A 67671-nucleotide genomic window follows, 5' to 3' on the forward strand; every position below is an offset into this window, starting at 1 on the left:
TTTTTTATACTTTCCAAGGTGATAGCTCCATTATCTGATCCAAGGCGCTGTACTGACGTGATCAGGTGGAGGTTCATGTCATGTTCCTGGGCGCGCGCGCGCGCGCGCACACACACACACACACACACACACACACACACACACACACACACACACGGCCGTACCGAGGGTTAAACGGATGAGAGTCATCCCTGGAATTCTAGGCCCAGGTAGGCCAATAAGTAGCAATAAGATGGTCACTTAACCTTCTTATTTTTCTTTTTTCTTTTTATAACGTTTTAATTTATGTAACCTCCACACCGAACATGGGGCTCGAACTCACGACCCCGAGATCAAGAGTCACATGCTCCACAGACTGAGCTGGCCAGGCGCCCCTCTTCCTTTTTGTTTCTTAATAGCACTTCCCTAGTTCTGATTTTTAAAACTGCTAACACACCGCACATCTCACAAAGCCGCAGTTAAGGTGGCATCTGCTCGACTGTGGGATAGCACCTCAAAAAGTTATAGGTGTTGGAGGAAAAAGTCTCGAGTGGCAGGAGGGAGAGGCAACCACGCTCTAATCCCTCCCTTTTCGCCAGAAGCCCCGCCTTCTGCCACCAGAAACTCTGGGATTGGTCCAACGTTCACCACTTCCAGTTCCCTCAGCCAATGAGAATAGAAAGTTTCCCGAAGTTGCTAACGCTTTAGGTCTGAGCCATGCAGAAGGAAGAAATCACCGCTCATTGGTCCAGTCGAAAACCATGTGGTTCCAAAATCACGCTCAGACTGCTTCTGTCCCGACTCCCCTGGGAGGTTAGGGGGCGGTGGTGGTAAGAGGTTGGGAGATGACTAATCTTCTGGCTGCCCCTCCCAGCAAGAGAGAACGAGAGGCTTTTAGCATCCTTAAGTGCTTTGAGGATGCGGGGGTGGGGTGGGGGTGGGGGGCTCACCTTGTGCCACTGGGGTTTAAATCCGCCAAGGTTAAGACCCTTGGGCATGGAAGAGTGATCTGCTTGCTGGTGAGAGTCCTGGCTTCACTGGTCTGGGTTCCAGGGCCAGCCGGTACCCCCTCCTGGTGGTGAGCCACAGAACCACCCAGAATGTTTGCACAGCACTTCGGTTTAATTCTCACAACACTGTAGGATGGGTGAGGCTTGTTTAGTCACTTTACAGATGAAGAAAGTGGATTCTGAGAAGTCCCACGATGTGGGCTAGATCCCATAGCTGGCAAGGGACACTGTGAGGGCCTCTGGCTGCAAACGCAGACCCCCCCCCCCCCGCCCACTCACCACTCAGAGGTCAGATGTACTTTGTGAAAATGTTTTGCAAGCAGCAAAGCACGAAGCGAATGCCAAATGCCGTTGCTGTTAATGCTGGAGATTTCCCTTAGTTGCTCTGAATTTTGTAAACACTGTCTCTGACCTTGGGATCCATACTGGCTTTGACCCTCGTCCGGGCTTGTTTATTTGGGCCTTTTATTTGGAAGAGCCTATCCTGTGTCTTCTCTCTGGATGTGTGTGCCTTGCTGTCAGCAAGGTAACATTGTTGCTCCCTGTCCTTTCATTTGGGCCCATCCTCTGCTTCAGGGCCTTCCCTGTCCCCATCATCCTCTCTCACCCCTCCCCTTCAACAGAGCACCTTGGGTCTCCTTCCCTGACCTCTGAATGCCTCCGCATCCTGGGATTCTAATGGCCAGGACTCCCTCCTCCAGATTTTTGGGTTTTGGGTGTTCTCCTCTCTGACCCCTCTTCTCCCTCTGACTCTCCAGCTGTTGAGATCAAGGCTGAGACCCCTGCCCTCTCCCTGATCCAGTGACCCCTCTATCTGGGCAGTTCCCCAATCTGTGAGTCAAGGCTATCCGTGGGGCATCTGCACTTAGCTGATAGCGAGAAATAAAAGATGCTTGACAGATACTGAGGCGGGGCACCTCCCATGGTTTTTGTTGCATAGGCAAAGGACCAGCTGATTTACAGATAAGGAAGGAGACCAAAGATCGAAGGGTTAAGTAATTGGCCCAAAATCACAGAGCCAGTGAATGAATGAACGTCTTACTAAGAATTATGGCACTGGAAGGAATCTTCCAGATCGCCTCAGAAGGCAAGGTATCACAGATGCCACATACTCACTGGCGACTCATGGTTTCCTCATCTGTGAAGAGGGCATAGCACCCAACTTCCAGTAAGGACTGAATAAAGATAACCTAAGAAAAGTGCCTGGCATTGCATAGAGATTCGATTAAAGGCAGGTATTACGATCTAGCCAATTGGAACAGCAGTTCTCCCATGTGGTGCATTGCGGCTTGTACACTGAAATGCAGACACAACCAGAAGCCTGTCTTAATCATTCTTCCTTCGGGACTGTCAGGCTCTAGGAACTTCATGAATCAGGGGATAGAAAGCTGGGAAGCCATTGAGCTTGACTGTGAACTCTTTTAGAACGGGGTTGATGCTACAGCTATCTTTTTTTTTTTCTAAGATTTTATTTATTTATTTATTAGAGAAAGACAGGGAGGGAGAGAGACACTGAGCAGCAGAGGCAGAAGGAAAAGCAGACTCCCCGTCGAGTGGGGAACCTGACATGGGGCTCAAAGACCAGGATCCTGAGATCATGACCTGAGCCGAAGGCAGACGCTTAACCAACATAGTTTTAAGATGTTAAAACTATCTTAATGCCACTGGTATGTCGTTCAGGTCTTGGCACATAGTAAGTGCTTAATAAGCATATTGTGAAAGAAGGAATGACTTCAACCTAGTTCTAGAGTGGGGGAAGGTGAGATCACCCTCGATCATTTTTATCAAAGGTCATCCAGTGGATGGAGGTAAAACCAGACTCCTGGCATCCTAATGCCAAGCCAATGCACAACCCAGTCTCACACTGCATTTCTAAAGGCTCAGTATGACGGTTTGTGCCTAGAAGTCCCTGAAATTCCACATCTTCTCTCCCCACCCATCACCAGGTTCCTCTCTCCCACCCACATGAACCGACATTGGCTGTAATGTCTGTCATTTGCAAACATTAACCATGTCATCTTCGATGGGTCTGGTTGACTCCATTTCTGCTCTCAGAGAGCTCAATTGAGCTCTCCATCAAAAAACACCCACCACTTTTATTCTGGAGACTATCTAACATACACAAAAAATAGAACAGTATAATGAATCCTCACTAGCCTAGCAACAGCTTCGACAATTATCAGCTCATAGCTGATATCGGACACTACAAGCACCCCGATATTTTGAAACAAGTTTCGGAGATCATATCATTTCTGGTATTTCAGTAAGTCTTTATCACAGTGATAGGGATGGAATTGTGTCTTCCCCCCAATTCATATGTAGAAGCCCTAACACCCAATGTGATTGTATTTGGAGACAGGGCTTGACACAGGTAATTAAGGCTAAATGAAATCATAAGGTCCAAAGAGGAAGAGACACCAGAAACCCCTCTCTAACCCTCCCCTTTGCAGAAAAAAGGCCTTGTGAGGCGGCAGAAAGAAGGCGACTATCAACAGGCCAGGAAGGGAGCTCTTACCAGAAACTGAATCCTCCCGCACCTTGATCATGGACTTGTAGCCTCCACACCCATGAGAAATAAACGTCAGGGGTGCGTGGCTGCCTCGGTCCCTAGAGCACGAGACTCTTGATCTCAGGATTGTGATTTCGAGCCCCACGTGGAGTGTAGAGATTACTTTAAAATAAAACCTAAAAAATAAATAAATAAATAAAAAATCCCCTCCAGAGCATAAAGAAGGGCAAGGTCCCGCCAGCAGGAGGGGACAGGCTTAGCAGAGGCCAGAGCAACAGCCAAGCGGTTCTGGGTTGTCCCCATCTTGTAGGCAGGGGGTGGCCAGCGAGGGAGGGTTTTAAGCAGGCGAGACACATTTGCCTTGTGAGTAGAGACGGCCCTCTGGTGGCCACATGGAGGATGACAGGGAAGGAAAACGCCCCAGGAGGCATCAAGCTGAACTCGGAAGGCTTCCTCAGTTCATATATTTATAAGTTAGACTCTTCCAGCTCAGGAGGAGAAATCACAGTGTTGGGGCTTATCATTCAGCTACACGGGAGGTGGAATGGCACGGGGAAGCTCATTAACAGTTTTGGACTGTGCGCCCCAAGCCTCCTGAAAATACAACAGACCCTTCCGGATGGTCTAGTGATCCTTGTTCTATCTATGCACCTGCCACGCATATTTCCCCAAGAAAAGATCCTGTGGCAAATGCTTGCCACCACCCAACATAATTTGCACAAAAGACCATCTCTGGGTGGCTGCAGTCCCCTGGCATAAGCAGAGAAGCCTTTTGTGTGAATTTTGAAAAGGCACCTGTTGAGGGCTGAATTGTGCCCCCCCTCCCCGCCCCACCTAAGGAAGATATATTGAAGTCCTAACCCTTAGCATCCACGAAAGAGACCTTATTTGAAGATGGGTTCTTTGCAGACATAATCAAATTAAGAGGAGGCCATACTGAATAAGTGTGGGCCCTAATTGAATCTAAAACTGGCATTCTATAGGGAGAGGGAGATTTGGACCCCACACAGAGGGAGAAGGCCATGGAGAGCAGAGGCAGAGACTGACATAGGTCCGGGCAGAGAATTAATGGTACCACCCGGGGCTGGAAGAGGGGAGGGAGGGTTTCTCCTCCCCAGGTTTCAGAGGGAGAAGACCCTGCGACACCTTGATTTTGGTCTCCAGAATTGGGAGACAATCAACTTTTGTTGTTTAAAATCACCAAGTGTGGGGCGCCTGGGTGGCTCAGTCGGTTAAGCGTCTGCCTTTAGTTCAGGGTCCTGGGATCACTCACATATGGATATGGGCACCAAGTCTCTCTCCCAGAGACAGAAGCCTGATCTCGAACTTCCTGCACCTTCCTGGTTTGCGTGGCGGCCTCTCCTCCCACGCAGATGTCTCCACATGAAGTATAACTCTCCCTCTCAATTCTCCCTCTCTCCACCAGGATTAGACATGACCACTTTCCTGAGAGACTTGCCCGATTGGTTTCTCAAGTACTGGGAGCTCTTTACTCCTTTTGACCACATCTCTGCCTCTAGGGACAACCCAGTCCAAACTGCGCTTCTTGGCTTCTCCTGTTTCTCTCCAGCCTCAGGCCAATCCCTTCCACCCCCTGACTTTATCGGTCTTGGATTTCAGACAGGAACAGTGAACAATGGGGAGTGAAGTCCCCTCCTCCCTCTCTTCCAGTCCTCGAAGGTCCCATTCCTCACCTACCACCCAGGCCAACCTCCCCTCCCCAGAGGGGCGTCTACCACTCACAGGGGTGAAGGGCAGGGGCTTCTTGGAGGAAGGCCCACAGCGATCTAATCCTTACCCCCAGCTGTTGGTGGCTAGTTCTCACTAGATGTTGGTGCCGTTGTCCCTCAGGGGAAGAATCCAGAGAAAAACATGTGATGCTATCCTTAAAGTTTAGGCTGAGGCATGAAGTTCCAACAAGCAGGCACTGCATTCCAGAAGGGGCTGGACCAGACCACGTGCAGCAAGCAAGACCACATTTTCCAAGCAAATGTTTGAGAAGTAACTCTTGATCCCTGACCCATGACAAGGATTGGAATTTGGACACAAAGGAGAGCGGTGTGGGGGAAGGACTTCAGAGCTCTGCAAGCCCGACCCCCAGGGGGCAAGGCTTACCTCCACAAGGGTGGTCACGAAGGTTGCAAGACTCAAAGAGTTTGGCGTGCCCCAGCATTTGGGGAATGTGTCCGCCAGAGAAGTCTAATGGCCGGACAGTAGCTGATTGGATGTTCCCATCCACGAAAGAAGGAAGGATGAGTGGCTGCATTGAGCCCAGCCTGTATTCTAGTGGTATCCAGGCTAAGCGTGTTCCAACCTGGAATTGGTGGGTTTTTGTTTTTTGTTTTTTGTTTTCATCCCTCTCTCTACCTCCCATCCTAGAAAAGCAATGGGATTCCTAAGGAGAAATCCTATGTCGAGTGCTTGGGCAGAAAACCAGGGACAGATGATAAGGCAGAGGAATCTAGAAGGGAACACTCCAGAGAATCCAGGAGAGTCCCCATGAGGAAAAGGAATCAGCTTGGAAGGTCTGGAGGCCCAGAGAACACGAAGCTGTCTCAGGACAGTGTCGTCAAGAATGTCTGGGATCTTCTTTCCCCTCCTCGGCCCCACACTCCAGTCCCAAGGGGTTCAGTAAGAGCGGCTAGCAAGGTAAGGGGAGGAAAGACGTCAACCCCACCCCCTTTCTATTCCACCTTCCCCAGCTGCCCCTTCTGGTCAAGCAGGCAGCCCACTTGCTGCCTTTGCTGCAGACGGAAGATTCCTACCCTTGGAGGAAGACCCAAGTGCGGATTACGACTCAAGGTACATGTCTGTGCCAACTTAAGGTGAATGAAGGACTCACCACCTGAGAATGACCCAGATAAGTCACAGGACTGCTCAGACTTTCCTCCAGGAACAAGAAAAAAAATTCTTCCACTGAATATATTTTATAGGACAGCGGGAGACTAGTGTATTTGCGTTTCCATTACATTTCAGCAAGTTCTTTGGAAGTCCTGGATACAGGCGCAAAGCCAGTCAGCAAACGGGACCGACGTGGTCAGGGAACGCTCCGACCGCATGAGGACCCTTAGACCGCCCGGTCTCACCCTCTCCTGGGACTGACGCCGTGTCTGTGACGAGGATAAGGCTACTTTGCTGATCTCCGTTCTCAGCCCTTACATCTTCATTCTTTATCATCACAAGAGCCCTGTGCTTACTGGGCAAATGGGTTAGTGTGGACCTAATGCTGGGCTGCCAGTAGGGCTTCATGCTGGTCAGATAGGTCCCAGCTTCATTCATCTCCCAGGCACGGGGAAACATGAAGGATAGAGAAGGTGCAGCAGTGAGCTACGGGCTAACGCTCTCTTTTCTACCATCGGAGGTCATTCCATTCCCCATACGGCCAGGGACCCTTGACCAAGCTCACCTCTTGTTCAGGCTGGTTATTCCACCATCCTTCCTACCTTCTCCAGCTCACCCTGCAAAGCCTACCCCTCCCAAGAGCCACCCTCCCCAACTCCATCCCGAGGCCCTGCAGCAATCAGGGAAACAGATGCCTTCATTCCGAGAGGGAGAAAGGGTTCAGCAGAGGAAAGAGATGTAGGCAAGGTGAGGCGGCAGAATCAAGGCTTGCTGGGAGGAGAATTCAGGGTTCCGATCCCCAATCCAAAGCGGCAGCTTTGCAGTAAAGGAGAAAGAGGGTGGAACGCGAGGTCTGCGGGCATCCGATTCTACAAGGTAATGGAGGGAGAGAAGGAGCTTTTATTGGCGCCGTACACAGAGGCAGGAGGTGGAGGTCTCAGTGCCCCGGGCCGAGGGGCTCAGGGCTGGGGGGACAGCAAGGGCTAGATAAAGGTGAGGCGAGTAGAAGCTGGGACACCGCAGCTTTCCTTGTGGTCCTCAAAGAGTTGCTCCAGAGCCTCCATGTAGAGCGTGTGATAGTGGTCAACTTCCTCCTTGGTGGGGTCCAGGCGCTGGGGCACCGGGATGGGGTGCCCCACTGCAGGGAGAGGGGAGACAGAGGTGAAGGGGGGGCTCTGCTGCCCGCACAGCTGACTGCAGCTTTCTTCCCAGGAGATGGACACTCACCCACGGTGGTGATGGGCCTGGCGAGGGGCAGCAGGCCCCAGGAGTTGGCCGAGAAGAGTCCGCGGCCCCAGAAGATGCAAGGAGAAAAGCCCATGATCTTCTTGAAGGTGAGCTGACAGAGATGCTGCCAGGAGTTTGTGTCAAAAAACTTAAAATGGAAGATATCGTTCTCCCCAAAGGAGTACATAGGTACCAGGGAGGCCCTGGGAAGGGACAAGGAGAGAGAAGAAGGGTGGTCAGGCCAGAGGCTTTCGGAGCACCCCAAGATGGGACTGCAAATCCCTCCCCACACCTCCGGATTCCACTGCCCAAGGCCTTTTCAAGCAAATGACAAAGAAAGATGTGGACGAAGGTACTCACAATTCTTGAGAAATGATTGTGTACTGGGCCTTCCTATGTTGACCCTCTGACCCCCACCCCCAAAATCCTCATATAACTTAACACTCCCCCAAAACTTAACTACTAACGGCATGGCCAATAACATAAATAGTCAATTAAGAAATATTTTGTATATGTACTATATACTGTATTCTTGTAATAAAGGAAGCTAGGGGCATCTGGGTGGCTCAGTCGTTAAGCGTCTGCCTGTGGCTCAGGTCATGATCCCAGGGTCCTGCTCAGAGGAGAGCCTGCCTGTCCCTCTCCCTCTGTTGCTCCCCCTGCTTGTGCTTTCTCTCTCTCTGTGCCAAATAAATACATAATTTTTTTTTTAAAGTAAGCTAGAGAGAAGAAAGCGTTATTAAGAAAATCATCATCGGGGATGGAGGGCACCTGGGTGGCTCAGTGGGTTAAGCATCTGACTTCAGCTCAGGTCATGATCTTGGGGTCCTGGGATCAAGCCCCATGTTGGGCTCTGCACTCAGCAGGGAGTCGGCTTGAGATTCTTTCTGCCTCTGCCCCTCCCCCAGCTCATGCTCTTTTTCCCTCTCCCTCTCTCTCTTTTAAATAAATAAATAAAATAAATTAAAAAAAGGAAATCATCAGGGGGTGCCAGCTGGCTCCGTTGACTGAGCAGCTAACTCTTGATTTTGGCTCAGGTCATGATCTCAGGGTGCAGAGTCCAACTCGAGGTTCTCTGCCTCTCTTTCTGCTCCCCCCTCCAACGCATGTGCTCTCTCTCTCTCAAATAACTAAATGAATCAAATCTTTAAAAATAGAAAACCATCAGGAAGCAAAAATACATTTACAGTACTCTATTGTAAAAAAAACAAACAAGAAAACCCCTTGTATAAGGGACCCATGCAGGTCAAATCGTGTTGTTCAAGGGTCAACTGTAGACATTTTCTCATCTAGCCTTTGCAACTACAGCTTCGTAGCCAAGTATTAGTCCTATTTCACAGGTAAAGAAACATATCCAAGGTCTTGCTTTTGAGGCAGTGCCAGAAAGGGATTTGAACCCAGGGCTTCTGAGCACAAGGTCCTGCTACTTGCACTATGATCCTGCCTCTTATTGGAGAGGGAAGAAGCCTGGCAAAAGTGGGCACAGTGCTTGGCACAGAGAAAGCGCTCAAGTGTTGACATGTGCCAGAGGGACTTGTCCCAGCCGGGACACAGAGGCCCGGGTACAGAGACCCAGATGGGTAGGGACAAAAGGGCATAAACCCCCAGACGCAACGTGAAGTTCTGACCATCCACAGCAGCCCCGGGCTGGGCACCTGCACCCGACTCACCCATGCCTCAGTGCCAGGCGCACGAAGCCTTTGCGATTCCGGAGAACGAGGCAGTGCCTCCCTGGGATGGCATACAGGGACTCGTGGGCACCCCCAACAATGATGACTACAGCCTGCCCACGCTGGGCCTTTGACAGACAATAGTCCAGGCTCCACCGGCTCACAGAGCACAGTCCTGCCCGCGAGAGGAGGAGGGGAGCAGTCACCACCCCTTCCTGGGCTCCCTAGCCCCTCAATCGCCCTTTAGCGAGCCCCACACCCCATTCCCTCCAAACCTGCCATGCTCCCCACCCATATCAGTGTGACCTATAGTGCCTCTCCCAGCAAAGATGCAGGACACTCACTCCAAAGCTGTTCGAAGCCCACCGTGAGGCAGGCCAGTGTTCAGGCCAGGTCCCTGTGTTGGGACAGTCAGGTGGGGGGAGGGGACAGGTGCCTCCTCCCACTCAGTTCGAGGCTCACCGTTGGCCATGAAGTAGTCACGAGAGACTGGGAGGTAGAAGAGGATGGCCTGCCCTGCCAGTGAGGCGCGAATCCCGGGGAACTTCTTGAAGAAGCCATCCACGTTGGCGCAGAAATTGATGAAGGTTCCAAAGGCCATGATCCCATGTGGGTGGGCACCCACCACATAGTTCCGGTCAGGGGGCAGCTCTGCTGTTTTCACCATCTTTGGGGGTGTTGGGCAGGATGAGAGGAAAGAGGCATGGAAGGCAGGACACCAGCTGAAAAGGGTTGCCCTGCACCCTAACTGACTTCAGAGTTCAAGGTCCTCAAATGGGGTGGGTAGCACAGAGAATACCACTCTGTACTCCCCTCCCCCTCCCGCCGCCCCACTGTCTGAGTTTAGGGAGCCCAGGGTGCATAGGAAGGGGTGAGTAGGGGTAAGGGGTTGGGGAGAGGGAGAAGGTGGAGAGTCTCTGTGGAGGGTGACCTGTCACCTTGATAGGAAAATAGTCCCTGGCGTATTTCCACATGAAAAATTTCTTGATCCACTCAAACTGCCTTCCACCTTGGAGCAGAGAGATGGATGCAAGAATGTCTGGAGGCCCCCGGCCCCCATCTCTGCTCCCTGGGTGCATGGCCAGCAGCGCTCACCTTGGTTGGGCGTGTCCCAGTCCAGGAAGAACCATACGAAGTAGAGAACAGGGACCGACCAGAATGAGGTGAAGAGGAGGAATAGGAGAAGCAGGGAGAAGAAAGGGCCTAGGGGAAAGATGAGAAAGAATAGCTTTTGAGGCCAGGTCATTGCATCCTGTGGCTCCTCTCCTCCCCCCTCCCAGATGGCTGGTGAGCACCCAGCCATCTCTCAGCCTGACCTCTGGCTCTCTCCTGCTCCCTTTGCCCTCAGGCACACGGGCAGGTGGGGCCCCAGCCTTTCTCCCAAAGTCTCTGCTCCCCTTGGGGACCCCCGGGCACCAGGCCTCTCACCCATGAAGAGGAAAGTGAGCACGTATTGGTAGGCGCCCAGTGTCTCTAGCCACAGTTTCCCCATGACTTTCATGGTGGCGTCGCGGCGGGACCGTGGAGACTCCTATCCCAGTCGCTCCCCTCTGCCAGCGGGGCTCCAGGGCCCGGAGCACAAACGAGGAAAGTTTGGGCGCCGATGGAAGGCTTTCCTGCCGGAGGGGCCAAACCCCCGGGACTGCGGGTGTGCGGCGTGTGCGTGAACAGGGAGATCCTTGGATCCCGAGCCCCAGAGGTTTCCAGAAAGATCTTTGAACTGCCAGCGTTAGTCGGTTTGCGCTGGTCGCTGGGCGGAGCTGGGAGGCTGCGCGGAATGTGTGAGGGATAGAGGGCAGCGGCAGTCCAGGAACTGATGTGGACAGGAGGCTCAGAAGAAGCTGGGGAGCCCGCCCACCGGGTCCCAGCCGCCGGCCGGGGTCAGAAGCCCAGCTGAGACCGTGGGATCTCCGGGGCGGCCGGGCAGGCCCCCACTGCGCGCCCCGGATCTCGGTGCCGGTCTCCGGGAGTGTCAAGACCACCGGAGGCACGGCCGCTCACAAACACTCACACACTGCAGCTCTGATCCCAAGTTTAATTTCCCTCCCCGCCCACAGTCGCCGCGGGCACCGGAAGGGTCCGGGCGGCGGGCCTAGGTGAGGAGCAGGTGCCGGTGGGCCGGGGTGCCGCAAGCGCCTCGTGCTCCTCAAGCAGCTGCGTGAGCCGCTCCACGTAGAGCGCGTGCAGCGCGTCCACCTACGCCTGGCTTCGCTGCACGGGGATCGGGGCCCCCGCTGCGGGCAGAACGGGACGCCAGAGGGGCGGTGGTTGGGACCCGCAGCCCGTGCCCTTCCCCCCCAGCCGCGCGACCGCCCTGGACAGAGTTCAGGGCCTGGGCGGTTGCCAAAAGGGGTGAGGCCGGCGCGGCCAAAAAGTGGTCTGCAGCCAGGGACCTTCACCGCCCCGCGCGGGGAGGGCGCGGGACCGGAGCTCCTGCGGAGCCGGTACGCCGGCGGGGAGCGGAGGGGCGGGGGCCGGGGCTCCCCGAGTGTGTGGATGGGCGTGCGGAAGGGCAGGAGGAGGCCCAAGGGGCCGTGAAACCGCGGCAGGGCCGCGCTCCGCAGCCCCGAGCCCGGAGGGTTCGGGAACTGCTGGAAGAGCTCGTTCTCCCCTAAAGAGAAGACAGGCACCATGGAGGCCTTGGGGAGAGCATGTGCGCGCGTGAGCCCGGGTTCCCCGGGCGCGCCGCGCTCCTCCCGGACGGGGTAGCCCGCGACCTTCCCGCCCGGCCACTGAGGCTCCCTCACCTGTGTTCCAGTCCCAACTTGACAAAGCCCTTCTGATTCCGGATCCGCAAAGGCAGCTCGCCGGGTTTTGCCTCCAGCACTTCCAGGGGCCCTCCCACGGCCAGGACGGCCACCCGGCCGCCCCCAGGCCGGGACAACTCAAAGGCAGCGCTTGCCTTGCCAGAGGACACCAAACCTGGGGGGAGGGCAGAGGGGGCCCGGATGCCTGGGTCTCTGAGAAAAGGGGGAGAGGGCGCCAAGAAGGTAGAGCCGGGACCAGGAGCTCCCACCCCTCACCCCAGGGATGTAGGGGGTGACAACAGCAGGGACCGGGGGCCCTGAATCAGTTCTCACTTCTCACCCCTACACTGATGTAGTCCCGGAAGAGGGGAGGCGGAACCAACAAGGCAGTATGAGGAGGTAGGGCCGGAGGCCAGGGAAGAGGCTGGAGAAGCCCATGGCCTCTGAGCAGAAGTTGCAAAGCCCCGGCGACCAGGGCCCCTTGAGGGTGGAAGCCAAGGAGGTAGTGTCGGGAGGGATCCAGTTCTGCGGTTTTAACCAGCTGGGGGCAAAGGCAACATACCCACTCTGGCCGTAAGATTAGACTTCTGGTGGGTAACCGGAGAAGAGTCTATTCCAAAGCCTTGCCCCCACCCAGGACACCATTCCTAGATGGCCTCACCGACACAGGAAAGTAATCTCGGAAATGTCTCCAGATGGCCCAGCTGCAAACACAGGCAGAGCGGCGGCCTCCTGCCCGCAGCGTGTCCCTGTCTCTATAGAACCAGACTAGGTGGAGGATGGCTAGGACCCGGGCTCGGCTTAGAAGAGCGAGGAACAACAGGGCCAGGCACACCTGGGCCGGAGGATAGAGTGGGGGATACTCAGGACCCAGACATTTAAGTTCCCAGTTACACCCCACACCCCCCCCCCCCCCCGTTCCATGGCTTCGGGCCCTCCTGCCCCAGGAAATTCCTTCTCATTCCTTCAGCAGCCCCCAGAGATCCCTGTCCTGCCTCCCTCCTGGTAACCAGAAAGCAGAGTGCCAGGTGCTGAGCCTCACCGAGCCCCAAGAAGGAGAAGACCCACTGCAGGACAGCAACCCCTTGAAGACCCCAGTGGACGTGGCTGGAGGAGGCTGGTATACTGTAGAGGGACATCCTATAGGGGGCCACTGTGGGCTCTTAAGTCCAGTCTCTGTAGTCCAACTCACTGGCCCTGACCCTTGGCCCTGGTTCAGCCCGTGTCCACCCCCTTTGCTGACCTGAACCCTGTACCCTTGTGAGGTTCAGCAAGAAAGTGTGGACCACTACCCGAGCTCACAGCGTTGTGACCAATAGGACCACACAGAAATCCCCAGGGGGTGTGGCCAGGAACCCGGGAGTGAGGGTGTGTGGACAATGCGGAGGTCAGGGCCTTGGGCCTCCGAGGCGCCTCTGAGGAGCCAGCTGGCAGAGGTCTGGGGAAGTGGGGTGTTGCCAGAGTGGTGTGTCCCATGAATGGCAGGGCTCCCCACAGTAGTGAGAGCAGCTAGAAACCCCTTTAGTTGCCCTAGTCTGGCTCCTAGGGTGTAACTTAGGCCTCTGTGGGGAGACATTCTAGAAGAAAGGGCTTTTGGGGAAAGGCCAGCGATTGGCCAGCTCAAAAGGGCACACCCTCCAAGTAGGCGGGGACCAGTCCTCACATGGCCAGGGCCCTCCCCAACACTGGCCAGAGCCCTGGAGCGGCGGACACCTTCTCCGGGTCAGGGAATGTCACTTCTTTGGGCAAGTCTGACACACACCCCATTACGTGCCTCCGTCCCATGCTTTCCTGGCATCAAATATTTTCCCATTTTCCCTCCTTCGTGGTGATTTTCTGGCTAAGGTCTCCCCCAGCCGTGAGCCACAAGAAGACAGCTGTTGTTCTCATCAACGCTAACCCCGTGACAGGTGCCCAGCAGGTGAGGGATACTCACGAAATGAATGGTGGGTCATACGAGACAGGATGAGCCAGCGTCCAATGCCACTCAAGCTGGCACACCCTTTCTGTCCTGTCCCCTAGCTTCACTCTCATGCGGGTTGCCCACCCCCCACTCCGGGAGGTATTTTCTCCTGTCCCTGCTCCACCCACTTCCATCCACAGGGAGACCAGGTGAGACGCCCTGAGAAGTCTGGCCAGAGAGATGCTCAGTCCACACGGAAGGGGGAAGGCTTCACAGAGGAGGTTTTCCTGGGAGTCTGGGCGATAGGGAGGAAGGGGTGGATGGCAGGTGAGGTGTTGCAGACAAGGAATGCCCAAGGGCCGGCAAATGGGCCCGTTTGGTTTTCAAAAGGCTTCTGCAGTTGGGAGAGACATTCAGAAGGTAGGCTAGTGCTAGGACCTGCGAAGGACCAAGCTAAAGGAACATGGCCTGAGGTCCTCAGGGCGCCTCCAGGGGTCGCAGCCCAGCAAGGGCCTGATGGTCCCCCCAGAGGCTGGAAGACATTGGCTCTCAGGAGGTCTCCCCTCTTTTTCAAGGCTACTTCCCGTCCCCCTCTTCCAGGAAGCTTTCTTGGGATGAGCCTCCAAGGCTTCCCTTTTCCTGATCTCCAGGCTTAGGTCCCAGAAGCCTCCCGTGTCTTCCCTTGGAACACCTCATTCCAGGCGGCCTCCCTGCCCCTAGCACTGTCCCCAGAGGCCAGCTCACGGCTCTGCCACCCCCACGCTTCACACAAGGAAGAAGAGACCTTCAAATGACGACAGCGGCAGGGAGAAGAGGCCGGGGCTGGCCCGTGGAGGGGGCGTTGCGGGAGGGGCTTTCATCTGAATCTCAGTGAAGTCCTCGGGCCTGGCCCTTCTCAGGCCCCCCCCCCAACCCCCAGGCAGTACAGGGGAGTGAGAAATGGGATCCAGGGAAGCTTCTCGGTTCCCATACTGTTTCCCTCTACCATCTGCTTCTGCCTTCTCCTCTCTTTTTCTTTGGAGTAACTCCAGGTCTCCCCTCTTCTGGGGGCAAGAGGGGTACAGGGTCAGCGGGGAGGGGAAAGACGGACACGGACTCCAGAGTTACAAATCCTCCTTTATTGGGAGGGAGGCTGAGAAACAATAATTTATTGTATGGGGAGCCCCCAGAAGCCTTTTCCCCATGAACCTTTGAGGTCTGTGGGGAGGGGCAAGGGGGTTCCAGGAGCTTCCTGAGAGGGCCGTGTGTTGGGGGGGAGGCGACACATTCAGTCCCAGGCACGCCGAACATCCACTCAGGAAGGGAGGCGCCAGACAGACCCCCCTCCAAGAAGGGGGGCGCAGGAAGGCACAACGGCAGGGAAGGTTTGGCAGAGTGGTTGAGTGTCAGGGGTCGACAAAGGACACCATGATGTAGCGAGTGCCCCGGGTAGTGGGCAGCCCCTCGTGGTAGTGGGTGAGGCGGCCGGGGTGCAGGAGCCCCCAGCCCTTCCGCGGAGACGAGACTATGCAGTCATAGCGCAAGAAGCGACAGCCACCTCCCTGGAAAAGGACAGGGGACAGAAGTGGACAGTGAGCGGACAGGGGGCTGGGGGCGGGCTGCCACAGGAGGGTGAGAGGCAGGCACGGGGGGTTGGGGTGTCGGCACACAAGGGAGGCATGGCAGGGCGAGGCACACAGCCCGGAAGAAGTCCAGGAGATGGCGCCCGAGAAGTAACTGGAAACTTGAAGATGGCGGGCCATGGGCAGGGCGGGGGACTGAAGGTGTGTAGGGTCGTCAGGGGGCAAGACATCAAGGTCCCCGGGGCTCAAGTGCATGCATGTGTGGAGGGGCCCTGCTGGTGCCCAGAGGGCTCACCTCATAATCCAGGCCCTTGTGGTTGAGGGCCACGTTGAGAGTAAAGGTGGACGAGTCGTGATGGGGCCGCAGAGAGGGCTGCTCGTCTGGCCGGTAGCGGACCACGAAGTTCATCACTGCCCGGGTCTGTGGGGGCATGAGAGAAGACTCTGGAGGGATGGACTGGAGGTCCCAGGGGCCTTCTGAGGAGCGTGGTAGGGGGAGGGCCGCGGGGGTCTCAGTGCTAAGTCCCCGCGGCTGCCCTCCTGGGGTATCCCTTTCCACGGGGCCCTGGATGCTACGGGGGCTGAAGGGGCTGAAGGGGCGCCGTGTGGAGACTTCCAGCCAGGACTGGGGTGCGGGAAGGTGGAGGCAGGGGTGGCAGGGGCGGTGGCCCACCTTGGTGTGGTAGCCTGGGAACAGGCTCTCTGTCATGGGGCCCACGTACGTCCTCAGCAGCTGCAGCCACTGGTCCTCGTAGCCCACCTGCTTCATGTGGATGTCCACGGTGGGCACGTTCTCGTAGCCTCCGGCCAGCCTCGAGTCCTGGAGTGGTGGGCACTGAGCCACAACAGGGCCGCGCCAGCCTCCCCCCTCCTCTCGCTCTCAGGCCTGAAAGCCTGTGTGACCTGGGTCTGGGAGCCTCGACCACTTAGCCTGACTCACTCCTCCCGGCCCTGAAGATGTCACCTCTTCTGTGAAGCCCCTTGGTCTCCCCACGTCTGGGCCAAGGGCCCCCTGTGTGACTCCCACAGCATCTGGGCTGCCCATCACAGCCTTCAGGAGCTGGGCTACTGCCACTGACTCAAGCAGGTGAGGTGCAGGACGGCAGGGCGCGGCCAGCACTGCTCCATGTGCCACACCGCGGAGGTCAGTGGCCAGCGTCTGGGACCCGCGTGCCCAGGAAGGAATTCCTGAATGAACGCATGCACACATGCGCCCAGTTGTGCCCCCTGTGGGTCCTCCCCGCTGGGGTCCCCTTCTCTGCTCCGTCTGTCTTGACTCCATTTTCCTCCATCATAGCCACACCTGCTTCACCCGGGGCCCCCCCTCCCCGCCCCAGCCCCTCTCACCTCGTGCCGGCCTCCCGACCACTGGCCGTAGAGCTCCATTTCCTCCACCAGCTCGTCACACATCTGGTCGGACAGCAGTGGGAACCAGTACACGTCTGGGCACGGCTGAGGATGGGGAAGAACGGGGCCGGGGGATGCTTGCAGACCTCTCAGGGAGAGGACAGGCAGCCAACCCAGGGGAGCGAAAGCAGGGAGCAGAAAGGAAAGCCGGGAGATGGGAGAAGGTAGAAGCTGGGGCAACAGGGAACTGAGCATGGGGATGGGCTATGGCCAGCGCTGGGCCAGGAAAGGCGGGGCCAGAAAAGGTGGGAGCGGCGTGCAGGGAACGGGGCACAAACAGCAGGAGGGTGCCAGAGCCCCAGGTTTGGGGCTTCTTTACAAACTGTCATTTCACCCATAACACCAATAGGCCCGATAGACAATAGAGGATCTCTCCGACTAGCGGCAGGGCGGGGAGCCGAAGGCCTATTGGACTGCCTGCGGGAAGTCAGTTTGGGAACCACTAATCCAAGCAGTGGACTCAGGGAGTGGGGGCCTCCAGGGCAGTCAGGGGACCTGCGCGGGGCTCACCTGCTCCACAAGTCCCTCCCCTTCTAGGGCCCGGCTGTAGTTCTCATGAATGTACTGCTCCTTCCAGTCCTGGGGGAGGAGGGGGAGGGGTGTGCAGCTTGCTGTGTGCCCTCTTCACTCCCTCCGGTCCCACCCAGGAAGCCCCAGTGCCAGCACCTGTGTGTATGTGTGTGTGTGTGTGCTCTCGCGTATGCCTGTGTGTGCACGCATGTCTGTGTATGTGCACGTGCGTGCGTATGTCTGTGTGTGTGTATCTGTGTGTGGGTGTGCGTGCGCGTGTCAGTCTGTGGGAGTATGTCTGTGTGTGCGTATGCGTGTGCGTGTGTCTGTGTGGGTGCGTGTGTCTGTGCGCGTGTATGTCACTGTGTGTGCGTGTACCCATGTCAGTGTGTGGGAGTATGTGTGTGTGTGTATGTCTGTGTGCATGCGTCCTCCTATAGCGAAGGGCATGTCCCCTTTTCTGAGTGAGACATCTGGCACTCACCAGGGGGTTGTCGAAGATCTGCCAGAGGTCAGGGTGCAGATGGTCGGTGTCATAGCGGGAAGTGGCCAGGAGGCGGCCGAATTCGTGCTGATTGCTCAGGTGGAGGAAGATGCCCTGGAGTGGGGGGGCGGGTGTGAAGAGATGCGAGTGGCTGCTTCCCAGCACCCCAGCTTCGGGCGCCCGGGCCCCACTCACCTTGTCCCGCAGGCTCTTACAGAAGGCCATGTCCGGGTCTGTGTCGCTGCCTGAGAACACCTCCCTCTGGGGAAGCTCTGTCCTCAGGGTCTCGCCACGGATCACGTATGCCTGGGATATATAGGGCACATTCCACACGCCCCTGGAGGCACCCACACTGGGGTCAGCAAGTGGGTGACCTTCCCCCAAGTCTGCCCAATTCAGCCCAGGAGCCCCTTCCCTCAGGGCACCCCACTCTCCAAGCCAGAAGGTCCACTGGCATCCCTGGCATAACACCTCAGGCTGACGGCACCGTCAGCCCGGCCCCACGGCTGTGGCTCTTGTGACTGGCGGGGCCCAGGGGAGCGTGGAGGTGTCTGCGGGCTCGGGCTGGAGGGGAGGCGCTGCGGCCCCCCGCGGGACTCACACTCGCTTCCGCTGTACCAGCTCCACGTAGTCCTCCGAGCGGGCATAGTACTCGTCAGGGCTCAGGGCTCCCCAGAAGTTGGACCACAGCTTCCCGTGGCGGGACAGCATGGGCGCTATCACCTTCCTGTGGACAGGTGGAGGTGAGGGGCGGGCAGAGGTGAGCCCTGGGCCCCGGGAGGGAGGTGGGGACTCCCCAGAGACTATCTGGGGACCCTCAGGCCGAGCCGGGCAAGCGACCTGTTCTCTTCGATGAGGATGCGCAGGGTCTGCTGGTTGGTGATGACGGCGTCGGCATCCAGGCTGAAGTAGAATTCGCACTCCGGGTCCTGTCGACAAGTGTCCCTGTAGGTGACACATCAATGAACAGAGGAGCAAAAAATGGAACAGGTGGGGGGAGGAGGGGACGGTGTGGTGGGTAGGAGAACACCCCCCCTCCCCCGCGGAGGGGAAGAAGAAAGCGGGTAGAAACACCAGCAAAAGGAGAGGAGGAAGACTACGGGGGGAAGGTGTGCATAGGTGTGCTTGCTTCCCCAGGACCCCGAGGTTCTCCTGGCTGGGAGGGCACCCCCGTGGAGGCCCAGCACAGGCTGCACGATGCGTGGAGAGGGAAGGGTGGTACAGTGGCTGGCAGCAGCCCTCCGCCCTCACCCGTTCTCCCCGCCCAGTGCTCACTCACATGGCCATGTCCCTGGCCTCGCCTGGCGTCAAGGCCTCCTCTGGCCCCACCAGCTTCACGGCTGAGAAGTGGTCCTGGAGCTGGGGCCAGGAGTCTGCAACGTGGGGCTCATGGTACACCTCCTGGAGATGGGGGGCAGAAAGGCGGGGGTAGAGAGGGCTGAAAAGATAGTGCCCGAGGGACAGGAGGGGGACGGTGGTGAGCAGAAAGGTGTAGGAAGGAGTCTGGGTGGGTGTGGGGGGTGGGTGGGAGTTCCAATCTAGGCAGGCGCAGAGTCCCTTGGGAGGGTGCAGAAGGGAGAGGCTGCGGGGTGTCTCACATTGTTATGCAGGAACAGGGTGACCCTGTCGGGGGGGTAGTCCAGGAGCAGCAGCCGCTGCAGGAAGCGGGGCAGGAACGGGGTGGGTTGTTCCACAAACACAGCCAGAAGCACCCGGGGGGGAGGCTGGAAGACATGGCACGATGGGGCTTGGAGGAGAGCCCAGGCCCCCAAACTGGTGTGTCCTCTGCCCCCCTGCCAGGCTGGGAGTCCCCAGAAGCTCTGCCCTGCACCCTCTGCCTCAGTGCCCAGTCCTGCCCCCACCCCACCCCTGCACCCCTCCTCACCTGCCCCCCCGGGAGTGTCCTCCGGTCCTGGCCACAGAACCCACAGCCTCCCTGGGGAGTCCAGCCATTAGGGACATAGTTTCCCAGGTAATTCAGCTGGAGCTGTCGGGAGAGGCGATGAGGGGCAGAAGCAAAGGCAGCAGAGATGAGTAGGGTCAGGTGGACGGGTGGGGGACAGGGCAGGGAGGGGAGGAATGGACACTTAGAACCTCTCCCAGCACCAGGGGCTGGGGAGGACCGGCTGCTTGGAAGGGCTGGAGGTACACAGGGGTGGGGGCCAGGTCTGACTAGGGCAGGGGTGGGGGGGGTGAGGGTATAAACCACCGGAGCACCTTCGTGGGACCGTTCCCATGAACCACCACGGGAAGCGTGTCATAGGCCACATTCCGGATACGCACACGATTCCGATCAAATTTTAAAACCACCTCATCTGGGGAAGAAAGCCCAGCTTTAGACTCTTTTCCTCTCAAAGCTGCCAAGCAACAGATGCTTCTAAATATGGAGGGGGGTGGGGATCCCAGCTTCTCTAGAGGATGAAGGACTATGGCTCTGGGGGACGGGGGGCGGGGAGCGGCCACTGTCTCTCGCCACCGTCTCTCGCCTTCGGGTTCTGACCAGACCCCAGCCACCCTGGGGAGCTCCACCCTACCCCCGGGTGACCTGGGCAAGTCACCAGTCCCTCAGACAGGCACTTTCCTTTCTTATAACAGGCGGTAATCACAGGCCCGCTCTTTGTAGGACTGTTGTGTTAAATAAAATCACAGGAGTACAGCCCTTTCTCCTCACCTAAAGCCCCATTGAGGTTCTGAAAGATCCGGGATTTATGATCCAGACTGAGGCTGAGTTTCTCCTGGATGGGATGAGATGGGGTGCGCCATCATTTCCCACTCTTTCTACAGCCTCCCTACAGCCCTATCCCCCTCATCTCCCCTTCAGCCGCCCTCCGCAGCCCCTCCCTACCCTCAGCCCTGGGTCCAGGTAGAGTCGCGTGTAGAACAGCTGGTCGTCATCGTCATCCTTGTACTTCCACTGGCGGACAACTTGGTGGACGGTGGGGGCAAAGCCAATGAATCCTGTGGGGGTGGGCCGGAGCTGACTCCAAGACTCTCAGGGTCCCAGGGACCCGTCCCCCCGCCCTCTCCAGCCCTCGGGCCCCTGGAACGCTCCAGGCCCCACCACTCTCGGCCCCCCCTGCCTTGGGCACTCTGCCACTCACCACCAGAGTTGAGGAAGCGCTTCCCCGTGCCCACCTCAGGGTACTGCTCCGCTAGCCCCCACTCGGGCCAGCAGAAGCCCTCCGCAGAGAAGAGCAGGTGGCTTCCACTCTGAACGAACTTCTTCAGCAGCTCCGAGGGGCTGCCAGCCAGAATCACGTCGTAGCTGGGTGAGGAAGAGGGGGCGTGAACAGGGCAGCCACCAGGAACCTCGGGGTCCTTACCCCCTCCTCCTGCTTGCCCTGCCCCCTTCTCCCCATCCGCAGCCCCTTTACCTGTCCACAAACATGATAACCATATCCTCCCGGTCCGCATATTTCTCCATCTCCTTCTTTAGCCACCTGACCTTCTGTCCGCCACCAACCGTTCGGGCCACATCACCCCCTCGCCACTCCTCTCCCAGGCCCAGGGTCTGCGGGGAAGACCCACCATGCCAGGGAGGGGCTCAGTCGGCCGGATGGTCCCTCCTGACCAGGTTCACCGTGGGGCCCCAGACATCCAGCCCTCAGCCCACTCCTCCCGCCCGTCCTCCTCTCACCCCCTCCTCTCCTCACCCTCACTGTATAGTTGAAGAACTCCGCTGACCGCAGGAAACGCCGGTATCCTTCCGTCTCGGCTGTGGCCACCGTGATCACCAGCAGCTTCTCTGAAACCAGCCGGGAATTGGCGCTCGGGACCCACTCCCCCAGCTCACCACCCCACGAACTCCGCTCACCGCAGACCCCCTTGCCCTCCCTCCGACTCCGTTCCTGTCCTCTCCCCCCCCCCCAATTCCCTCTTAAACTCTTCCCAGCCAGAGGAACTTTGGCCCCAGTGAAGAGCTGGATGGGAGTTAACACCCAGGAATTCGGGATCAATTCACATGGGAGGCTGGAAATCCCAGCCCAGCGTGGGGAGTGGGCGAGGGGCCTCGTGATTCGGCCTGTGGAGGGCGCACCGCGTGGGAGAGGCCGGCCACCCCCTCCAGGCCTCGACCCCTTCCCCGGCCTCGCGGGCAGGCACGCAAACCCGACACCCACTCGGCGCTCCTGGGGCTCTCACCTGGGTTGACTGGGTCGCTGCCCCGGGGACGATCGGAGGCCGAAGTCGCAGGAGCCGGCGGCAGCAGCATCAGGAGCCCCAGCAGGAGCCGGAGTCCCGGGCCGGAGGAGGCCATGGCGGGGAGCGGGCGGAGACGGCACACAGGCCCGCAGGGCGCTGGGCTGTGCGCGTGAATCCCAACTCCGGGGAGGGGCTCTGAGAAGAGGGACCGGGGCTGCCGTGCGGCTAGCCGCGAGAAGGAGCAGGGCTCGGGCGCCGCCCTGAAAAAAAGGCGTAGCCCGAGGCTACTGAAAACTCGAGAAGCCGGCGCCGCAGACAAGGCGAGGATTGTCCCCGGGCGTGAGCGCGCGGGCTGCGCGGAGCCAGCGGAGGGGGCGCCTGGCCGGGAAGCGGGGGAGGGGCGGGGGCTCGGGCCGGCGATTCCGAGCCGAGGACTTTGGTGAGAGCCAGCCCGGCCCAGCGCCTCCTGACACACGAGGAAATTGAAACCCGGAGAGGGGAAGTGACCCCCTGCAGGTCGGGCGGGATGCGGAGGCGGGTCCTTGCCACAGCCCTGCCCGGAGCTGCGGGGCGGAAGGCTGGGAGAGCACCAAGTGGGGGGCGCGCGGAGCCGGGAGGAGTGGAGGAGCGGGCGGCAAGGAGTGAGGAGGCCGAGGAGTCTGCGGCCTCAGCGGCGGTGGGGGTTGAGGTTTCGGCAGAGGGTCCCCGGGGGCCTCTCGAATTGCCCACTCAAGCCTGCCCACTTTCTTTGGTAGTCCAGCCCATCATCTCTACCGCCCCAGGGAGAAGCTCCAGGGGCTGCCTTTGTGATGATGGCATCTTCAGAAGGACGAAAGGAAAATGACATTTCTCAAAAGACCACTGGCACCACCTCTTTAAAGTAATCTATTTTGGGGGTCCCACCATATACGCGACTACCCTCAGGCCGGAAGTGGCTTTGCCCCTATAAAATATGGCGGAAAGCTTTCTCGTCTCCTGGGCAACACCACGTAATGCGTGGACGCATTGGAATGCCGGTGGGATTATCCTGCGCACGCGCAAAAGCAAGCGCTGCCGGAAGTGATGGCACCCTCCCTTCCACAGTGGGTGGTTTAGCGCGCGTGCGCAGTAGGCTCTTCCGTCAGCTGTGTTGTGGAAATGGTGGAGAAGAAAACTTCGGGTATGTGAGCCCCCTGCGGTTGGCCCCCTACCTCCTCCCAGACCCGACCTGGCCTAGGGTGTTCTCACCCAGTTATTAGTCTCAAATCCCTTCCTCGGCCCTCGGGTCCTGGCATCGGGGTAGCCCCTCAGACCATCCATTCATGTGGTGTTGATGCCGGCTCCATGCCTGCGCTGGGGATGGAGAGAGGAAAAAAGTCCCTATCCTCCAGAAGCTGGCTCTCTGGAAGAGGGACAGACACGCAAGCCTACCGCTGCGTTCCAGAGTGATACGTGCGACGGCAGAGGGGTGCATAGCTCTTGGGCGCGGGGAGGAGTGGCACCTAACCTAGCTTCTAGGATGGAGGGGACTGGGAAGGCTTGGAGGGGGAAAAAACGCTTGGATTCAATCTTGAAAGTCGAGTCACGGTTTCGCTCAGTGCAGGTGCACCGAGGCTCATTCCCGGCAGCGTGAACCGCGCGTGCAAAGTCGGGAAAGCGAGAACAAGCAAGTCTTTTAGGAAGCCACGTTCACAGTTCGGGGCTTGCGGAGGAATAGTAAGAGTCTGGAGGGCTGGGGAAAGGTGCACTTGAAAGGCATTCTGTACACCGCCAGAGAGTTTCAGATCTGTGGAGAGGGCAGCGGAGAGCCATCCACGGCTCTTTTAAGGAAGGGGCGTGACCGAGACAGGTTTATCTTTTAGAAGGGCAGTTCTGGCTTCAGTGCGAAGCGGCACTGTACAGCGGAACTTTCTGGAATGGTGGGAATGGTCTTAATCATCACTGTTTAGCACATGTGGCTGTTGAGCACGTGAAATGTGGCTAGTGCCACCGAGGAACTGAATTTTAAATTTTATGATTAACTACATCGAATTTGAATAAGCGCCTGTGAGTAGAAGCTACTTTATTGTAGAGCGCAGGTGTAGAGGCTGGAAGGCCAGTTAGGGAGCGGTGGAGTAGTTGGTCCCCATAAAAAGAGATGGGGGTGGAACACTGCCAGATTGACTTTAATCAATCCAATCACGTCAGTCCTTTCTTAAAAATCTTTGCTGGATCTCCGCTATTCTCACTGTACATGCCCAAATCCGAATTCCTTTAGATACTTCAAGGTAAGACTTTTAACGGTCTGCCTGACTTTATATCCACACAGTCCCCTCCCAACATACTTTCTACAGCAGCACTACTGAGCTTTTTATAATTTGCTGAAGGCACCACGGTCTCCCATCCAAGCTTTCTCTCCTGCCGGTACAAAGGCCTGACACACCCTTCCCTCTCCCCCAACCAAGCTGACTTCTATTCATCAGTCAGATCTCCACCTAGACTTACTTCCCTCTGGAAAATCTCGTCTACCCCAAGGCCAAGTTAGGTGTTTCTGGCATGTGCTCTCTATACAGCACTTTGTACTTCCTCGTACTCTGCTAGTCTGATCACTTGTACCCCCACCTGACTGGAAGCTCATGTCTTCCCAGCGCCTAGCACACCGCCGGGCACTTGGAAGGGAGGCAGTACGCAGGGATCCAGAGCTGGGCAGTTCTGGGTTTGAATTCTGACCAAGTCACGTACTAGCTATGTGAGCTTTGGACTTCCTTTTAACCTTTGAACGTCGGTAAGCCGGGGATGTTAATGATATCTCTCTCATAAGGTTGATAAAGGGTTAAAGCTCTTCCGCAAAGAGATGAGTGTAGTGCTTGGCGCTCAGTGCCCGCCCAGTAAGCGTTAGCCACTGGTGCTGATGCCATTATTATGGTTACAGGCACTCAATAAATACTTGTTGAATGAATAAAGAGATATTTTGTGTAGAATTATCAGACCCTGATAAAGAGAGATAAAGAGAGAGGTTTGAAGTAACTCCTGGGTTTCTTGTTTAGGATGTCTGTGTAGATGGTTCATTTATTTAAAGAGTGTACAGGAAGAGAAGCAGACTTGGATGGGAGGATTTTAAATTCAGAGCTACAGCGTCAGTAGGGCCATCGCTGGCTACTCTTCTAAGCTTCTCATGTGGCCTACTGTCTCCCCACTACGGAGAGGGCTATCCCCATCTCTTTCTCAGTCTTTTCACTCTTCCTGGGATTTCGACCCCAAACATGGGGCTCTAACTCTCACCCAAAAGCGAGTGACACCAAAAGTGGTTCTCTCAATTCTGAACTTTCTTCTGAGCCCCACAACTGTTGGCTGTTCAGTCGGCTGCAGGAAATCACCTGCTGACCTCACCATTTTAAACCTTTCTCTTATTACCATTCCAGCTGTTCACTGGGGTCTGTTAATTCTACACAAATATCTCTTTCTACATTAAACGCATACTCATGGAGTGCCTAGAACCATAAGGAAGGCCTGAAGTCATGTCAAGGAAGCAAATGAGGGGATTCTTTCCACTCAAGGGAAATAGCCGAGACAGTCTCAGTGTGTCATAAAAGGAGGATTGTAGAGATACACACTGGATTTGGCCCTAGGAGGTCACCGGGGTCCTGAATGTGAGTGGTTTCCACTGAATGAGAGTCAGTTTGCTGGGGGTTGAGGAGTGGATGGGGGGTGAAGAAATGAAACATCCCGTAGACCATTCTCTCAAAGATGAGTCACTGTGACATTGGGTCGACATGCGAGAGTTTGGCAGGTTTTTCCAGTGAAGGGAACATACCTGTGGCGGAAGAGAAGTTGAAGATGCAGGAGGGAGGGAAGGACTCGAGTTGGAGGTGAAGGGTCGGGTTTAACAGTGGGACTTGGGGTGCATCCACTTGGGGAAGATGGGTGCCCATACATTTATATTTGAGGGTGGGCTGAAAGATGAGCATCTCTACATGTGGCTGGCCCGTGTCCTTTGTGGCAGGAAATGGGGTTGCTGAGCATGAAGGCGGGGTGCATTAAGGTCGCAGTGGAGGCGGGAAGCCCAGAGTGTGCAGTGGTCCCCATCTGCATGGTGGTGAAATCTGTGATTTCTGCCAGCAGTGAGAGGTCTCCAGGAGGCATTTCGTCTGTTGGGTCTGGGGATTGGGAGGAAAGGCTGGGGCCACCCCAGCTTCTCTCCTCCTGTGCCCCCATGATTTTGGCTCTGCCCCATTCAGTTCGCTCCCAGGATCCCGGACAGCGGCGGGTGCTAGACCGGGCAGCGAGACAGCGCCGCATCAACAGGCAGCTCGAGGCCTTGGAGAATGACAACTTCCAGGACGACCCCCATGCAGGACTCCCCCAGCTCGGCAAAAGGCTGCCTCAGTTTGATGATGATGCAGACACCGGTGAGGCGGGCGGAGGAGGAGGCAGGAGGAGGCAGGGCGGATCAGGGCTGGGGACACGGGCCGGAGGGAGCGGGGGCAGTCTGCCTGGCTCAGGGTTATAGAAGGACATGAGTCTGGGCAGCGGACAGGGGAGCTGTCTGGGTCTGCCTGGGCCTGGCTGCTGTGGCCGTGAGCCAGCCGCTGTCCCCTCTCTGCTTCGGCTTCCGCCAGCGGATGGAGCGTACAGAACATGGAGGAGCTGAGCTCCCGGAGTCCGTCCAGCTCTGACACAGAGCCTTAGGGGAGCGTGAGATGCGTGCAGATGCAGACGGGAGAAGGGAGGGGAGGCACACACGTGGGAGAGCGAGGCTGACTGGGAACCCAGGGGAGCACGTGGGCAGGGAGCAGACTCAAGGGGATCGGGAGTGAGGGCGCGGAGAAAGATGGCGTCTTTCTTGACACGTGTTACAGTTGACCTTTAAACAGCGCAGGTTTGAATGCGCGGGTCTGCTCGTATGTGGGTGTTTTACAGTCCAGTCCTGTAAATGTATTTTCTCTCCCTCATGATTTTCTTAATATTTTGTTTTCTCTGGCTTTGTTGCAAGGATACAGTGTATAATACGTATAACGTATAAGATTTGTTCTAACCGCCTGTCTATCAGTAAGCCTTCTGGTCAACAGTAGGCTATTTGCAGTTGTTTTGGGGGAGTTGAAAGTTGCACACAGATTTTTTGCGTGGAGGAGGTCAGCACCCCTAACCCCGTCATCGTTCAAGGGTAGATTGTCATTGCCCTTCCTCTGTAGGAAAGAAAAAGAAGAAAACTCGAGGCGATCATTTTAAACTTCGCTTCCGAAAGAACTTCCAGGCCTTGCTGGAGGAGCAGGTGAGGGGGGTGCTGGGCCTGGGGCTGGGAGGGCCCCACAGGGAAGGAATGGGCCCGCAGAGGTCCTGGCTACGTGGGTGGCTGAGGAGTTGCTGACCCTTCCCCTTGTCTCTGCAGAACCTGAGTGTGGCCGAGGGCCCCAACTACCTGACAGCCTGTGCAGGACCCCCCTCCCGGCCCCAGCGCCCCTTCTGTGCTGTCTGCGGCTTCCCCTCCCCCTATACGTGTGTCAGCTGTGGGGCCCGCTACTGCACTGTGCGCTGTCTGGGCACCCACCAGGAGACCAGGTGAGCTTGGAACACCCCCCCCCCCCGCCCCCAGGCTCACGTCCTCCCCCGCGTATCCCCTCGGCCTCCCAGACCCTCTCCTCATCCTGAGCTTCCTCTGCCTACAGGTGCCTGAAGTGGACTGTGTGAGCCTGGCCGTCCGCAGAGGAGAAGGCCTTCCGCTCATCACCCCAGCCCCCGAGAGGGCTCGGCCAAGGGGAGGGGTGCTCTTCTGGACCTAGAGAGGAGCCGCTCACTCGCCCCACAGCGCTGTGTCCTGCCTGCCAGGGAAGCGCATCTTACTCCCGGGGACTGTTGGCAGGGAAGTGGGCTGGGCCCTCGGCGCGCCGCTGTAATAAATCATGTGAGGAGGAGCCTGCCTGTTGGGTCACATGGTGTTTTGGGGGTGAGGGTCACAGGTCTCCTGTCCTACTACTCACGGCTCTGTGGCTTTTCCTTCTGTCAGTCACCCCTCCCACTGTCTGCCTATCTGGGTTCCCTGACCGAGGAAGGTTCTGTCACGTTCTCCTGCCACGCCCGTCTCTGCGTTTCTTGGCTGCTGCTTCGTGTCATTTTTTGGTGATTTATTGAGTGCATTTGCTTTTGCTTTTTGTTTCTCTAGTCCTTCTGAGGAGCATTCGAGCGCCACCAGGACCGGGTGACAGGGAAGCGGGGTGAGCGCTGGGGCAGGGTGCAGAATGGTACTGCGGAAGGCGCCAGCCCTGGCTTCGGCCCCTGGTCCCTAACCCGTGGAGAGATCGGCCCTGGTCCTTGGCTCCGCCGGTCTGAGGAACAGTTGTTCTGAGGAGGCTGTTGTTATGGGGGCTGCAGTGTGTGAAATTATTAGTATCAGAAAATCTAGAAATTTCTGGGAAGCATGGGGGAATTCGTGATATGAAGTCCTCTGTTCTCGGTGGCCCTGGGTGCTGTAATTCTTTTTTTTTTTTAAGATTTTATTTATTTATTTGAGAGTGAGAAAGAGCGAGAGAGAGCATGAGAGGGGGGAGAGGCAGAGGGCGAAGCAGACTTCCCGCTGAGCTGAGAGCCCGACGCAGTGCTCAATCCCAGGACCCTGAAATCATGACCCAGCAGAAGTCAGATAGATGCTTAACCAGCTGAACCACCCAGGGGGCTCCGGATGCTGTAATTCTCATGTGGTGTTAAAACTTCTCACACCCATGCCTCCTGTAAGTGGATTGCAAGCTCTGAGCTCATACGCTCCTCGGAGTTGCTGTCTTAAGGCCCTGTGCCCTGTTGGAACATAGCAAATACAACATTTGTTGTATTTGTTAAACAAGTGATCTCAATAGGATATAAATGGGATCCAGCAAATTCGGTGTTAGGCACCTTCATAGGCTCTTCTCCCTCCTTTTGGGACTTTACCACAGCTGTCCTCAAGTCTGGAGACTTGAGGTTGGGTCAGTGGCGTTGGGGACAGCTCCAAGTCTGACGGTGAGGACACGATTTGGGGACAGTCCCAAGTTGGTGGTTTTAAAAGATGGCTATACATGGGGCACCTGGGTGGCACAGTCGTTAAGCCTCTGCCTTCGGCTCAGGGCGTGATCCCGACGTTCTGGGATCGAGCCCCACATCAGGCTTCTCCGCTGGGAGCCTGCTTCTTCCTCTCCCACTCCCCCTGCTTGTGTTCCCTCTCTCGCTGGCTGTCTCTGTCTCTGTCAAATAAATAAATAAAATCTTTAAAAAAAAATAAAATAAAAGATGGCCGTACATTTTCTGACTAGCCTTTCATCAAAAGGTAGGGTCTTTGGCCCCTTGCCCTGGGATGGGGCAGAATTATGACTGTTTCAACCAGTAGAGGGTGGCAGAAGCAAGGCCACGTGACAGTCAAGGATAGGTACTGGAAGGCAGAGAAGCTTCTGCCTTGTCAACTAGGACACTTGTTCTTTTGAGTCCCTCTGTCACCTTGTGAGAAATGCAGCCATCCTGAAGCCGCCGTGCTACAAGGAACCCGGACTGCACAGGAAGGCCACACGCAGGGGCTCCTGCTGGCGGACCCAGCCGAGTCAAGCCTTCAAGCCACCCCAGCCTAGGCTTCCCTCATGGGAATGAAGACACCTCCAGATGATCCCGGCCACCAGGCCTCAAATCACTCTCAGCCATTTGAGGCTTCCTGGCTGCGTCCTCAACATCACGGAGCAGCCTGTCCCTCCAAAGACTGGACGTAGCTCGCAGCACCCCCAGCGCCCTGCCCGCCTCCTGGCAGCCAGCTGTGTATGTGTCTCTGCTCCTAGCTTGTGAGCTCTCTGAGGGCAGGAGCCATGTCTTGGCGCCACGCTAGCTTAGAGCAAAGAAGGAAGGAAGTATTGTTTAAACAGTAAGTAAGTGTGTCGCTATCGCCTAATAGCCCGTGATTACGCAGGAGGGACGGAAGACATCAGAGCTTAACCTCGTGCCCGTGTTAAGGCACGTACTTAGGTGCTCAGGGGTGAAGGCTGGCTCGTGTTAGCTTTCCTGAGAGCGGGGAGGGGGGAGAAGAGGCAGGCTGGGCTCTGGGAAAGGAGGTAGAAGCTGTGGGGCGGGGGGGGTGTTGCCGAGTGGGAGTTTGGGTCGGAAGTGCCCCACGTGGTGTCAGAAGTAATTAGCTTTTGGGGCGCCTGGGTGGCACAGCGGTTAAGCGTCTGCCTTCGGCTCAGGGCGTGATCCCGGCGTTATGGGATCGAGCCCCACATCAGGCTCCTCCGCTATGAGTCTGCTTCTTCCTCTCCCACTCCCCCTGCTTGTGTTCCCTCTCTCGCTGGCTGTCTCTATCTGTGTTAAATAAATAAATAAAATCTTAAAAAAAAAAAAAAAAGAAGTAATTAGCTTTTGTCCTTCTTCACTGGGGGGGGGGGGAGCATGCGGGATACACGCATCCCTGAGGAGCTCTGATGGCCTCTCAGAGGCGTAAGACCCTTCTTAAGGTGTACGTCTCATTTTTGAGAGAGAAACCCACTATGGGTTTGCTAACAAAGCCCGTAGGCCAGTCCTTGGCACGGTAGATGGGTAGATGGTGACACTAGTGCCCACGCTCTTGTGCCGCCCCTTCCACAACGGACTCTCGATTGGCCATGTAACTGGCTCGGCCGGTGGGACAGGCACAAACTTCATGCAAGCAGAGAGTGAGGGGGAGTAAGATATACAGACGTCTGCAAACTTCTCGACCAGGAACCCCCTTAACAGCTGAAAAAGCGCCGGTGCTCCTGAGCAGACTCGTGGGAAACCCCAAGGCCAGTGAGCTGTCCCTGTTTGGGGGAGGGCACGGTGGACGGAGGAAGAGTAGGGACCGGGCGCAGAAAGGTGAGCTAGGGCCCGGCAGTGTGTCGAGGCCTTAATGGTCTTGGGCTTTTTTCCAGAGGCACTAGGGAGCTGCTAAGAGCACGATGCTTGGCCCTCCACGAGAGGAACGTGGACAGGATTAGAAAGACGGGGGAGAAGCTCGATTAGGGGAATCCTGTCCTGAGCAAGAGAGGATGAGGGCCCGACCTGGCGAGGGCAGTGAAGGGAGCAGAATAGGTGGATGTGAAAAACACTGACGGGGAATCCACTGGATCTGGGTGGGGGAGGTGGCGGAAGGGAGGTGAAGGGACAGCCTGAGATGATTGACATTGTGGAGATGTGCGACTCAGGGGTCAACGGTGCCGGTCACAGGAATGACAGGAACTGGCTGGGGGGCAAGCGATGAAGTTGGTGAATTTGCCAGCCTGGGGAAAACACACGGGGGGTGCATGAACTTCTGGGGCTCGGTAGAGAGGGCCCAGTTAGAATGCAGATGTGGGGGGGCGCCTGGGTGGCTCAGCTGTTAAGCGTCTGCCTTTGGCTCTGGTCATGATCCCCGGGTCCTGGGATCGAGCCCCACATCAGGCTCTCTGCTCGGCGGGAAGCTTGCTTCTCCCTCTCCCACTCCCCTTCCTTGTGTTCCCTCTCTTGCTGTCTCTGTCAAATAAAATAAATAAAAAAATGCAGATGTGTGTGTGTGTGTGGGGGGGGGGGGTCTCTACATCCCAGGGGACCATCAGTGCAGGGGAGTGGGTAGGATGAAAGAGAATGAACCCAGGCCGCCCACAGTGACTAACTGGTCGTCAGGTCAGCACTGCCAGGGCTGGGACCAAGGTAGGGCCCTTGCCCCCTCCTTCCATCGGACACCAGGCCTCTCTCTTAAGGCCTCATTTTCCTGTCTCCCACCAGGCCCGTTCCAAGCCAGCCCACGACCCAGTGCCGTGTCTGAGTTGGACACCGCCGAGTCATGCACACCACCGATATGCAACGAAGAGCCCTCGTTCAGAGCCTTTTCTGAAAGTTGTTGAAACTTTCCCCAGAAAAATCTGCCTGAGGAGACCTGGTTGATTTGACACGCAATTTCAAAGGGCTGTCTATTTGTGATGTCCACTCTTAGGTACAGCTAAAGGAACTCTACTCAAGGTCAGCTGTCTCCTTGAGAAAGGTCGAGGGGCAAGAGGGACTTGTTAGCTCAGGCTGGCCCAGGGGTATAGCTCTGTTCTCACAGGTGGGTCTTCGCTTATCCACTCCTTGATGACTCTTGTCAGTAATTATGAGTGCCACACTCTTGAAAGTATTTGCAACCCTTCCTCTCTTTTTTGGATGAGACAGTCCCAAGGTGGTAGAGAGAGAGGGACAGGTGACAGCCTGGGGTCCAAGAACTGAGACGGCCCTGGGGACCACTCCAGCCACCCGTTGCCCGTTGCTTGGCCAGCCACTTTATGTCACCTTCCATCCCCGAACAGTTCATAGTACAAATTTATTTATACATGTATTTATACAGAATACAAACGGTCGGGGACGCCGCCTCCCCCTTAACCAATCAGCGCCCAGACCCAGAAGGTCCTGCCCCAGGAGTCCGAAGGGAGTTCTCAGGAGGCGGGTTCTTGGCAGGCAGAAGGCGGCATGGCCGGGGCGGGAGGCGGGGCCGGAGGCGCGGTCAGAGCTGGGCGTGGCTTCCGGGCACGGGGTGGAGCCGGGGCGTGGCCTGGAACCCGGGGTTCGGGGGACCTCTCTCCTCTGGGGGCAGTGGGAGCGGAATGGGGTCCACAGGCGTCCTACACGTAAGCGTTCTTCCCGTATTTGCCAAAGGTGCTGTCGTCGTCTTCGTCCAAGGCCGCGGAGCTCAGGGGGTCAGCGAGGCCGGGGGACTGCACCGCGGAGGCCCCGTAGGCGAGCCTGGTTCAGAGGGGCCTGGGTCAGTGGAGGGGCGCCCCCACCCCGCTCGCCCCGCCGCCGCCGCGCGCCGTCCTTACCTGGGGGCCGGGTCCGCGTCGGGAGCGCGGCAGCAGCCGGAGCCGAGACAGAAGCCGCCCAGGATGGCGAGCAGGGAGGCGCTCCAGCCCAGGTAGAGGGCGGGGCCCAGCTCGTACCTGGGGACACGAACGGTGCCGGGCAGCGCTAGCTCCGGCCTGGCCGGGTCCCACCCACAGCCCCCCAGGGCGGGGCTCCCACACTCACTTGGTCCCTTGATACAAGGGGTCGAAGAATTCCTGGGTGATGTTGAAGGCGTACCAGGAGATGGCCACCATCCCGCAGAAACCTGGGGAGGGAAGAGGAGGGCCGCGCTCGAGCCCCCGGCCCGGCGGAGGGGAGGGAGTGGCGCAAGTCCAAGAGCTAGCTGCACTCCCTCCCTGGCTGCCGACCCTTCCGTCTCCTAGGGTCCCAAGCGGGGCCCCTCTTTCATGTCTAGTCTCCCGCGCTCTGCCCTTGGCCGTGCTTCATCCCCCGCCTGCCCAGTGTCTTGATCACTCGGAATCTGCCCCATCCAAATCCTGCCCCTCCGGGAAAATCCAGCTGCCCCAGCAACGGTCTGGCGCAGCCCGCTCCTTCTGCCTCCCAGAGCCCCCCGAGCCTGTGACAAGCCTTTGCCACTCAGTGCAATGAAGGCCTGAGGCCAGTGAGACCCCTGGGCAACAGGACCAGCCTCGCCCCTCTCTGGGGGCTCCTCCAGTTAGTCACGGAGTCTTCTGAGCCTGTTTCCACGTGGAGAAAAGAGGGCAAGACCCACCCTACCTCACAGGCTTGTTGTGAGGTGATGCGTGCAGGCGTGTTACAGACTGAAGAGATGGCCCGTCGCACGGTGTCGTGACTGTGTGCAGTGGGTTTGCATGTATACCCCTGACTCTGGTCTTCTGGGCCCGGCTGTAAGCTCTGGGGGGGCAGATGCTCACTCACCTTTGGGGTCCCTCTCACACCTGCCTCCTAGGGGGGCCTCAAGAAACATTGCTGACGGACTGATTTGTAGCTGAGGGATCTGGTGAGTATGAGGGAGGCTGGGGGGGGAGAGCTGAGCAGGGAGGGCAGGGGTCAATGCAATGGGGAAAGTGAAACTCGCACGGGGAGCGGCGAGCTGGAGAGGACAGGACACCCCGGTCTGCAGCCACCACTCTCAACTCCCCACCACAGCGCGGGGCACACCCACCACCTTCCCCCAATTACCAGCCAGTATGTGTAGGGCCCCCGCAGTGGCCGCCAGCTTGGCCTTCCTGGAGAGCTCCACGTTCCCGATGCTTATGCAGCGCAGCCCCACCATGCCTAGGAAGAGGCCCAGGAAGCCCAGGAAGATGGCGGTGATCATGAGCGCCCGGCAGGCCTGGATGTACCCTGGGGAGGTGGGGCGCGGCCATGGGTCCCTCAGCTGGCCCCTTCCCCCCTCCACGACCGAGCCAGCCCCTTTCAGCCAGGCCCTGCTCAGGTCTCAGCCCACAAAGGCCCGCAAGTCCTCTCCTTCGTCTTCGGGCCCTATTCAGCTGAAGGGGTCGCACGATCTCCTTCCCAGGAGCTCACCTCAGCCCCAACCCCCCCCGCCCCCCCCCCCCCGGCTTCGGTGCGCTTCGTGACAGGCTCTCTCCCTGACACTGCTGACACTTTGACCAGATAACGCTCTGTTCTGGGGGGGGCCGTCCTGTGCATTGTGGGACATGCGGCATCATCCCTGGCCTCTACTCATTAGATGTCAGTAGCAATCCGTTCCACGAGGGACAATCAACAGGTCTAGACACTACCAAATGATCCCTGAGGGACTAAATCACCCCCAGTTGAGAACCACTGGTCTGTTAGGTCCCCACCCTGCTCCGTTGAGCTACAGAAATTGCACTCAAGTACTCCAGCCCCTTCTTGGCATCCGCTTCTCTCTAGGTCCCACCTGGTGCCTGGCACAGCACCCCAGTCATCCTGAACTTTCTCCCAAAGTGACCGGCAGGGGGCAGCAGTGGCCTGTGGGTGGCTGGATGAGGGCCATTTCTGACCCGCAAAGTGGGATACCTGGACGCAGGGCCCATCCCGGCACATCTAGCTCATGTGTGTTTGGTGCCTCAGTTTCCCCTTTCTCAAAGCTGAAGGAAATGGCCAGCTTCCTTCCTGGTGCCCCTTCCCCCTTCTGTCTTTGATAGTTGCCAAGCACTCCAAGGACCTTGCTCCCCTTTCCCGGGTGGGGCAGTGTCACTGGTGCTGGAGAGGCTGGGTCCCTGCCAGGAGGATGTGAAGTGGCCTGAGGTTGGCGGGTAGGGAGGAGGGACAAAGTTCTCTGGGAGCACGTTCTCACTCCCAGCCACTCCTTCTGGAGTTCCCACCCTCTCCCCTACCCCGTATCCTCTACACACCCATTCATCCAGGCATCTCACCCTGGGACTGCCCGGCCCTGGGTCCCTGGGAGGCCGTGGTAGACAAAGGGGAGATTATTGATGGGCCCTGAGGGAGCGCGGGCTGGGCGTGATTAGATGATAGTCAGGACCTCCCTCGGGACCAGAATCGCCTTGGAAGGACCCGCCAGCCTGGGTTCCAGGCCCCCACCACCTGTGGGGCTCCGGGCAGGTTAACGCTCGTCCTTGTGGCTTCCCAGTGTTGGTACGAGGCCACTAACAGGCTGCACAGCCAGGCTAGCGTAGACAGCGCGAGAGGGACTAGGCGAAGGGCCGAGCAGTGAGTCTGGGACCGGACGACCCGATGCTGGGCGGCGCTGCCCCGCCCTTGGCCGCCAGCATGCTCCTGCCCCTCCGCCAGCAGCTCAACTGGGGCCCTTCTCAGTGCACAGGCTCCCGGCGAAGGCCCCTCCTCAAGCCACGGCATGGTGGGGGGTGGGTGAGGTGGGAATGTTGCGGCTACTGAGCTGGCTGCCTCCAATGTCTCTTCAGGTGACCCAGCATTCTGGGCTTCTGGCCCAGAGGGTGCTCAGCTTTTATAGGAAGTTTTTTTGGGGGCACTTGCCTTGCACACAGGAAGTCCTGGGGAGAGGGATGAAGGCATGAAGCCCCTACTGCTGTCTCAGGAGATTCTGGGAATAGTGGGGGCACACAGACCCACGCAGATCCCCTAACTTCTCAGAGCGTCTTCGGCATTCCTGGGGGATTTCATGCAGCCCTGTTCCAAGCCCAGTGTGGGCTTTAGTTCTGTCCGCTACCCCGCACCTGCGGCAGGGCACCCGAAAGAGCACGACAACTCCAAGGAGGGCGGGGAGCGACGGTGAATAGGGCGCCCGGTCCTCCTCTCTCGGTCTCTGGCACCGGGCCGACTGAAGGGAGGCTCCCCTCGGGATCCCGGGGGGCTACTCATAGGGTGAACAGAAGAAGATGTGACAGCCACCAGGGAGAACCCTCTGGGCCCAAGGAGCTGTAGGCTCCAACGTGCCAAGAACTTCAAAATACACACTGCCCGAGAACACGAGCACATGCGCGCACACACGCCCTACCTGCCCACCTGCTTCCAGCAGACACTGAGCTGCATGGAGACTCCCTTCCAAAGGGCCCTTTAGAACTCGCCTTCCCCCGGGACCGATGCCCCAGCAGCAGCCTGAGCTTCTTACGGGTCTCAACCCCAGGAACCCAAGATGGGGCATCCTCCTCACCCCACAGACCCAGCCCGCCTGCGCCAAAGCAAACGTGCTGAAATTGGTTGTGCGCGTACACATGCTAACACATCGTGCTAGCGTTCTGTGTGCTTTATCCCAACACACGACCATCCCATGAGCCAGTGCTATTAGCACCCTGGTCCCGCAGGTGGGAGCTATGAAGTTCACGTGATCACCTGCCCGGGGCGCAGAGCTGGTAAACCGAGCCCAGCAGGCGGACCCTGGTGCGTGCGCGCGTAACCACCAGGAGTGTCGCATTAGGGCAGGGGGACACGTGGGATGAGGTCTCCACCACAGTTCCAGAAAGGGTGCTGCCCCCAGCACTCCCAGCCCCCCCAGCTTGATCCAGGCCTCCCTTAACAGTCTGGCGCCCAAGGCCCGACCGTCCCCGGGGGTCTGTCCCTCCTCCAGCCTCCCGCCACCCTCTGCCCCAGAGCTCTCCCCATCCCATACCGGAGAGGGCCAGCAAGGACGGAAACTCGCGGCAGTTGTAGACTCCCATGGAGTCGGTGGCACAGCTAAACCAGAGGTTCTCGAAGATGGTGGTGGTGGTGATGACGCTCCCGTACACGGAGGACACCCGCCAGTAGCTGTTTGACAGGGTCACCCCCAGCATCAGCAGCCCCAGGGCTGCCATGAAGAAGCCGAAGGTCTCCACGGCCACCGACATGGTGGGATGCAGGGCCCCGAGGGGCGCCGGGGGCCCCAGAGAAGGAGAGGGGGCTGAGCCCCTGGGGAACCTGAGGGGCTTTGGCTAAGGTGGGGTGCTAAGGCAGGCTGAGGAGAGAGAAGGGGGGCCAGCTGCAGTCTGGGCCTCAGGTCTGTCTCCCGGTTTCTATCCCCGGCCCTCTCTCTGGGTCTCTGCTTCCAGGAAGGTCCAGGCAGAGGAATGAGCCTAGAGCACCGGGCAGCTGTTGACGAAGAGATGGAGGGAATAAAAGAAACGGGCCAAAAGTCCACCCCCTCCCCCAGCCTCTGGGCTCCCCGCCCCAGGAGGGGGGCGGAGAGGACTTGAGGGAGTGACGAGCTAACAAACGGATACGGCCAAGGAGGGGCCCCCATGGGAGGCAGCAGGAGCCAAGGGGAAGCGTCTCTGACTCAGCCTTCATCGGGGGGCCAGAGAATGGAAGAAGAGGGACAAGGACAGAGGAGATGACTGAGAGACAGAGACAGAGAGCGCCCACAGACAGACCTCTGGTGTGGCGGGATCCGGGGAGCAGAGCCACTCTCCTGGATGTTGGTGAGAACAATTTAAGAGACGCAAAAGACCTAGGGTTTGGGCCACTGAGTCTCCAAGGAAGATTCAGACTGGATAAGGGACCAGGGTATCTGGGAGAAACCCACTGCTCTGGAGTCCGGCCAACCCAGGTCCAAACCAGACCCGGCATTTCCCAGAGTGACTTGGGCTGCAGTCTGAGCCCCTAAGCTTGTTCCTGCTTCTGTGAGCTACCTCTGGCTTCCTCGCCCCATGGGGCGTACTAAGACCTGTGACTCCGGATCAAAAGCTCCCCGCAAGTGTGAATTGCTCCCTCCTTGCTGACCACCCGGGGTCTGGGTACCCCCAGCTGGGGTGAGGCCACCAGTGGGCTGCTTTCCTCCAAACCTCAACTTCCTAAACTTGAATTTCCCCCCCTGTTGGGTTGATCTTTGCCTCTCGGCACCAAGCTTGATCTTGCTGCCAAGGGCCACTGAGGGGGATAAATCACAGGCCCAGAATGTGATCCTGGGGCTAATCAAAGCAGCTCGGTTATCAGAACTGTCACCAGCTCTATTAATTATGACGGATTAGAAACCTCCGGGTCCCCACCCCAAGCCAACGCTGAGCACCTGCTGAGCACCTGTCCCGCTGGTGTGGAAGGTTATCACTTCCTGCCCCTAGGCCACAGCCAGGACAGCTGTGGTCCTCCTCCAAATGCAGCAGGGACGCAGTCTCCAGGGGACAGGGGCACTCACGCAGGACATCACTGAGCCAAGTGTACCCCCCACTGCGCCCCTCCCGGGGCCAGGCTCCCTTGTGCTCCCCGCAGGTGCCTCCTCCCCTATCCCCCCAGGCCAGGCCGTCTGGGCTGTGGAACGAGAGGTATGCAGTGAAGCAAGACAGGCCCACGCTGAGCCTGGCACGGGGCGGGTGTGGGGCAAAGCAGGCTGGGTGGGGACTGGGTCCCGACCTTCCATCTCTGGGGATGTCCTGAGTCTAACTTTTCTCAAGAACTCTGAGGACTCTGTGCCAAATGCCCATTTCTGCCCCGGGGCAGAGGCCCCTCCCTAAGGAGGATGGGGGGGGGCACAGGAAGACAAAGGGAGGGAAGGGCGGAGGTTTTAGAGGAAACTGAGTGGGGGGGCCCTGGTGTGGAAAACTCCACGTGCTGAGAGGCAGCTGTGTGGGTCAGAGGAGACAGGAGACATAAATCTGGCCGGTCCCCTCCGCTCTGCCCTTCCCGCCTCCAGTCACTGCTTTCTCCCAGGATTCTCGCACCATGCAAAGGCCCCGTCCCCATCCCTGGTCGGCCTACACAGCCCAAGCACACGGCTCTGGGGGAGGAAGGAAGGGCGTGGGGTCTGGGCAGCTTGGCGGACAAAGGTGAACCCCACACCAGCCACAGGGGGTGGGAGTAGGAAGGTGAGCAGGAAAGGACCCCAAGTGACCCCCACCTTTGGGCCCAATGGAGCCCGCCCCTTCCTCAACACGGACACAGCCGTTCCCAAGCCAAGGCCCAGTTTTATTTACACTCATCCTGGTGCACATGGTTTGGGGCAACTGGACACGTCTCTGGGGAAAGAAGGCTGAACGCCCAGAGCGCAGTGATGGGGCTTAGAAGAAAGGGACAGCAAGGATGGATGGGTCCCCCCTCTCCGAGTGTCCTGGACAGGCTCCCGCGCAGCCCTGGGCAGAGGCGGACGTGCAGCCTCCTTCAGGATTTGGACTTGGACACAGCAAGTCCGATGAGTCCAGCCAGGCCCGCCACGCCCAGGGCCATGCCTCCGACAATGGCCATGCCCACTAGGCCATCTGGGGAAGGGAAAAGGGAGACTGTCAGGGGCCCAGCCCCCACAGGGACCCTGCCCACCATCTTCTCCCTGCCCGATGCGCCTCAACAGACGTGCCTCTTCCCCTGGAGTTGGGAGGTGAGGGACTCCAAGGGAAGGCTTCTGAGGGATTGAGGAGGAGCTGCCTGCGGGGGGAGGGGGTCATTTAGAGGGAGACCAGACAGCCCAGGCCTGAGGGAAGGAAGAGGACTTAACCAAGAGCCGAGAGGCACCCGGGGATGAGGGGGCCCGGGAGACAGGAGAGTGGGGAGTGGAGGAGGGCGGAGAGGAAGGGTTCACCTTTCTTCATGGCCTTGTCGATGAGCCGTTCCAGTTCCTTGGCCTGGTTGTTCTGGGGCTCTGTCTGCAGCAGCCCCCGCACATACTTTAATGCCTTCTCATATTCCTGCACTCAGGGAAAACACACAACACCCCCCCCCTCAGGACTCTTATCACTCCTGCCCATCAGAGGGGCCTTCCTTCCGTTGGCCCGGGGGCTCCTCCCTCTCCCTCCACCTCCTCCCTCACTCCAGCCCCACCCAATGGAGTAGAGTCCACAAACAACCCCAACTGTGTGGGGGTGATAAGCTGGGGGAGATAACAACCCGAGGCTTGGGGCTGCACCCCAACCTGAGGTCACCTTGCTCCCCACACCCTGGGCAGCTGGATCCTCTCCCTCTCACCTTCCCTTAGCCTGCTCTCACCTTGCACCTCTGTACCCAACACCCCCCCCCCCCCGCCACCTACGGCCCTCCTCGGCCTCCCTGACGGCCAGGGCTCTCCCCTGGAGGAGAACGAGAGGGCGCCGTGGCCCACCCAAGGCGGGCGGAGGGGGAAGAAGGGAACTCCGCCTTACCTTGAGCCGGTAGTTCCCCACGGCCAGGTAGAAGACATAGTCCCGCTGCTCCTCTTTACTCCCTTTGGGCAGCAGCTCTGTGGAAGGCGGGGGACAGAGTGTGAACACCGCTTCTCTCCTTTCCTACTGCTTGTGTCCCAGAGACCCCTTCCGCTCCCTGACTCCCCATATGACCCTGGGAGAAAGCACCGTCCTGAGCTTCCATTTCGGCTCCGGTCCCTCTTGGCCCCCCAGTCAGACCTCTGGGGCAGCACGGACCCAGGCTGCCAGACACCCGGGTGGTCAACACCCTGGTCTCGACACTGCAGTCACTTCCGGTGCCCCTGAGGGAACCGAGAGGAAAGCAAGGCGCCGGAGAAGCCGAGGACAGCTCTCCTCACTTCTGGCACCTGCTGTGCGTTCTCACTGCTGCCCAGACACGTGTTCAAGTAAGTCTGCAGTCCCTCCCCTTCTAAAAAATCAGCTCGAAACTCATCTTCCATTAGCATTCCCTGAATGATGCACTGATTCTTTCTGAATTCGGTGACTTCCCAGAGGCTTCTGTGCTCAGTTGTACGCTATGCGCTAGAATTTGTGGTTAAGTGGTTTCGCAGGTGTTTGTAAGTCTTCCCAAGTGTCTATTCTGTCTCCTCACCTACAACTGGCAACGCTTAGAGACCCCATCTACGGCTGTGGCCAGCTGTAGGGAAACCTGAAAAATCGGAATGAGCAAAATGGGCAAACGTAGCGTGAAGCTATTTGTGTTAGAAAAGAGTCTCGCCGTCCTTTGCCAGAACGCCGTTTGTGTACGCATGATGACTTGACCAAGAGAAAGGGGTACAGGGGACAGAGAAATTTAAAGGTCAAGCATGGTGGCCTCCGACAAACGGTGACCCATCCAAAACCAACAGGAAATAGGATTCCAATCCAAACAGCGCCACCTGCTCCCAGGTTTGGGGCCTGTCTTCATACTGCTTCCACACCACCCTCACGAAAGGTTTTCAGCAGCTCTGAATAAGCAGCATGGTGGGAGCAGAGCACAAGGGACTGGGACACACAAGACAGGAGCTTCTAGTCCTCATTCAGCCATTAATCCATTAGCTGTGTGACTTCAGACAAGTCACCCTTCTTGTGGTCAGGCTACCAGATCGCCCGAGTCCTGCGGGGACCGACATGCTCCCGCTCTGTCTGGCTAAACAAGGATGAGGTGGTAATGAGCCAAAAGCACACTGGGAGAAGCCAGGCTAAGGGGCAGCCCTTGTCGCAGGTGTTTACAGGAAGATAACTGTGACTATTGTAGGCTCCCGTGTTGAAAAAGGATCCCAGCACTTGAGACGGAGGGAGTGAAGGAGGCCATGGCAGTCGAGGACAGATCCGGACGGTAGCTGGGAAGGGGAGAGTTGGGGAGCCTAGCACCTCACCCTCCAGCAGTGCGATGCCTTTACGGATGTCATCGTTGTACTTGCTTCGCACCAGGCACCAGGCATACTCAAACTGCGTGCTCTTGGACACGGAGCCTGCTGCCTTCTCAGACTGAAATTTCTTTTCAAACTTCTGCCACAGGAGAGGAGAGGAGTCATTTAGAAATGAAGGGGCGCGCCATTCTCTACCAGGACCTGCGTGGTCAATTTCCAGTTACAACCCGTCTTCCCCAGTCTCTGCCACATTTCCCTCGCGGGTCTTGGCAGCTGGCACGCCAGGTTCTGCTAGCTTCATCCCTGGAACCCAGACCCAGGGATTCTGCTTCTTAGCGACGGGCTGTCTCCTTGGACAGTAACCCCGTCCTCTTCCCTCCCCCTAGTGGTACCGAGCGGAGATGCCACCTGGTGGCGGCTCCAGGCACCGCTCCCGAAGCAGCTGACCCCGAGTGGCTAAACAGTAAACACGCTGTCAGAACTGCTCAACAACAACCCACGCAGTCCCTCGTCGGTGGCTGCTTCCCCCAACCAGCCCCACCCTGTCGGGCCTGGGCCTTTTCTTATCTGCAAATTGGGAATAAAAACAGTGTCCACCTCCTAGAGCTACAAAGATTGAGATATGGCCTGCAATGCACTTAGCACCGGCCCGGATGAAACTTCATGGTAGTCGCTATATTCCCCCCTCACTGAAGGAACAGTAAAAAAAAAAAAAGAAAAAGAAAAAAGAAAAAAGGCGTCCGTACCCTGACCACCTAACTCCCGCACGCGCCCAGAACCTGTCAGTCTTCTCACGCCAGACCGCAGGCCCCGAGTCTGGGGCGTGGCGGCGCAGAAAACTACAACTCCCATTAGGCTAGGGGACAAAGTAGAACCTCTGGGCAGGGGCCGGACGCTGCAGAGCATGCCGGGAGCCGTAGTTCAGCTTCCCTAGGCAAAACTGGTGCTGGGTAGAGGGTCTGGCCCCAACCAGACTCTCCTCCGGACCCGCCCGTCCGATGTTCCCTTTCCCTCCCTCGAGGCCAGGCCTCACCAGCAGGTCTTCCACAGACACCAGCTCGTTCAGTACGGCCTCCATGGCCGCCGCCCCTGCAATCCTCACACCTAGGTCGCTACTGTGCCACCGTCTCCATGGCCTACTGGCAGAGCTGGAGAGCCACTTCCGTCGTCCGGAGGAAGCGGGCCCCCTCCCCATCGCAGAGCCAATCATCTTACGCAGCTGGCGCCGAGCCCGCCCCTCGCCGCCGGTGGCGCCCCGCCCCTTCCTCCCGCGCCGGCAGCGCACGCGTTGGGGCACTAATGCGCACGCTCGGAACGGTCCACCTTTCACCACCCAACGTGCGGACCGCTCACAGTACGACTCCAAGTCCCACGTTAGTCCTCGCGAGTGCCCTGCATGTGCCTTCCTCCACCGAGGCTGCCTTAATAGAGTTTGGACCTATGTCTTGGTGGTTAGCCCTTGGACTGAAAAACAGCAGAAAGAGAATGGTGGAGGACCCGGCATGATCTAAAAATTTGGGGGACCAGTCTAAACCTACCTCCCCTCTGGCCCCACCCCCTCGAAGTCTAGGCTATATGACCTTTCAGTGCCTGTAATAAAATCATAACTGGTACTAAGGATTTTAGGGCCTCTGCTGACTTAGAAGAGGATTGACAACTGCGCCTATTAACCATACACCCAGAGACTGGGGTACATACAAATAGGGCATAATATAGAAATCTTTAAATGGGCATTAAAAGAAAAGCTGTTGCCCCATTACTGGCAGAGAGGGTCCAATCTTTTAATAATTAGATAAAGCATCCTCTGGGCGTGCCTGAGGGGAAAGATCTGCTGTGGGTCATGGGCAGTGAGGAGCAGTCAAAACATCGGAGAGGTAAATGTTCACTCTTCTGGCACCTGTGCTATGCAGTGATGGGACCGGGTAGGTAGTGACTTTCAAATTCTCTTCACCTTGACCCACAGTGCTCCAGTGCACATTACAATGTAAGTTCCATGAGGGCAAAGCCCGGATCTTGTTTATCTTTGCACCCCCAGCACCTGGCCCAAGATTAATGTCCAGTAAATATCTGTTGAATAGACATGAAATAAAGCAAACAATAGTAAAGAGGGCAGTGCAAATGCAGGGGATTATCATCCAAAAACCTTCCATGTTTGCAAAGCCTCTTTAATTTTTTAAAAAAATTCTCATAATAGCCTTGTGAGTTAGGTAGGCAAGAGGCAGTCTTCTCTACTTAGCTCCAACAGTTGAAATAACTTTGATATGGGGAGTCTGTTAAAAAATAAAGAGGAGAGGATAGGACGAGTTCCTAAGTACGCTCTAGCTATCTTGAAAGCATTCAGGCCTAAATTTGTAAATTTTTTGCTGGTTTACACTAGAGGACTTTCCTTAAGCAGCAGGATGAACTAGGTAGAAACAAGTCAGGTTAATTTAAAACCTAGAAGGCAAGGCAATCCTGGGAAACCATTTGTTTCAAGTACAGTAGGAAAATTTAAAATGAAAGTAGCACAGTAGGAAAATTAAAAATGAAACCCCGCAGACTACCACCAGTGCTGCTGAAACTGTAATACCGGTTTCACCGTCTTAGTGAGCGGCCAGTATTTTTAATTCACGCTATTTATCAGTTTGTAATTATACACTTGTGTGATAACTTGATGAATGCCACCCTCTCATACGAGACTGGAAGCTACATGAGAGCAGGTCTGTGCTAGATTGCTCATATTATGTCCCTAGAGCCCAGCTCAGGGCCTACCACCATTACATACTCAATTTGTAAGTGTTGCATTAATAGATATTGCTGTTGCCATTATTCACTTTTTGGCAAGCAGTGAGGGAATATGAGTAAGAGCTAAACGATGTAATATTATCTGACTAGTAATCTATGGAAATAGTCAACAAAAGCAAAAAAAAAAAAAAAAGGGAAAAGCAAGACATGAAGACATTCATTCCTGCATTATCTGTGGAGGTAAACAACAAAAGCGCCAGGGAATGGTTTGATTAAATGATACATCAACATAATGAAATAACAGCCTTAAAGTCAGAGTCATATGGATTCTTTGCATGTGGATGGTAATATTCAAAACAAAACAAAAAAGCAGGCACTTCTCAAATTGGGTCCTGTAAGTGGGCAGAAAGGAGACTGGCATTCTTGGTTGGTGGGACTAAAACCTACAACTGGCACTTGTTAGCACATTCTGGGCCCTGGCCCCTCCCTAGGCTACACCCTTAGTTTCCAGCCTGCCTACAGCAACTTGTTGGTGGGCATCCGGGGAGAAGAGCTCAAGCAACACCCACTAAACACGGTGCCACTATTTGTGTTCTTCTGGTCTTCGGTGATCGCTCACCTCTACCTCCCACTTTCATTTGCTCTCCAATCAGGAAGTCCTATCCACCGCGAACTGACTCATTCATCTAAAACACAAACATGAGTTCAGGGCCTACTGTGTGCCAGGCACTCTTCGGAGTGCTGGGCATGAGAAATGAACTAAACAGACACAGTCCTCCTCTCGTGCAAGTTACATCAATGAAAGAGACAAGCCTGCTAACGAGTAAGTGACTGTCAGGCCACCCCCGTCTCCATTCTGTCACCATACTTCACACATATGTCAGATATTTTTTCCCTCTTCCAAACCCAGCCTGGCTGCCAGTTGTATTTTAAAGGTGCAAATCACAGCTCATATGTCCTGCTTAAAAATACCGTCTGGGCTACGCACAACACCGTTTAAATGTCTTCTCACGCACACGAAGCCCTTCAGGGTCGCCCCGGCTTACCTTCCCAACTTCATCTCCAGGCACCCTCAAGTCCTGCACGGAGAGACGTTTTCCTGGCAGCTGTCTTCCACCCGGAATGCTCTCCGTTCACCAAACACCGGAGCGCCTTAATGGCAGGGGACTGCCAGCCCCCGGGCCGTTACCCCTCCGGGACAGCTTGCTTCGATTCGGCCCCCGCGCCTCCAGCTCCTCCGGGTACAGAGTTTATCACCCAGTCCTGCAGTCCTTGATGTGGACAGGGACTGGGTCTCATTCATCTGTCTGCCAAAGGCCAGGAGTCCAAGCATCGTTTGCGGCGTGAAAGAGTAACGACAGGAGCTCTAAAGATGACTCTAGGACCTGCGGAGACGTCTGCACTTCCGGGTGCCGGTTAAGTTGGCACCCGAGGAAGCGAGGAGTCTGGGGTCTCCTCCCGGGCTGCTCTAGGAAGAGGGCTCGGTAGTCCGGAGGACCCGAGGGAGCCGCCGGCGTGCGGGGGAGGAGAGCGCCGCGTGGGCCTCGCGCGCCGCGTGGGCCTCGCGCAGCAGCCGCCTCCTCGAGGAGGCGGGGCCGAGCGGAAACCGGGGCGGGGGGCGGGGCGCGGGGGGGGGGCGGTCGGGGAACTCCGACGGCCAATTAACGGGCTAGGCTCGGAGGGAGAGGCGGGGCGCGGTGCCACTTGGAGGCGGAGCCGAGGCCCGGGAGTCTCCAACCTCATTCCCCACCCCGCCTCTGTAACCCCGGGGTGACAGAAGTGCTCCCTGCTCACTCTTGCACCAGAGACGCTCTCTGTAAATTAAAAGTTATATGTTGTCCGCTTTAGAGCCTGTCTTGGTACAGAAGTGTGTGATGGGTACACAGAACGTGCACATCAATCACCTGGAATCGTTAAAAATGCAGAGTCCCATTCAGCAGGGCTAGGGTGAAGCCCGAGAAGTTTCATTTCTAAGAAGCTCCCAGAGGATGCTGATGCTGTGCGTTCTCTAAGACCCTTTCAGGAGCAAAGGTGTGAAACAGTGGTCCTCAAAGTGCAGTCCCAGGAGCGGCAGCGTAGGCATCCCCTGGGAATTGTTTGGAACTGCAGATTATTGGACCCCACTCCTACACCTGCTGAATCAGAAAGTCTGCGGGGGTCAGGCAGTCCGTGTTTCTACAAGCCCAATGGATAATTCTGATGCACGCTGGAATTTGGGAACCAGTGGATACTGGAAAAGTCAAACAGCCTCAACTGTATATAGACTTGTGACCATGGTCAATTTGCCTTAATCTAAACTTCAGCTGAAAAATCAGGATAAAAATACTAATGCCTTCCTAGTGCATCTCTTATAACGAGGAAATGTGAGATGATGAAAGTAAAGACCTTGGCACACCTAATAAGCATTCTATAAAAGTTAAGCTGTCATTACCATTCAAATGGATTGCCAAAGGGCAATTCATTCGAGAAGGGGTAATTCACCTGGCCTGAGGTACTAGGAAAGTCTTCAGGGAAGAAAAGTCAGTTGACATTTGAACCAGGATCTCGAAGGATAGGAATGCCAGGTGGAAGGTGAGAAAAGGCATTGTAGGAACAGGGAGCACGCTAGGTAGTCTTAAGAAAGGGCCAGCGCTGGAAGGGAAAGTGTTGTGGGAGGACTAGAGGACAGGTAGCTGCAGAATAAATCATAGAGGGGCGCCTGGGTGGCTCAGTCATTAAGCGTCTGCCTTCAGCTCAGGGCGTGATCCTGGTGTTATGGGATCGAGCCCCACATCGGGCTCTTCCGCTATGAGCCTGCTTCTTCCTCTCCCACTCCCCCTGCTTGTGTTCCCTCTCTCGCTGGCTGTCTCTCTGTCAAATAAAAAATAAAAAATAAAAAATAAAATCTTAAAAAAAAAAGAATAAATCATAGAGACCCTGTGAGCCACGCAGTGATGCTTACACTTCATTTTTCAGGCAGAGGAAATGCCTTTACAAGAAGGGCAGGATCTGCTGTATTTATTAGAACTGGCAAATCTTGCGACTGTAGTGGGGAGGCTGTTCCGAGGGGCAGAGAGACCGGTTTGAAAGAGATGGTGATCGGTCCAGCTAGAATCAGCAAAGATTTAGGCTAAGGCACTGGCCCTGAAAGTAACAGGAAAATACTAGAAGGAGGAAAGGTTTCTCTGATAAAATGGACAGAACCTGGTGACCCAAATGGTTATGGAAGACGAGGGGGTGAGAGGACCCCGTGACTGTATCTAGGTTTCTAGCTTGGTGTAAGGGTGAACCGTTCTCTAAACACGTAGAAGGAAGAACAGGTAGATAGAGATTGTACAAATAGAAACCAGAACCCCAGGGACCAGAAAACCTCTCAGAAGCAGGCAGAAGAAAAGAGACAAGGAGCGTAAGTAGTGGATCGAGGAGCTGCCAAAAGGAAGTCCAGGAAGGCTGGTGTCCTGAGAGCCAAGAGAGATTTCAGTCGATAGCAGTGGACAATTATTTTAAAAAGTTGCAAAGATCTTAAATAGAATGAGGACCGAAAATAGGCCACTAGATTCGACAATGGTTGGTTATTTGTGGTGAGTTTAGAGAGAGTTATTTTACTAGTGCAATAAGGATGGGAAGAGATTTTTTTAAAGGATGAGGCATAGGTAGGGGAGGGGGAGTAAGCATATGGAAAATAACTTTACACTATTTTTCTGGTCCATCAAAGTGGAAAAGACAGGGCGCCAATGGTAGTGACCCCAACAATATTACCTCTCAACGATGGTGATTATCTGTAAAATCATGCATTCGGGGCAATGAATAATTTTATTTATTTGAGGTGCTTCTTGCAAATGACTGAATTGTGGAGAGCAGTGACACAGACAAAGAGGGATCCCCCCCCCCAAACAATAGATGTACCTTAAATTAAACTATTAAGGTGTGATTTTCCTGCTTGTCTATTCTGGGAACAACATCACCTTTGCCATTTGCCACTTTGGTTTTAGAATTTGGGAAAGAGAAGAAGAAGGACAAATCACAAAGAGGCAGGAGAATTTTCTGGGTCAGTGAGTTTTCATTCATTTCATTCAGCAATGAATTCAAGCTGCCAAAAGAAAAACTAGAGCATCTGTCACCCAACCTTATACACTGCCCTCGTCCAGCTCTGAGCTACTGGGTTACTGACTCTAGGAATTCTTTCCGGACTCACTGACCTTCCAGAATGTGGCTGTATACATCACCAAAGATGAACAGAGTTGCTTGGACCAGGGTCAGGGGCCCTTTTTCCAGAATGTCATGCTGAAGAATTATAGGAACATGGGTTTACTGGATAAAGATTCTGCCATATAGACAGGAAGCTTTTGAGGGTTTTTTTTTTTTTTTCTTTTTGGGTTTTGGGTTTTCTTGAGAGAGAGAAAGAGAGCACACAAGCAGGGAGAGGCGCAGGGGGAGAGGGAGAGAGAGAATCTTGGGCGTGGAGCCCAACTCAGGGCTGGATCTCAGAACCCTGAGATCATGACCTGAGCTGAAATCAAGAGTTGGATGCTTAACTGACTGAGCCGCCTGGTGCCCCAGCTTTTGAGTTTTTGTTGTCATTAACATCCATGGCTTTAACAACCACAACTCTTAATTTAGCCATGATTTGCATAAGTTCCATTTTGTTGATGTCAGTTGAGGAGTACACGGAGCATGTACTGGGCTGCAAAGGAAAAGGGGAGGTTGTGAGTGGCCGTCCAAGCCCAACCGAAAAGTTGTCCCAACAACTTTCATTAATTGAGTAGATTTGGAGAGGAGCAAGTCATTTTGCCTAAGGCTCTCCTGACTAATAATCAAGCCAAACAGTGACATATTGACCTTTTAATTTGAGTCCAATGTGAACTATTTATTTTGTGATAGATCTTGTAAATGATTTGTTGTTGTTGTTGTTATGACTTTTTGGCTTTACTGTGTTTTTAGATGTCTTTGTATTTGGTGGCTGCCGTTTGTTTTGGTTTGGTTTTTTACTTTGTTAAAGATTTCAAGCATAGAACTAGAAAAAAAAAGATCCCTAAATATTCAAATGTAGGCAAAACTCAAAAAGATTCCTAAAAGCATAATTAATTCCATGTATCCTATATGAAATACATTTAGTCTAATAAGTTCTTCTTTAAAATATAAATTTAAAGTGGAAATGCACTTAATGAATTGACTGAAAACCCCATGAAATACTCAAAGCTAGGTGAAAGAGAAAAAAAAATGCATGTAAAAACATGGAAATTCTCAAATGAGGAGGGATCATTTTATTTAACAAATGTTGGGGGGAAGCTTCTTGACATTGACCTTGGCAATGATTTTTTGGATATGACACCAAAAGCACAAGCAGCAAAAGCAAAAATAAACAAGTGGTCTGACATCCAACCAAAAGGCTTTTGAGCCACAAAAGAAACAATCAACAAAATGAAAAGGCAATCTATGGAGTGGGAAAAAAAATATTTGCAAATCATGTATCTGAGGAGGGGTTAATCTCCAAAATAGATAAAGAACTCCTATAACTCAGTAGCAAAACCACAAATGATTCGATTTAAAAATGGCCAAGGACCAAATAGACATTTTCCTACAGAAGACATGCAAATGGCCAACAGGTGCATGAAAAGGTGCTCAACATCGCTAATCATCAGGGAAATGCAAATCGAAATCACAATGAGATATCACCTTGCACCTGTTAAAATGGCTATCATTCAAAAGACGAGCGATAACAAGTGCCAGCCAAGATGTGGAGAAAAGGGAGCCCTCGTGCACTGTTGGTGGAATGTAACTTAGTGTAGTGGCCATGGGAAACAGTATGAAAATTCCTCAAAATATTAAAAATAGAACTATCAGATTATCTGGCAACCCCACGTCTGGGTATGTAGCCAAAGGAAATGAAATCACTACCTTGAAGGGATATCTGCAGCCCTATGTTCTTGTAGCATTATTCTCACCAGGCAAGACATGGAAACGACCTAAGTGTCCCTCAGTGGATGACTAGATAAAATGTGATACGTACACACAATGGAATATTAATTATTCAGCCTTAAAAAGAGGGAAATTCTGCCATCTGGGGACAACATGGATGGAACTTGAGGCCATTATGCTAAGTGAAATAAGCAGACAAAGAAAATGCTGGATGATCTCATTTATATGTGGGATCCAAAAAAGCAGAAGTCACAGAAACAGCAGAATGGTGGTTGCCGGGGTGGGAAGTGGGGGATATGGGGAGATGTTGGTCAAAGGGTCCAAACTTCCAGGTATAAGATGAAGAAGTTCTGGGAGTCCACTGTAAAGCACGCGGACCATAGTTCACAACACTGTATGATATGCTCGAAGTTACTCAAAGAGTGAACCTTAAGTGTTCTCACCACACACACATGTTGGTAATTATGCGAGGTGATGGACATATGAACTAACCTCACTGTGCTCATTTCACAATATATACATATCCTGAATCATCCAGTTGTATACCTTAAGCTTACACAATGGTATGTGTCCATTATATCTCCATAAAGCTGGGGAAAATGGTATAAGGGGGACAAAGAAGACTTTAGGTAACTGATTATAAGTAAATGTATTAACCGATTGATTAAACCATTGGCTATAAATGGCTTTAAGTGAATTATCTTTAGGGAGTTGATTTTAAGCCAATTGGCCTAGAATTACTTAGATTATGTTGCATTTCAGGAGATTTAGTTACTTAAATCGTTGATAGATTGAGAGACATCGACTCATTGACCATTTAATTATGTAAACTGATCAGACGTCACAAACACCAACGCTTTTAGAGTCTATTGGTAATAAGGTTGCATTGAGGGGCGCCTGGGTGGCTCAGTCGGTTAAGCATCTGCCTTCGGCTCAGGTCATGATCTCAGGGTCCTGGGATTGAGCCCTGCATTGGGCTCCCTGCTCAGCGGGGGAGCTTGCTTCTCCTTCTCCTTCTGTCACCCCCCACCCCAGCTCGTGCTTACTCTCTCTCAATTAAATAGATAAAATCTTAAAAAAAAAAAAAAAAAGAAGGATTGCATTGAGATAACTTTCTAGGCCCAAGATGGAGTCCTTCCTGCCCACGCTGCTCCATGAGCACACCGAAACTTAGATAGCTTCTATGTCCCTGTAAAGGCTCAGAAACCCATGCAGTCAGCCAATCCCCTAACGCCAGGCCAACTCACCCCAAGCCAGGCTGACAATGGCCCGGCCAATCAAATATTTTCTATCTTTCTCTTCCTCATTCTTTAGCCTTTATCTTATCAAAGCTTTCTGCCTTGTGCTCCATTTTGCAGTTTATGTCTTCAAGTGTTAAATAAAGTTTGTAGCACCTCAGTTGTCTGCTTTAATTACTTTTTAATAAATGTTCATCCATCGGGTTGTGGTTAATAAGCGAGGAGCGGCCCAGCTTATGGGGTTCTGGAGGGCACGTGTGCAGCCTCTGTGTTTGGAACTCAAATTTTGGGATAACACACTGTGCAAGCCCAACGAAGCGAGCCTAAGGCCAGGTTGGTCTGTTGAAGTCCGGCATTTGACCTCTGCTCTTTGTGAATTGGTTTTATGCATGCTAATTATACCTAATTTACTGTGAAGTGCTGTCTCTCTCTATCTCTGGATTTCTCCTGGATGACAGTGATTTAATTTTAATACCTTGAGTAATTTCTTCTTTTAAATAAGAAACCTGTCTGGGGGTGGCCGGGTTCCACAGTGTCAGGTGGGCAGAAGCAATCCTTAGTTTCGAGGCCATTTTCTTTCTTTCTTTCTTTCTTTCTTTCTTTCTTTCTTTCTTTCTTTCTTTCTTTCTTTCTTTCTTTCTTTCTTTCTTTCTTTCTTTTTCTTTCTTTTTCTTTCTTTCTTTCTTTCTTTATTCGACAGAGATAGAGACAGCCAGCGAGAGAGGGAACACAAGCAGGGGGAGTGGGAGAGGAAGAAGCAGGCTCCCAGCGGAGGAGCCTGATGTGGGGCTCGATCCCATAACGCCGGGATCACGCCCTGAGCCGAAGGCAGACGCTTAACCGCTGTGCCACCCAGGCGCCCCTCGAGGCCATTTTCTTTCCCTGACTCTCTGAAATATAAGGACAATTACTTTTTGAAAACATCTGAGTGTGTGGTGTGTGCGATTCACGACGGCTCCATCACCGTCTGGGACATGACTGATTTCTGCAGCAGGCTCTTTTTTGGATCCTCCGCCCAGTTCATCAGTATGTCTTTTCTTTGAAAAATGGCGCCATGTACCTGGACAGCCCACACTGTTTGGGCGAGGAGGAGCCAACCACACTCTGTCTTGGGACTTAACCGTAGTTAGTCTTGGGACAAGCCTCTGCCTGTGGCCGGGCGTGAGGTATATAGAAAATCAGCAACTGCGGGGAGCCCTCGTCCTTCTCCGTGGACAGAGCAACAGAGAAGCAGACAGAGAGCATCTCTATACGAAGAGACAAGAATGAAATGGCTAGACAGAGAAAAGCAGGGACAGGAGAACCTGAGGACCCAAAAAGAAAGATCCTGGCTGTCCTGGTGGGCTGGTGTCTTTTCAGATTCTGTTTAGTCCCTCCTGAAGGCAACTACAATCTTCTGGATTGATTCCTGGAAAAGGTTCATACTCTTTTTTTTTTTTTTTTCTTAAGCTAACTCCCGTTGGTTTCTATCATTTGCTACAAACATATAACGTAGGAAGGTAGTGGAGTTTCTTTCTGATCCCCACGGTGGAAAATTACAAAATGAAGCCCAGCCCGGAGCCTGCCCGCTGACTTGGAATGCTCTCAGATAGACCCTGGATACAGAGCTAGCTGGTACCAGTCGCAGGTTTGTCACATTTTTGGACAATGTTAAGAATTCCCAGGGTAACCAAATAAGCTCTGTTACGGATTATAGTCATACCACTTTGCTGCAGTTTCAAAACCTTTTTGTTTTGAAGCGTAACATACGCGCCCGAAAGTGCACACAGAAAAATGTACAGCTCAGTGATGTTACAGAACGAACCACTATGTAACCACCACTCAGTTAAGAAATAGGACATTGCCAATCTTCCCCAACCCCCCCCTTTCTTGGACCCACTACCAAAATTATAACCCCCTCCTTTTCTAATAGTGGCCAATATCCTGATTTTTATGGCCACACCCCCCCCCCAATCTAAGCATGCCTCTGTAATGCTGTAGTTTACTTTCGCCTGGGTTTCTTTGAAACCTCTACTTTTCAGTGTCTGGCTTCGCTCACCGAATGTCATGTTTGTAAGGTTCGTCCATGTTGTGTATAACTTCAGTTTGTTCGTTTCTCATTGCTGCAGAGTCTTCCGTTGTATGGCGATGCCGAAGCAGCTCTACGTTGCACAAGTGCATTTAAGTAGAATGCAAAGGCAGACAAAAGGCATCTCTACTTTAGAAATTATGCTAATGGTCCTTCTTCGTGGGGGCAGGTGGAGATTGGAAAGGACAGTGACGGGGCTTCTGGGATGCTGTTCTCTGGTGTGGACGCCTATGTTCAATTGAACTGTGATAAATGAATTCGGTAAAGCTGCAGGATACAAAATTAATATACAGAAATCTGTTGCATTTCCATATGCGAATAATGAAGTAGCAGAAAGGGAAAGTAAGAAAACAATCCTACCAAAAAGAATAAAATACCTAGAAATAAACTTAACCAAGGAGGTGAAAGACCTACGCTCCCAAAACTGTAAAACGTGGATGAAAGAAATTGAAGAAGGCATAAACAAATGGAAAGATATTCCATGCTCATGGATTGGAAGAACCAACATTGTTAAAATGTCCATGTGATCCAAAGCAATCTAGAGATTTAATGCAGTCCGTATCAAAATACAAAGAGCGATTTTTGCACAGAACTAGAATAATACGGACATTTGGATGGGACCACAAAAGACCCCGAATAGTTAAAACAGTCTTGAGAAAGAACAACAAAACTGGAGGTAACACAATGCTAGATTTCAAGATATACCTCAAAGCTGCAGTATCCAAAACAGTATAGTTGTGGCACAAAAATAGACATGTAGGTCAGTGAAATAGAATAGGCATCCCACACTTACCTGGTCAATTAATCTTTGACAAAGGACGCAAGAATACGCAATGAGGGAAAAACAGTCTCTTCAACAAATGGTGCTGGGAAAACTGGACAGCTACACGCAGAATGAACCTGCATCGCTTTCTTACACCATACACAAAGATAAACTCAAAATGAAATAAAGACCTACATGTGAGACCTGAAGCCATAAAATTCCTAGAAGAAAACAGAAGCAGTAATTTCTTTGACATTGGCTGCAGAAACATTTTTCTAGAGATGTCTCTCCAGGCAAGGGAAGCAAAAGCAAAAATCAGCTATTGAGACTAAACCAAAACAAAAACCTGTTACACAGGGAAGAAAATCATCAACAAAGGGCAAGTAACCTGCTGAATGGGAGAAGATATTTGCAAATGATATATCCATAATGGGTTAATACCCAACATATATAAAGAACTCATACAACTCAACACCAATGAAACAATCCGATTAAAATGGACAGAGGACCTGAATAGACATTTTTCTTTTCTTTTTTTTTTTTTAAAGATTTTATTTATTTATTCGACAGAGATAGAGACAGCCAGCGAGAGAGAGGGAACACAAGCAGGGGGAGTGGGAGAGGAAGAAGCAGGCTCATAGCAGAAGAGCCTGATGTGGGGCTCGATCCCAGATCGCCGAGATCACGCCCTGAGCCGAAGGCAGACGCTCAACCACTGTGCCACCCAGGCACCCCTTGAATAGACATTTTTCTAAAGAAGACACACCCGTGGCTAACATACATGAAAAGATACTCGACATCACTCATCATTAGGGTAATGCAAATCAAAACCATGAGCTATCACATGACACCTGTCAGAATGGCTAGAATAAAAAATTCAAGAAATGCAAGTGTCGGGGAGGATGTGGAGAAAAAGGAACCCTCGTGCACTGTTGGTGGGAATGCACACCAGTGCAACCACTGTGGAAAACAGTATGGAGGTTCCTCAGAAAATTAAAAATAGAGATACCATATGATCCAGTAATTCCACTACTATTGACCCAAAGAAATTGAAACACTAATTCAAAAAGATAGATGCATCCCTATGTTTATTGCAGCATTATTTACGATAGCCAAGATATGGAAACAGCCCAAGTGTCCATCAATAGATGAATGGATAAAGAAGATGTCTTATATACACATGATGGAATATTAATCATAGAAAAGAATGAGATCTTGCCGTTTGCAACAACATGGATGGGCGTGAAGGGCATGATGCTAAGTGAAATAAGTCCAAGAAAGACAAATACCATATGATTTCGTTCACATGTGGAATTTAAAAAACAAAACAAACAAAGACTCTTAAATACAGAGAACAATCTGGTGGTTGCCAGAGGAGAGGTGGGTGGGATGATGGGTGAGATAAAGGGGATTAGGAAGTACAAACTCCCAGTTACAAAAACAAATAAGCCACAGAGGCTAAGAGGAAATGGAATCACTGGGGCACCTGGGTGGCTCAGTCGTTAGGCGTCTGCCTTCGGCTCAGAGCGTGATCCCGGAGTTTTGGGATCGAGCCCCACATCAGGCTCCTCCGCTGGGAGCCTGCTTCTTCCTCTTCCGCTCCCCCTGCTTGTGTTCCCTCTCTTGCTAGCTGTCTCTCTCTGTCAAATAAATAAATAAAATCTTAAAAAAAAAAAAAGGACTGTGGAATCACTATATCGTACACCTGAAACTAATGTAACACTGTATGTTAATTATACTTCCATTTAAAAAATTAATTGAGCTGTAAAGTTATGGTCCGTGCACCTTGCAGGATGTATAATTCCCTTCGATAAAATTAACGTTAAAAAAAAAAAAAAGCTGATGGACATCCCAGCCAACAACGGCTCTGGAATTGGGGGGAGGAGACGGCTGTGGAATTGGGGGACGTCCCAGGAGATGTTCCCCCACCAGGCTTCCATTGCAGAACCTCTGTCCTTTCCAGGACTTGGGGCTGGTAATTCACTCTTTTGTCAGCTCTCTGGTGCCTTCAAGTGGATGTTTTGTGTATTCTGACTGGTTTTTTTTAGTCTCCTCAGGAGAGATGGGCTGAATCACCTGGCCTACCTTTATCAGGAGCAGAAGTTATCATAGTAGTTCTCTCTGGGTTCCAAATTAAATTGAAATCCCGGATAACTGCAGAGTCACATCTGTTAAATTTTTTGGGAAATCTTCATGTTATTGGTGATTGTTACCCAATGTTATTTCTGAGAAGAAAATGTCTCTTATTGATCACTCAAACATTTATGTTGTAAAGTCAGATTTTGTTTAAGAGTTTAATCATGTTAATTGGAGGAGACCTATTCTTCTACTGAAGTACAATACTTTCGAAATTTTCCATTTGAACATTTCCCTAGTCTGGTCAACTATCTTACTTAAGGGGCGCCTGGGTGGCACAGCGGTTAAGCGTCTGCCTTCGGCTCAGGGCGTGATCCCGGCGTTATGGGATCGAGCCCCACATCAGGCTCCTCTGCTGGAAGCCTGCTTCTTCTTCTCCCACTCCCCCTGCTTGTGTTCCCTCTCTCGCTGGCTGTCTCTATCTCTGTCGAATAAATAAATAAAATCTTTTTTAAAAAAAAAACAAACTATCTTACTTAAAAGCAGCGAGACTTATCCTATAAATATAAATGAACTATCAACCTACAAACCAATAATAAAATATGCCTGTCTGGGCTATGGCAACAATGGGAGCTTCCTTAAGCTTTACATTACATTTCATGCTTTAAAAATCTCCATGGAAAGTGCTTTTCCTTTTTGTCAGTATTTTAATTTGGATATACTTACTTGAGAACCAATGGATTAATTGTCCTTGTAGTTCAGATTATTTTACCTATATTCTTTTTGTAAATTTTTAAAAAAGATTTTATTTCTTCATTTGAGAAAGAGAGAGAGAGAGCACATGAGTGGGGCGGAGGGGCAGAGAGAGGGAGAAATGGACTCCCAGCTGAGCGGGGAACCAGACGTGGGGCTCTATCCCAGGACCCCAAGATAATGACCTGAGCCAAAGGCAGATGCCACCCAGGTACCCCTATTTTATCTACCTTCTTAAAGGAACCTCCTGAGAAGCGTCATCTCTGAGTCCTCTTTGGCCAACTCATGGTCACCTTTCTGGTCATTTCCTTTTCTGCTCCAAAGATTTCAAGAGTTAAGACCAACCTCGGATGGCCCCAGCTGCATTTTTCCATCACAAAACATATCTTCCCGCTTCCTTTGCCAGCATTAGGATTTCCAGCTGACAAATCTGCCCTGATCTCCCAGCTAGAGCAAGAACCGGAGCATAGAGGGGACATGAGAGGGTCCATCACAGGTAAGTGAAGGGAACAGGGCAAAGCAGATGGGACAGAAATAAGAAATAACCGAAAGTCCTAAGCACTTGGTTGTTGGGTTTGCACGTAAGGGGTGGACAGGTCTTCTCAGTGATGCTCTTCCCACATGTCTACTAAAATGAAGCATCATGGTGGTGGCCATATGATTTATTATCCAAACGGGGACACGTTTGAGGGTGAAACAGTGATATAAATCATTGCATGAGAACAGTAAGAGTAGACTGGGACATCTTGGCAAACCGGCTATCTGGTCACCCTGGTCATATAGGACTAGGTTGAGAAGGGCTCCTTATGGCATGACGCCCTTTCCTGAACCCTACATCACAATTTCACACAGATGCTGCTGTTAGCTTCACTATTTAGACTTGATTTTAGCTGACACGGAGCCTCAGGGTTTTACTTGAGTTCTAGAACAGAGGTTTTCAAATCTGAGATGCACCAGAATCACCTGGAGAGCTTATGAAAACATCGTGCTAGATCATACCCCCAGTTTCTGATTCCATAGGTCTGGGGTAGGGCCCAAGAATCTGTATTTCTAAACAAGTTCCAAGTGGTGCCAATGCATCTGGGGACCGGTTCTTGTTTTTGTTGTTGTTTACTGTTGTTTTGGTTTTTTGGGGGGTGTTTGTGTGTGTGTATGTGTTTGGTTCTCAAGGTTCTAGGGCATTTTCCATGCAACGCAGTGTTGCTCCATGTTCTGCTTGAATCCTAACTGATGTATACCAATCTAATTTGAAGGAGACTATAACTAATCTGAAGGAGCAGAATCCTAATTTATAGCAGATAATTGTGAAAATTGCTGAACTTTTATATCCCCTGCAAATGAGGCCTTCTGATTTTTGCAGGATGTAGATGTGGAGACACTTCACACCATGTGATACACCGTGAGGTACGCTATCCATAGAATCTCATCAACAGGGCCCTTTATGGCCATCCCAAGGCTTTATTGGTCTATTTCCAAGCTCACTGTTGTTGAATTGCTTTTTCTTTCTTTTCTAAAGAAAATGTTTTTAAGATTTTATTTATTTATTTATTTACAGAGAGAGAGAATGAGAGAGAGAGAGAGAGAGAATGTGAGTGTGGGAAGGGACAGAGGGGGAGGGAGAGGGAGGAGGAAGGATCTCAAGCAGACTCTGAGCTCAACGCGGAGCCCGATGCAGGGCTGGATCTCAGGACCCTAAGATCATGACCTGAGCCAAAACCAAGAGTTGGACGCTTAACCAATTGAGCCACTCAGGCGCCCCCGAAATGCCTTTTCTGTATAGTTGGCCAGGATTATCTGAACAGCAAGGACATCATGGCACATTATGGGACAGAAAATGTGTTCAACATTTGAATCATTATACCCATATCTCGATTCTCTTGAACTTGACCAGCAATAGGCCACTGGGCCACGGGGCTGTAGGGAAAATAAAAGGAGCTGCACCTCTTTTGGGGGCAGCATTTACATTTGGGGGGGAGAAGGGGGCCCATAGTTTTGATCAGATCCTCAAAGCATAAATACAATAAAGCAAGGACCTTTCTTTTTTTTTTTTTAAGATTTTATTTATTTTATTTGACAGAGATAGAGACAGCCAGCGAGAGAGGGAACACAGCAGGGGGAGTGGGAGAGGAAGAAGGCAGGCTCCCAGCAGAGGAGCCTGATGTGGGGCTCGATCCCATAACGCCGGGATCACGCCCTGAGCTGAAGGCAGACGCTTAACCGCTGTGCCACCCAGGCGCCCCAAAGCAAGGACCTTTCTAAGACACGGGGTTGGGACCCTATGAGATATTGAGGGAACACGAGGGCTGATCTGAAGAATCTGTTTGAATGAGATGGGGGGTCTGGTGGCAGAATTGTACCTGCTGGCTAATATCACTACAGCGTGTTCACGGTTGAGCCCCTCAGACTGCTCACCCCCGTGGGCTCCATCTTTGCGTTGCTATGGAGTATCTGAGGTGGGTAATAACCGGGTAACTAGGCATAAGGTCTAAATTTAATGGAATAAACTGTATTTTAGGCATGCATTAGGCGGATGCCAGTGTGACAAATGTTTGTGTTAGATTGAACTTTTAGAATTTTATAGCAGAAAGGACAGGAAGGCGTCTAATTCACCCACTCATGTTTCATATGACAAAACAGGATTAGGGAGGTGAAGTGGCTTTCTCAAAATCCCTAGGTCTCCTGGCTCTCAGTCCATGGCAGTTTTTCTATGCACTATTGTCTCCTCTGATTCATGGTAGAGCAACATTTTAAAAAAAGGAATTTTGATGCAAAATCATCTGTTTCTGGTAAAAAGGCAGGTAGCTCAGTCGTTCAAGAACAACGTTTGCGTGAGTTGGTTTGCTTAAAATGTTCCAGGCTAAAAAACATCCCCTCCCACCACTTCAGATGCTAAGAAGGATGTTCCAGAAGGCCAGCTGTGACTAAGCGCTGAATAGAGGCAGCTTCCTTTGAAACATGAGGTCATATCAAGCTGGGCAAATCTAAGAGCTCGAGAAGGCACCGAACCTTCCTGAATATAAAAAATGGTTCAGCTATTTTTAAAATGTTGAGACTTTTATTGATTTGACAGCCGAGATGGGATGAAAGGGGTGGAAAAAGCCTGAAGAAATGTGTAACTTAGCTAATTTTTTCTGTACTCGGAAGGTTTTTGTTTCATGTTGAATTGTCTGGGATTTACGTGTGTGACAGGGTGGAATTGTGGCCCCTGTCACTTCGTGGGTTGAAATCCTAATCTCCAGTGTCTCAGAATGGCTGTCCTTGGAGATGGGGTCTTTACAGAGATAATTAAGTTAAAATGAGGTCATTCAGGTAGCCCATAATCCAATACGACTGGTGCCCTTAGAAGAAGAAATCAGGACACACACACACAGAGGGAAGACCCTTTGAGGACACGGGGAGAAGTCCATCTACATAAGCCAAGGAGAGGCTCCAGCAGGAACAACCCTGTCGACTTGATCTTGGACTTCCAGCCTCCAGAACTATGAGAAAATAAATCTCTGCTTTTGAAGCTACCCAATCTGCGGCCAATACAACACGCAAATGTCATTCTGCATGAGAAGACTCATTTCTTTTTCTAATTCTACGGAGACGTTCCTCACAAAGTCTTAAGTGAGTGCACAATACACTTCTCCCTTGGTTCAGTTTCGCTATTCCAGAGCTTTCTGGCTCTGATCCCCACACAAGCCTTGTATATTCTGGGCCTCTCTGCTTCTGCCGTTCAAACTGAGTGTGGAACGCAGAGACGGTTTTTCACATACTGGAGCTTAACTTCAAAAAAGCACTAAGACAAAGGTCTTTGTCTATCTCCTGTGATCATTGAGGCCCTGAACAGCGCTCTGCTGGCCCTTGCCATTCTGAAAACCCCGCTCAGTGTTCTGCCGCAGGGAGTTGTGGGGCTCCCTCCCTCGGTGAGGCTGGAGGGGTGGAGAGAGGGGTGCAGAGCTGGGCTTCAGAAGCTTGTGGGGTGGTAGGTCTCGTGCTCAGTGAGGGGCAAGACTGGAGACCTGTGAGCCCCTATCACACCGTCCTCCCTGCTCCGGCCAGGCTGGGGTGTATATTATTGAGCACTTACTGTATGCCAGCCTGGTGGTAAATTCTCCCTTCACTCTTACAGTGACATTCCATAGTGGCTATTATTATACCCATTTTACAGATAAGGACACGAGTTCAGATGAGAACACTGAAGCCCAAAGAGGTGACATAACTTTCTCAAGTTTACACATGCTAGCAGGTAGCAGAGCTGGAAATTCCACACAGCAAATCTTTCCTTGGACCCACTGCACGCCTGCTGCTATGTAAAGTGTGGGAGCTACAAGGATAAAGAAAAACCCGGACCCTTCTCTACACAAACCGGCTGCCTGGTGAGGGAAAATGGTGCAGAAGAGCAATTATTACCCTATGATGGGCAAAGTGTTCTTAATCAGTCATGCCTGTGAATAGGGCACAGAAGGGAGGGGTCTTGAACACAAGACTGCGAAGTTCCTTGAAGTTTGAACGGGTGATAGCGGAGCCGAGTTTGGAAAGCTGGCCAGGCGTAGGAAGGGAGCAAGCACAGTTTACTGCAAAGGCTAAGAATGGGACCTTGGAGTGGTGTTCCTGTGTTGGATCCAGGTCCAGTACCTAAGAGGGAATGACCTTGAGCAAGTGTCTAACCTCTGTCAGCCTCAGTTTTATCATCTATAAAATGGAAATAACCACCTCATATTATTTTGAGGATCAAATGAGATAATAATGCCCATTGCTGGGGGAAAAATAGGTGCTCAATAAATCATAAAGGATTTCCAAAGAAATGAAACCAAAGGACTCATTATGTATAAATGGAATGGAAGGGATGAGGCGGGAGGCAGCAGGGTCCAGATGATGGGGGGCCATCCCAGGACCCAGGAGATCATGACCTGAGCAGAAATCAAGAGTCATACGCTCAACCGACTTAGCCACCCAGGCGCCCCTTCAACCTCTTCTGCCCCCAGCTTTCGAAGCTCACATCACACTCACTCACAAATAGCTGTTTCTTCTTTAGAACAACAACTTCCTTGAGGTGTCAGGGACTAAAGTTCACATTCCTAAGCCCAGGGCCCGATCTGTGTGGATACTCCAACAAAATAATTTGTTTCATGAAAGAAGACACAGTCAGTGCTTCTCGACGCTCATATCCAAGAATACAGAAGGACAAAGCCCGTGATGGTGCAGCCCGCACAGTGTTTGGAGAAGCCTTCTTAGAAGATACGGGGAACTTTTTGCAGGGGTCCTGTTTGCACTGAGTCTTGAAGGAAGAGCACATCAGGTGGAGAAGGGAGTTTTGAGTAGCATGAACAGGCTGTTTGTACACTATGGGCGTTTCTACTTTCCAGGTAATTCAGGTCATCCTTCCTACAGAGGGCTACTGACCATGCTGGATAAAGTCTAATAAAACATCTTAAAAGCACTACAGACCTAACAAGATAGCAAAGAATTACCAGGACATAATTTAGGAGACGAAAGGACTCGGAAAGGGTAAACACACCCACACCCACACCCACACAAAACTCTGTAAAAAAACCGAGGCGTAACTGACATATAACATATTAGTTTCAAATGTACAATATAATGTTCTACGTATATATTGTGAAATGATCACGAGAAGTCTAGTTAACATCCATGATTACACATAGGTACAATCTCTTTTCTTGTGATGCGAAATTTTAAGATTTAATCTCTTAGCAACTTTCCAACGTGCAGAACAGCATTATTAACTGTACTCACCACGCTACATATTGCATCCCCAGGACTCAGTTATTTTACAGTTGGAAGTCTGTACCTCTTGACCCCCTTCACCCATTTCGCCTACCCCTTCCCCCCACACCCCCCATCTGCGACAACCACAAACCAATCTATTCTTGGTATCTATGAGGGGTTTTTTTTTGTGTTTTTGTTTTTGTTTTTTTTTAAAGATATGGTTGGCTTTTTTTTTTTTAAGATTTTATTTATTTATTTGACAGAGATAGAGAGAGCCAGCGAGAGAGGGAACACAAGCAGGGGGAGTGGGAGAGGAAGAAGCAGGCTCATAGCAGAGGAGCCTGATGTGGGGCTCGATTCCAGAACGCTGGGATCATGCCCTGAGCCGAAGGCAGACGCTTAACCGCTGTGCCACCCAGGTGCCCCTGTTTTTGTTTCTTTTTAGGATTTCACATATAGGGACGCCTGGCTGGCTCAGTTGGGGGAGCATGTGACTCTTGATCTTGGGGTTGTAAGTTCGAGCCCCACATTGGGTGCACAGATTATTTAAAAATAATAAAACATCTTTTAATAATAGATTTCACATATATGTGAGATCATAGGTATTTGTCTTTGTTTGGCTTATTTCACTTACTATAATGCCTTCAAGGTCCATCCATGCTGTCACATATGACAGGATTTCCTTCTTTTTATGGCTGAATAATATTCCTGTGTGTGTGTGTGTGTGTGTGTGTGTGTGTGTGTGTTGCATCTTCTTTATCCATTCATTCATCAGTAGACACTTGGGCTGTTTCCACGTCTTGGCTACTGTACATAACGCTGCAGTAGACATGGGGGTGCAGATATCTTTTTGAATTAGTGTTTTCATTTCCTTCAAATAAAAATCCAGAAGTGGAATTGCTGGATCATATGGTAGTTCTATTTTTAATTTTTTGAGGAGCTGTCATACTGTTTTCCATAGTGGCTGTACCAGGTTACAATTCCACCAACAGAGTATGATGGTTCCCTTTCTCCACGTCCTTGCTAAGCTTGTGACCTCTTGTCTTTTTTAGAAGAGCCATTCTTTTTTTTTTTAAGGGGGGGAGGGGCAGAGGAGAGGGAGAATCTTAAGCAGGGTCCACGCCCAGCACGAGCCTGACTCGGGCCTTAATCTCACGACCCTGAGATCATGGCCTGGCCAAAATCGAGAGTCAGACACTTAACCAACTGAACCACCCAGGCGCCCCCAGAATAGCCATTCTAACAGGTGTGAGGGGATGTCTCACTGTGGTTTGGGTTTGCACTTCCCTGATGATGAGTGATGTTGGGCACATTTTCATTGTATGTCCTGTTGGGAAAATGTCTATGCAGGTCCTTCGCCATTTTTCATTGGATTATTTGGGTTTTTTTTTGCTACTGAGTTTTAGGAGTTTCCTATATATTTTGGAGATTAACCCCTTACCAAAAATGTGATTTGCAATTTTTTTCTCCCATTCCACAGGCTGCCTTTTCGTTTTGTTAATGGTTTCCTTCATCGTGATGCAGAAGCTTCTTAGTTGGATGTTAGCCCCACTTGTTTATGTTTGCTTTTGTGTTGCCTTTGTGTTTGGTGTATAAGTGAACTCTTAGAACTGCTTTTGCCCTGAGGCATCTGCCAGCTCTTCAGGGAGCTGCCCTGAAACTGAGTTGCATTTCTGCTCACTGGCCTCGTGGTTGCAGAAGGACAGCAGTGTAAGTCCAAGGGACACCCCCCCCCCATGCTCAGGGTAAGGTGACACCAGACGTAAATCTATGTTCTTTTGGCACAAGGGGCAAGATCACCGTGAGACAGTAAACCAAGCCCAGGCATCCTGAGGAACAGAAGACTCAGTTTACATCTCAGAGGTGGTACAAGACAACTCAAGTAGGAATTTAGCTGAAAGCTGTTCTGGTTTTGACGGTGGCCCAGGCATCTGCAGATGCAAACATAGAAGAGATCCAGTTTTTTGTTTTTTTAAAGATTTTATTTATTCGACAGAGAGAGAGAGACAGCCAGAGAGAGAGGGAAACAAGCAGGGGGAGTGGGAGAGGAAGAAGCAGGCTCCCAGCAGAGGAGCCTGATGTGGGGCTCGATCCCAGAACTCCAGGATCACGCCCTGAGCCCAAGGCAGACGCTTAACGACTGAGCTACCCAGGCGCCCCGAGACCCAGTTTTTGTTTTAGCCGCCTAATAGGTGATTAAGTGCTATGTCTTCATTTGCATTTCCCTAATGCCTAAGGATGTTGAACATTTTATAACCTCCGGTGAAGCGTCTGTTCATATATTTCGCCCATTTTCTAATTGGATTATCTGTCTGAGGGGTTTTGTTTGCTCGTCTGTTTAATACTGAGTTCATATTTTTTAGATAAGTCCTTCGTCAGATACATGGTTTATAAATATTTTGTCCCAGTCTGTGACTTGTCTTTTCATCCTCTTAATGGGGTCTCCAGCAGAGCAAAAATTTCAATTTTGCTAAAAGTTAAATTTGGCGATTTTTTTTTCTTTTATGGAGCCTGTTTTGCGTGTCATGTCTGAGAACTGTTTGTCTAGACCGGGGTTTCTCAAAACTCAATTTTCTCAATTTTGAGAATGTGAGCTAAAAGCGAACACAGCAGCCCTGTGTCACCCGTTTCTCACTTATCTGTGTATCCATGGTGATGACCCTTTGGGCAGACTCTCAGAACTCTTTGAACATTGGCACAGCTGCAGGGGGAGATGTTATTTTAGATGCCCAAAGCAGCGGGTTGAGAAGAGCCAGGTTGTCAGCGTGTCCTAAGCAAACATAAGGAAGGGGCGCCTGGCTGGCTCAGTCAGAAGAGCATAAGACTCTTCATCTCAGGGTTGTGAGATCAAGCCCCACATTGGGTGCAGAGATTACTTAAAAAAAAAAAAAGGTAAACATAAGGGTTCATGATGCTTACCTTGTGCCTGGTTGGGGGGGCCAGGCTTTCTCACGTGACAGGTATGTAAGTAGGTCTGTTTGAGAACTTGGGACCCTAAGACTCAGGTGGTATTTCCTGGGCCAGAACATCTCGGATATGCTCCTGCTGTTTGCACATGGAGGAGGTTTGCCTGAGCTATCCCTGTGGAGAGATAAGAAAGCATGCATTTGACCTCTCCAGCCTTTGCTTATAAATATCTTCTTCCTGCTGTTCCTGCATTCTATTCTTTGCTCTACTAAATCTTAACCTTGAGTATAACTTTATGTGGGGTGCTGTGAGTCCTTCCAGTGAATCATCAAACTAGTTGTGGGACCACTGGGACAGGGTTTTTTTTTTTTTTTAAAACAAAGAATTTGGTTTTTCAAATTGTTACAAGACTTGCAAAATAACCTATTTCATATTGGATGAGTCTGGGTAGTTTGTAGCTTTCAAGGAATTGGTTCATTTCATCCAAGCTATTACATTTATATGGGTAGAGTGATTTACAGTGTTCTGTTCTTCTCCTTTTAAGGTCTTTGGAGTCGGTGGGAATGGCCAATATTTTATTCTTTGTGAGTTTTTCTTTTGCTTTCAGAGCATCTTTATGGATATTATCTGACTCGATTTCTAACTATGACCCTGTGCGGCAGGCAGGGCAGGCGTTATTATGGGCATTCAGCTGCCTGAGAAACATGCCTGCTCAGAGGTGCCTGTTTCAGGACCACACAGACAGAAAATCGCAGAGCTGATACCAGAGCCCAGGGCTCCTGACTCCAAGTTTCTCCACAGGTAATGAGGTCAAACTATCCCTCCCACACCGTTCTGTTGCCTACCATACCTACCTCTCGGCTCTCTCTTAACTGGCGCCTTTACTCTCTACCTAACCTCCCAGCATCATGCTTTTCCTTGAGTGAACCCTATGTTACAGGTTTTCCCCTTAGTGTACTCCTGGCCTTCTCAGACTTGGCCTCTCTCCTTCCTCTAGGCCTTAATTTTCTCAGCTCGTACTTCCTCTTCTTGGAAACCCCCAACATACCAAGGTCTAACCCAGCGGTTCCCAGCAGGGAGCAATTTTGTCCCCCAAGGGACATTTGGCAAGGTCTGGAGACAGCCTTGATTGTCACAGTTGGTGAGATGCTACTGGCATCTGGTGGGAAGAGGCCAGAGATGGGGCTAAATATCTTACCGATGTCAAGACAGCCCCACCCAGAACAAAGAGTCATCCGGTCCAAATGTCAGTAGTGCTGAGGTGGAGAAACCCTACTCCCATCCCATGCCTGGGGAGGCCTCGTCTGACTCCTGACTGGCTCTTTGTATGTGCGCCAGGCCACCAAGGCTGTAAGGCTTTGAATTTGTGGTGGATATCTTGCCAACCCGTGGCTTGTCGGCTAGAAGGAGGCAGAAAGGCTTCCTGCCACGCAGCAACGAGACAGGACTCTAGACCCCTTCGGTCCTCCACATCGAATCCATGGAGATGGAATTATTTTGCCAATGTCTCAGTGTCGGGTATCAAGCCCCTCCAGCTGGGTTACAGCCTCATCCACACAGAGTGTCCGAGACTTCAGTGGAATGTTGGGAATGGCAGGGGTCATAGGGATGATGATGGTGGCTTCTTCCCCAAGCACTGGAGATCTATTGGTTGCCCATTATCAACTCCTATGATCTCACTGGTGGGTCTTGTGGTTGCCTTTCATGTGTGTGCACTTTGGAATGACTTGGCTGGGTACAATTTGGACGAGGAAGCGACCTCTGGAGGTTCCAGTGATGGTTTTGACGAGGGTGACAATGGCTGGAAAATCATCCATACAGATGTCCTCTGCTTCCCTCCATACCATGGTTTGCTCTGTGCTGTGCTCAGCATGGGCGCCCAGTTCCTGGCCCCCGGCACTGGTAAGGTGATAAGAATTAAT

The 67671-nt window shown here is 53.1% G+C and overlaps 5 protein-coding genes across 7 annotated transcripts; 1 reads left to right on the top strand and 4 right to left on the bottom strand.

Moving 5' to 3' along the window:
* Positions 1-7219: 7219 nt before the first annotated feature.
* On the bottom strand, positions 7220-11200 carry MOGAT3 (monoacylglycerol O-acyltransferase 3). Its single transcript, XM_045773817.2, has 7 exons — positions 10665-11200; positions 10332-10439; positions 10175-10245; positions 9699-9903; positions 9237-9411; positions 7567-7769; positions 7220-7477 (listed from the first exon to the last, which is right to left on the bottom strand). The coding sequence occupies exons 1-7, from the start codon at positions 10735-10737 to the stop codon at positions 7323-7325; spliced, it is 990 nt and encodes a 329-aa protein (XP_045629773.2). The 5' UTR covers positions 10738-11200; the 3' UTR covers positions 7220-7322.
* Positions 11201-14989: 3789 nt separating this feature from the next.
* PLOD3 (procollagen-lysine,2-oxoglutarate 5-dioxygenase 3) lies at positions 14990-22242 on the bottom strand. 2 transcript variants are annotated; one of them, XM_045773820.2, is made up of 19 exons: positions 21990-22242; positions 21503-21594; positions 21224-21360; positions 20951-21114; positions 20695-20807; positions 20521-20584; positions 20067-20164; positions 19735-19836; positions 19448-19573; positions 19129-19250; positions 18690-18794; positions 18451-18576; positions 18045-18186; positions 17850-17963; positions 17366-17434; positions 16796-16900; positions 16122-16268; positions 15744-15869; positions 14990-15427 (listed from the first exon to the last, which is right to left on the bottom strand). In XM_045773820.2, the coding sequence occupies exons 1-19, from the start codon at positions 22102-22104 to the stop codon at positions 15272-15274; spliced, it is 2223 nt and encodes a 740-aa protein (XP_045629776.1). In that variant the 5' UTR covers positions 22105-22242; the 3' UTR covers positions 14990-15271. The 2 variants fall into 2 exon arrangements, with proteins under 2 accessions (XP_045629776.1, XP_045629775.1); XM_045773819.2 differs by having other exon boundaries at positions 17850-18186.
* Positions 22243-23059: 817 nt separating this feature from the next.
* On the top strand, positions 23060-30297 carry ZNHIT1 (zinc finger HIT-type containing 1). The gene is made up of 5 exons (XM_045773822.2): positions 23060-23148; positions 26186-26356; positions 27140-27219; positions 27337-27506; positions 27614-30297. The coding sequence occupies exons 1-5, from the start codon at positions 23127-23129 to the stop codon at positions 27633-27635; spliced, it is 465 nt and encodes a 154-aa protein (XP_045629778.1). The 5' UTR covers positions 23060-23126; the 3' UTR covers positions 27636-30297.
* Positions 30298-32222: 1925 nt separating this feature from the next.
* On the bottom strand, positions 32223-38898 carry CLDN15 (claudin 15). Of its 2 annotated transcripts, none has more exons than XM_045773827.2 (5): positions 36784-38898; positions 33924-34019; positions 32943-33024; positions 32738-32854; positions 32223-32660 (listed from the first exon to the last, which is right to left on the bottom strand). In XM_045773827.2, exons 1-5 carry the CDS (start codon positions 36998-37000, stop codon positions 32540-32542), a joined length of 633 nt encoding a protein of 210 aa, XP_045629783.1. In that variant the 5' UTR covers positions 37001-38898; the 3' UTR covers positions 32223-32539. The 2 variants fall into 2 exon arrangements, with proteins under 2 accessions (XP_045629783.1, XP_045629782.1); XM_045773826.2 differs by having other exon boundaries at positions 33924-34088.
* A 131-nt stretch (positions 38899-39029) lies between these two features.
* On the bottom strand, positions 39030-42798 carry FIS1 (fission, mitochondrial 1). The gene is made up of 5 exons (XM_045773828.1): positions 42641-42798; positions 41614-41746; positions 40214-40290; positions 39658-39763; positions 39030-39340 (listed from the first exon to the last, which is right to left on the bottom strand). The coding sequence occupies exons 1-5, from the start codon at positions 42683-42685 to the stop codon at positions 39243-39245; spliced, it is 459 nt and encodes a 152-aa protein (XP_045629784.1). The 5' UTR covers positions 42686-42798; the 3' UTR covers positions 39030-39242.
* Positions 42799-67671: the final 24873 nt, after the last annotated feature.

This window comes from Ursus americanus, chromosome 2, assembly GCF_024610735.1.
Source record: "Ursus americanus isolate L20-20 chromosome 2, mUrsAme1.1.p, whole genome shotgun sequence".
Lineage (NCBI taxonomy): Eukaryota > Metazoa > Chordata > Mammalia > Carnivora > Ursidae > Ursus > Ursus americanus.

What these genes read in the sequence shown, in the direction of transcription:
- PLOD3 (XM_045773819.2), bottom strand. Translation starts at nt 22,104, where the DNA reads ATGGCCTCCTCCGGCCCGGGACTCCGGCTCCTGCTGGGGCTCCTGATG. An exon ending in GGGAGGGACTTGTGGAGCAG is followed by an intron (nt 16,901 to 17,365) that starts GTGAGCCCCGCG and finishes CCCCATCCTCAG; the next exon opens with CCGTGCCCAGACGTGTACTG. An exon ending in ACAAGGGCCTGGATTATGAG is followed by an intron (nt 15,428 to 15,743) that starts GTGAGCCCTCTG and finishes GTCCTTTTCCAG; the next exon opens with GGAGGTGGCTGTCGCTTCTT.
- MOGAT3 (XM_045773817.2), bottom strand. Translation starts at nt 10,737, where the DNA reads ATGAAAGTCATGGGGAAACTGTGGCTAGAGACACTGGGCGCCTACCAA. An exon ending in GGGACTATTTTCCTATCAAG is followed by an intron (nt 9,904 to 10,174) that starts GTGACAGGTCAC and finishes ACACCCCCAAAG; the next exon opens with ATGGTGAAAACAGCAGAGCT. An exon ending in CAGGCCCATCACCACCGTGG is followed by an intron (nt 7,478 to 7,566) that starts GTGAGTGTCCAT and finishes CTCTCCCTGCAG; the next exon opens with TGGGGCACCCCATCCCGGTG.
- CLDN15 (XM_045773826.2), bottom strand. Translation starts at nt 37,000, where the DNA reads ATGTCGGTGGCCGTGGAGACCTTCGGCTTCTTCATGGCAGCCCTGGGG. An exon ending in GTCCTTGCTGGCCCTCTCCG is followed by an intron (nt 34,089 to 36,783) that starts GTATGGGATGGG and finishes CCACCTCCCCAG; the next exon opens with GGTACATCCAGGCCTGCCGG. An exon ending in CCCTTGTATCAAGGGACCAA is followed by an intron (nt 32,855 to 32,942) that starts GTGAGTGTGGGA and finishes TCGTGTCCCCAG; the next exon opens with GTACGAGCTGGGCCCCGCCC.
- ZNHIT1 (XM_045773822.2), top strand. Translation starts at nt 23,127, where the DNA reads ATGGTGGAGAAGAAAACTTCGG. An exon ending in TGATGATGATGCAGACACCG is followed by an intron (nt 26,357 to 27,139) that starts GTGAGGCGGGCG and finishes CTTCCTCTGTAG; the next exon opens with GAAAGAAAAAGAAGAAAACT. An exon ending in AGGCCTTGCTGGAGGAGCAG is followed by an intron (nt 27,220 to 27,336) that starts GTGAGGGGGGTG and finishes TTGTCTCTGCAG; the next exon opens with AACCTGAGTGTGGCCGAGGG.
- FIS1 (XM_045773828.1), bottom strand. Translation starts at nt 42,685, where the DNA reads ATGGAGGCCGTACTGAACGAGCTGGTGTCTGTGGAAGACCTGCTG. An exon ending in TGGGGAACTACCGGCTCAAG is followed by an intron (nt 39,764 to 40,213) that starts GTAAGGCGGAGT and finishes CCCTGAGTGCAG; the next exon opens with GAATATGAGAAGGCATTAAA. An exon ending in CGACAAGGCCATGAAGAAAG is followed by an intron (nt 39,341 to 39,657) that starts GTGAACCCTTCC and finishes TCCCTTCCCCAG; the next exon opens with ATGGCCTAGTGGGCATGGCC.